Genomic DNA, 71430 nt, shown 5'->3' with positions numbered 1-71430 from the left:
TTGTGGAGAACGTAAAAAGTGAATGACACGATTTCTTTTATAGTAAAATAAAGTGTGGGGGACTGGTAGGGGAGAGGGGGAAAGTTTGATAGTTAAGTTGAAGATCAGGCTTTTGCTGCGAAACGCAATGATGATTGTATTTTCTTTATGCACTGCACACTGCAGCACACGTCCGTGTACCGTGCGCGTCAACCCTATTGTCACCGCTCACTCTCGTACCGTCTCCACCACTTAACCACAGTTCTCTCCATACACACATCACACGACACAACAACCTTCACAGGGACACTCTCGTAATCTCACCTCTCTCTTCGTAACTTCATGGACGTGCACGCGCTACGAGGGGGGTTTTTGAGTGTGACCTGCTATTCCCGGTCAAAGTCCGTACTGAAACACCCCCAAAAAGGAGAGTGCTTCTTCTTCCTCCTCCCTTCTTGACTTGAGCTCCTACCACTGACTCCTGCGCACATGCAGCACAGTCGTTTTGATTGACCCTTTACCAGCTTTTGGTATTTTCACTCATTCATTCACTTTCCTGAAGTGACTAAACCTTAAGCTTCCTCCCCCGCAAATAACTGTGCTGTTCCACCGCATTCCCATCCCAACTCAGCCGTCACTGCTCAGGTTTTTTGCTTTTCAACTCTCCTCCATCTCCTATACGCCATCAACTGTATTTATACAATTAATAGTTACAATATCTAACTTAACATTTATTTTTTCAGTATTTTCAAACTACTTAAATTAATAATTGAATTTGCCATATGTGTACCATATGCACCGACCATTCTGTAACTTTGTCACATACTAGCTCATATGTCTCCCCGTGCGTGAATTAGAAATATTGTTAGGTGTACACATATACGTATATGTGCACATTCCAATTTTTTTGTACAAGAGTTTAGCCAATGATCCACCTTTTAGTTACTTGGTCCGACAGACACTAATTAATGTTATTAATTTTTATTTATTTTTTAATATTGTACGTTCTCTAAACTCTTAGATTAATCACCCACGATATAGATGCATATCACTTAATAAATAAAATAAGGGAATAATATAAAATAATTTTTTTATTCTATCATGTTTTTAGTGTTGATTTAATTATTAAGATACAATAAGTATTTTTATATAATTTTCATTTCTTATTTTTGTAATATATTTTACCTGCTAGGTTTGAATTAAAAATAAAAAAAAATAATGTATTTGATTTATTATTTTGATACATTAAAATTTTAAAAAAATTCACACAATCTTTTTTTACCATAAAGTTGACAATCGTGTATACGAGCGTTGTTTTACATTAGCCTACAATATCATACGGTACGACTCGTATTTTATACAAAAATACAAGGAGGAAGAACACGGGCAAGTAAATACAATGCATTGGATTACTTCAACACCGTATATTCAAACTAGGATAAATATAAATAATAAAATAATTGAATTAAGTTAATATATTACTATTAAAAAAGGGTAGTATAATTCTGCATTAATTAAATATTGTGTAACGTAATAATAAATAAAGTATCTTTTCAGCAAAACAACCTTTTCTTAAGGGTCCTCCATTGCGCCTTTAGCTTAGTGTATTTATTATTCTCTGATATGAACAAAAATATAATTTTAATACTTTTTAGGTTTTTTGAATAAGTGGTTAAGAATATATGTTAAACAATTAAAATTAATAGATATTATAACAAGTTAATTTAAAGTATTCGGATTTATAATTAAGTATTGTATGCTCTTTTTTTTTCAACAAAAGACATATTATTACATCTGATCTCATTTATAATGAATAAATATTAATTTTTTTAATTATAATATATACATATATATTTTATAATTTTCATTATCAATACAAGTGATACATTTAGTTGTTTAATATATATAAAACACTAAATTGGCGATTTAATATTTTAAAAAAATTAAATAAAATATATATTTATAATATATAATTTTTTATGTTTTAATAAATTATATATATATATATATATTAAAAATAAAATTTATGTTTTCTATACAAGTGTTTTTAGCGTTGTTAATTAATTAAAATTAAATTTTTATTTTAAAAATTTATATATTTAATATTATTATAGAATGTTAAAATAAAATTTTATTTTAATTATTAGATTAGCAATACTTGAAAAAATTATATATAAATTTTATTATTTTTGACAAATATGACTGAAAGTAATACTATAAGTAATTCTTACTAATTTTCGCGGTAGCATTCAACATTTTTTAATGCACATGGTATGATTGCTAAGTTATCTTAACTTTGTAATAAAGGAGCCTTTATTTTCTCCTTAGCTTTCCCAGGATTGAAGTTTCAAACATCTATTTTTACGCCAGGGCCTGCGCGATCCCATATAATGGTGATGTCATGCCACGTGCAAAATATTATCTTATAATATTCATTTCTATGGTTGTTCTACTAAAATTTAATGCTTTATAATATATTATATGTTAAGATTTAAATTTCTTAATAAAAAAAACTTTAGAATTATTTATTTAGTAGTTAAAGAACATTTCTCTATAATATTGTCCAGTGTCTACTGCTTGCACCTGCCCATACATTACCGATATGAGATCAAAGTTCATTGTCTTAAGAATAATTAATGAGTGCAAATGCAAATGGTAACGCAATTTATGATTATGCATCGAAATTCACGCGTAGAGAAAATGACAGAGTCATCCCATAATTTAAAAACCAACGTTTCCTTCTTTAGCTATTCTCTCGTAATTCGTAATACATAACTCCTGTTGTGATCCACTAATCGGTTCTTCCAATACTTGTATTTTAAGGTTTTCGATCCATATGCGATTTTCCTCTGGTTGGTTTGATGTATTATCCCTGCCCATCTTATTTAAATGAATTTTTAATATATATATAATTCTTAAGATAAGAATTTTTTTAAAATATTTGTATATTTATCTTTTATGAATACTATTTTTTTTAACTTTCTTTATGACTAATATGGCAGTGTTTAACTTTAAAAAGATAAATTTAAAATGTTGCAATTTTTTCAAATTAACATATTAATTAGTTTTAACAACATTGTTTTTTTTTTTTTTTTGTAATTGAATTAAAACGAGCTCATGACTAAGATAAAGGCTCCTTAAATAAATAAATAATGGAAGTAAGCGAAGTATTAATGAGTTTCAACATCTAAAGGCGAACAGGAGATGAGAATCGACAATTATATAAATTAAGAGCAATATTGAGAATAAAACTTTTACATGTTAAACATATCGTATAATTACGTAAAAAATTTTGTAATGCTGATTATGTGTTAAATTTCATGCTCCCTGCATTCATTTTCTTTTATTGTTGCTTATTTTTAGATGTTTCAAAAGATTTTCTGATTTAGAAATTTAAAATCAGTGCACTTTTTTCAAACTATACCCCTATTTAATATAGATAGTTGGTTTAACTAATTATTATAATTACGTCCACGTTTTTTAATTATTAAATAATATTTTTTTGTACGTATCTTAAGACACACAATAAGCATCTTTATTTAGCAGGTTTTTGTTAAATATCATAAGATGTATTACAATGATATTATTAAATATTAAATTCTAACTGTATGGTTAATGGATACACAATAAAAAATAAATCATTTAATATTTTTATAAATTTAAAATAATAAATACATATATTTGTTTTTCTTCAATGCTCGTTTTATTAAGCAGGAGGAGAAAATAGCAAAATTTATCAATATCAAGATTTTAAGAGGTTAAAGAAGAGTAAATGGAACATGTAAAGTTTAAAGAAACGCGTATTAATTAAGATATAATAATATTAAAGTTTTGCTATCTTAAGTCCTTAGAACTGGATTTATACATCTAAAAGTTATATATTTTTATTAAAATGAAAAATATTAATTATATTGAAGATATAAAAATATAATAAATTTTATTAACAAATTTTACTGCTATTAAATTATAAGACTAAGACAGAATTTTTTAACAGTAAAAATATATTAAAAATAGTATACAAATGTGTTCTGAACAAAAGCAAGTGTAATAATTTAATGAACAATCTCGATTTGTGTATCACTCTTTCAATTCCAAAACAAGTGTATACAGTTTTTATGTCTTCAATATAATTTAAGATGGTTATTATATATTTTATAGTAAAAATTAAGTTTTAAGTTTTATTAAGATTAATAATATTTGGGAGATCAACAAATATTTGTCTATTAAACATGTTCGTGCAACATACACGAGTCAATTAACTATTTTGTTAAGTAAATTTAATAATATTATTTTCATTTCATAAACGTTACTCGTTAGACTCAATGGATGCTCCGAAAGAAAACAAGTTAACTATTAACTTGTTTTTTAAGAGTAATAAAAATAAAAATAAATCATATTTTTAAAGTAAAAATCATTTCAAAATGAAATGATATAGTAGGTTTAAATGTTTAGGAGAGTAATTAATTAGAAGTGTTTATGTAATTAGATTAAGACAAAATCAATAAATCAAAACACACATGGTCTTTCATTAAATATATTTCAATTGACTACATTTTTAACATTATATTTTTTAACAAATTTAATATCAATATATTTTTAATGTGTTTTAAACATTTTCAAATCTGGACCCCATCCTAACTATACTTAATTAATGGAATTAACCAATTTTCGGTCCTCTAAGAATGTGTCCTTATTTCCTTTTAAAGTAAGACATATGACGTGCATGATTTTTTTCATTCTTATTTTTTAAAATTAAAATAAAAGTATACGGAAGTGAATATCATACGAATAAAATTTTTTTGCTCCCAGTGGCAATTTGCTGTATTGAAAGTGATATGAGCCCAAACAAATATTATAATATATGTGGAGGATAATTAGTTTCACGGGTAAGTACATAAAAGTACTTGGAAAGAAAACGAAAAAAAGACCCCCTTTTGTTTTTTAATTGTTAGTTTATCCTTCCATATGCCAAATAGATAGTTATCAACCAGATCACGATACTACGTCGTTTCAAAAAAGGTGCAGGAGTTTTTCACCCTTAACTTTTTGTTTCATGTTTAAAATAAGTTTTTTTTTACTATTTTTAATTTGATATTTAAGATTTTATATGAAAAATTTAAAATATAAATATTTAAAATTTCATAGAAAATATTATTTAATTTTCTGGTATATCTTTTATCTATTGCATCAATTTGGACTTATTTGTTAACTTCTACTAATTAAATATTAATTATTATAGGTAAAATTAAAAAAAAAAAAAGATTATTCATTTTGATTAGTGTCATAAAGAGGTTTATTAATCGGATTGAAATGAAAAAGAAGAAAAAGGGAGGATCCCAGGGGGGGCAAAAGGGTGGGAGAATGAATACGATGGTGGTGAGTGACAGTGAGTGCAGAAGCAGAAGCGGATCAGACCAGAGTGTGCAGTGACTCAGTGTGTTGGTGAGCAATTGCGTACAGAGGGACTCTTCTCATTAATGTATTCCCTCAGCCCCCCACTGCCTCAGCTCAGGTTCTACGTCTTTTCTTTGCTTCATACTCACTTCCGATCATTGTCTTTTCATCTTTTCCCTTCTTTCTTGTCCCTTCCAATGCCCATTAACCATGTTTTATTCGCCCCATAAACCGGAACCTCAATCAATGTCTCTCTAACCATTCCTCTAACTTCATTTTATTCGCGATCATTTGTTTTCTAGTGTTATCTTTAATTTATGCCTTGTACTTTTATTTTTATTTTCATTACATTCAAACACATCAATGAAGCTTATGTCCAACTCAAAAATGGCCATTTCATAACTATTTTATGTTTCTCTCCAGAAGTTCCAGTCCGGCAATCATGGTATCAAGACACGGAGTCATTTTATCAATTAATGAGTACCGTAATCAATGAGTTATATCCAAAAATACTCTACATTCACGGTTTTTCATTTCATATTCTATTTTTCAAAAATAAAATAAAAGCTATAAAAAAGCATTCAATTAAAATTTTATATACAATAAATTTTTTAGAAGAAAAGGAAAGACAAACAAGAATAAAAAAAAGCAAAATAATTATTAGAAAAGTATTCTAACAATAGTACGTATAGCAACATAACTATAGATTAAGAGTAAAATTTAAAATTATTAATTAAACTAAAATAAGTTCGTATTACTTGATGCACGTATTTGTTAACAGAGAAATACTATTTTACACGAACGGCTGTAGACATGGTAAAACGAATGTCTGAATAATCGGTCAATTTGTGACGTACACTTCTTATATTATATTTGTTGAATATTATTTTGGTTTGGTATGGTCAATTTAACAGGTTTCATACGTTTAAGTAATGTTACTGACCTATGATTAATGGTGTTGTGAATAAATATAGATGTGATGATTTTGTTGGATGGAAAATGAGGAGGGGATCCTGCAGCAATATTCAGAAGCAGCACTGGGTTTTGTCTCATATGCCACAAACTCAATTATTTTGCAAAGCTTAAAAGTTGAATTCTCCTTGTCATATCCTTTTGCTAATGCTTTTTGTCGCTGTTGACTTAGAAATGGGGGAAGCTGTTGACGAGAAGTAGGGAGTGTATCACGTGCATGGATTTGACATGATGGAATGAATAGGAAGGAAACTTTATTGTCATTATTACTATTAAATGGATGACATGAATATTCTGATGCCATCAATAACGTCCCCTGGTCTGGTCTGCTGTGTTGTCTGATATTACAACCTTTTTGTCCTCTCAGCCAACCAATACCCCACTCATTGTCATCAACTCTTTCATACTCTAACTCTTTACTTGCACCCCCAATGGGAATGCTAACCATCTTCTTCCTCCTAACTCACATTTTACCTATTCCAGACGCAATTAATTCTACCTCACCATGCTGTTTCTCTCCTGTTAATTTCCACCCAAACCACCTGCGTTTTCGTGATTAAACCCAGTGTAATGCAATGCTGTTGACCCATAAAATTAATAGAAAATGTATATAAAATACCAGAGTTTAATATATAAGAGTACGATAATATTTTATTTTATATTTGATGCATGTTGAAAAAACGTACAAATTAAATAATATTATGTCACTTTGTCTTGTCTATTTTAACACAAATCAAGTCAAAAAATTAAATTTAGACTAAATAAATGCATAAGATAGATTTATCGTCTAATTTTAAGTAAATAAATATAAAAATAATAAGATAAAATGTGAAAATCTGTCCTATTTTATTCTTTTATTTTAGTCACCAAATAAATATAAAATATATTCATAAATCATTTAAGTGTTTAAGGGAAACACCAATAAATTAGGATAAAATTTTAATTTTTTTCTTATTTATTGGTATTTACCAATAATTATTTTAAAATATAATAAATTTTTTCAATTATAAAATTATAAATATTATAAATTTTAATAATAATGTTTTCACATTAAATAAATTTAAATAAATGGGAATGTTTCAAATTAAAAACAAAATTAAGAGAAATTAAATGAATATTATATTAAAAGTAAATTTTTAATATGTAAAACACTTAATATGATGAAAAATATTTTTGTTAAAAAAGGACTGGTAATGCTCTTATTTAGAAACTTGTATTTACAAATTACATATAAGTGTTAATTATATAAAATTTTATGATAGCAACTTTTATTACAGGCAGTGATGTCTTTTAAGAATTGTTACTCATTGCCATTTCATTTTTAAAAATAATATCTTGTTAAAAATTAATTAACATAATTTTTATTAAAAGTTACAGTTAGAAATTACAATGTAATATAAATCGATGATATTTTCTTATAATTTTTTCAATGAAGGTAACACGGGAAATATCTTTAAGGCATTCATTCATCAATATTTTTTAAAACATAATTTAAAAGAAATACTTAAAAGCCTCAATTGTGGAAAATGCATTGGATTTCATTAAACTAATATTTGTTAAAAGCTTAATAATTTGTAGAGATTTGAGAATTGAAAACCTTGTGTGAAATCAATTAAAGAGTGTTTATTGGATCATGATGAATGGGAAATAAATGAAAGAGGATGTAAGCATTAATCTAAAACATATGTTATTGAGTGATAGTATAATTCATAATAAAGGGTACATTATACACATACTGACAAATTAATCAAAGTTATGAAGTGTGTGAGAATATATAAGACGCCATATTGGACCTAATCATGTTTTCGAAAGACATTTTGACTCCACTCCACTTCTATTCTGTGTGGAAATGGTAAATCATAAGAATGTATAAATTTAATATTATTAAAGTCATTAGGATCAAACTAACAATAAAGGGAATTGTGCTGTTTATTATAAAGTTGTAATTTAAAATATCACTGTAATCATTGTATGAAAATTTTAATTAAGAGAAAGAAGTTGATATTTTAATTTTTGAATTTATTAATTTTAAATTAAAAATTATATAATAAAGTTTCAGTATAAAAATCGAATTCTTATAGGAAAAAAAAAATACAGCACGTGATAGTTTAAAAATGAAAAAAAAATGTCAGGTGTAGGATAATTATTTTTGCAGTTTTTATATTTTCATAATTTTGTGTACAAAAAGTTGATAAACTTCTTACATCAAAAAGTATTTTCTTATCAATCATTTTTGAATACATGTTAATTAATGTACTTAAAGTTAATGTATTGAATGTTAAACTTTAACAAAATTAGGTGGGCTTATCAAAATAGTTCATCATTTTAACATTAAACAATATATTTTATGTATATATAATTAAAAATATTATTTCAATTATATAAAAAAGTATCCTTATTAAAAGAAGAAGAAAAACTTACAACACACGATGAATGGGTCAGAGATAAAAGATGAAGCATCACAGATAGATGACTTGAAATCTATTTTTTTGGGGTTGAAAAGTAACTGCAACGAAAAACAGAAAAGGTTTTGTGAGGCTATTAGGGGTAAAAAATCGATCGAGTTTCAAGAGGCTGGACTCACAGTCTTTGTCAAAATGATTCCATCCTTCAAAAGTTAAAAAAGTGCAAATTAATGCACACATAAGATGGCTAGGCATAAAGCCTTCAATGTGAATTGCTAATATTGCATTAGAAGGAAACCAGACAAGTTACCTATTTCTCCCTAAAATAAAAATATTCTTTATACTATTTTTTCAAAACAAAAATATTTCAATCGCTTAAACTATAAACATAATTGTTTTAATTTAATTTTGTAAAATAAAATATTAAAGTATTTTTTTATGTAGAACTAAAACGAACAATATTTACTGTTTGAAATTGAAAGATTAAAAGAAATATTTATTCTCTGTGTTTCTCTCTCTTTACTGTGTCATAAACAAAGGTCATCATTACTGTGCAGAGCTAAAGATTTTGGAGTTTTCGCATGGCATGGTAGCGTGTGCGGCGGGTGGTACGAAACAGTAGACATTAACACTGGTGAGGTTCCTACTTTTTTCTTATATATATATATATATATACACACACACACAGGAGTCTTGTTAATCAGTATTAGTGTATTACAAAAGTACAGCTAAAGAATTAATGGATGTTTTTTAAAAATTAAAATATTTTTTATTTCAATTTTAAACTAAATACTGGTTACAGTTGTTTATGTGTGGGTAAACAGTAGTTCTTATGAAAATCAAAGCATCGAAAATTTTATTTACCTTTTTAGCTCTGCGGAACAGTGAAAGTTTTGGTACCGAAAAACTCGCGAAATTATGTATGATAAAAAAAAATAAAATTTGACACTGTTTTTGTACAATAAAATTCGTTGTTACCTCTCTTCTTTTGGTCAAGATCTGCGTTACCATTTATGTTATACTTCCTTTGTCAATAAACTACAGATAATAATACCGAAAGGTCCAAGTGAGGCCCAGTTTTAAAGGCCCAAAATATGGCCCATGGAAAAGGCGATGTAGCAAGGCCCAAGTACGGTCAGAAGCCTACATGTATAGAATTTGTTTCCTCGCTTAGCTTGTCTATAAGCAAACACAGTATTGACATTTGACTTCCTATAATGAGAGAATGTGTAAAGTAAAATGTGTGGGTTTATTTATCATTAATTTTAAAATTTATATTTATAAATTCTTTTAATTTAAATTAAAAGTAGATAATTTGTTACTTCTTACGTTACACTTTAGGAGTTCAATCTTAAAGTCAATTTGATTAGACACAAGTTTAATTGGGTTAACACACAAATTCAAACAACACATTAAAATGGATGTTTTTGTGTGAGTTAATGTTTTATACATGCATTAAAATGATGAAAAATCATAATGCAAATTTAGTGTAATGATATTATTTAGATGCACTTTTTATATTTTGTATTTAATAAAATAGAAAACATGGATTTTAACGTAACTATTTTTTTAAATGAAAAAGTATAAATATATGATATGAAAGTGTTGATGTACATACATGATTATATTTATTTATTTTAAAAAAGGATTGTTATGCTAAAATGCTCGTATCTGATGACGACCACGAGAAAAGGTTGCACATCTGGCGGGAGGCGAAGCAGCAGCGCATTTGGCGTTGTAAAAGCGCGTTATTGTTTGCAGAGAGAGAGAGAGAGAGAGAGAGAGAGAGAGGCACAAAAATAAAGGAAAAAAAAATCAAAACACCGAGAAAGAGAGGAAGAGAGATTGATATATGAATTGGGAATTCCCTCTCTTTCTCTGCGCACACAACACAATGGCCATCATCATCTACGCATGGTGACCCATTCTGCATTACATTCATCGCCATGCGTTGGTTGCACACCCTTATCTTCTCCCACTCTCATTCTCATTCCTCTTCTTCTTCTTCTTCTTCATCGTCCTCTTCGGCAACGCTAAAATCTTCCCCTTCCACCTCCTCCCTCCCCGACAACAGGAAGAACACGCGCTCCGCCAGGCTCTTCGGAAGTGGCAAAAGGTCCAGGCGCTCCAGGAAGCTCCGCCCCGTCGCCGACTTAGACACCGTCGTCGTCCCTCTCTCTCGTTCCTCCAGCACTTTCGATCTTTCCTCTACCTCCGCTGTGCCTCAGCCCTTGCCCTTGCCGGAATTGTCGTACCCTTTGCCATCGCCTAAAGATGCCGGCGATAGAGCTGACGGCACCGTCGACGTTACTCTCGCCACCGGCTTTCGGATGCGAAGGTAATTCATTCCCATTCCTATTAGTAGCCTATTCCATTTGATTGCCGTTGGTTAGCAGTTATACGAGACACGTTCAATCCTTTAATATAATATTATAAGGTTTATACTATTTAGATAACATTAATTATTATATTTCACATATTTACACTTCAGTTTTTTTAAATTTTTATACAAATTGTTATGTAAACACAAATTTTCCTATAAGAATAATTTTGAATTATGGTTATTATGTTAAATTTTTATTAATCGTACATGTGGAGTGTGGACAAAGGAATGGCTACATTTGTAATAGTTTTTATAATTTTTTTTTCTTGTAACATATATTTTTTTTTAATTTTTATTAAGGTCAATTAACAATTACGTAGGATACGGTTAAGTGAATAATTTAATTCAATACTCTTATTCAATAAATTCTTATCAAAGAAGAGTTTATACAATAAATTTGATTATAAAACTTAACAGAATCAATTTAAAAAAATTATTTTCACAAATTACACTAATAAAAACTTGTTAAATAAAATTCAAAAATTATGAAAATTCTAAATTATTTTCTTCAGCTCCTTGTAAATTCTTTTAAACGTTATTTTAGAATATTACTTAAAGAACATTGAACACATTTTATTATATAAATCATTCTAATTACTTTAAAAAATATTAAAAGCTTTATGTTTTTAAAATAATAATTATTCCGTAATGCATTTTTTTATTTCTATTTCTTTAGCCAACTCATCTTAACACTCATTTACACTTGTATTACGATTATTGTTAAAATAATGTTTTACAAAAAAATATATTTTAAACACCAGTTATCATCTACAAAAAATTGTCTACTGTTATTCATAAAATAACATGGATATAAAACTTTTCATCCAACGGTTCTCAACCATGATCTTAGTGGTAAAATGATCTTAATGAAGAAAAAGTTGAATGACAATCCTTCAGCACTTTAAACACGGACACTTGAAGAAAGATATGATTTTTTTCTTTGACAGATAATCTACTATAATCAGTACGAGTGAGTATGTTGTTTTGTCTATAGCTAGCCTACTGAGATAGTTGGTGTTTTCTAGTGTTTTTGCTAGCCAATTCCAAGAGACAAGAAAGAATACGGAGCACGTGGATACAAGGACACCTGGGATAGATGCGTGCGGTTCTGCAACCGCAAACAATCATGGAGATAACTTCTGGATGAGTGTGGCTCCTAGAAGTGCTCCAAGTAGTCCTTTCGCCACCAGTCCCACCATCAGCCCAAAGAACATAAAAAATGATGATTTTGTGCCATATTATTACGTCCCACCCAAAGTAAATCAATTCTGGTCTGCACCAGAAATGCCCATATCAGAGACATCAGCCTCTCCTGCTTTCTTTGATTTTTCCGCATTAGCCACTGATACCACTGCTGCTACTGCTACTTCTCCCCATCGAAGTCCACTTATAAGAAGTCCCAGTCAACAGTACCCCAAAAGCCCAACTGGGCCTTCTTCCCCTCTACCCAGGTTGTCCCATGACACCTCAACACCACGTCGTGAAGCTACTGCTCCTCTCACCGTCCATCCCTTACCCTTGCCTCCTTGGGCTGGGCCTGGGCCTGGTGCTCCCTTACCTTCACCATCTGCTCCCTTTTCCCCAGCTGTAGCTAAAGGAGAACCCGTGTCGATGAAAAGCCAATGGCAAAAAGGGAAGCTTATTGGGCGAGGTACTTTCGGCAGTGTTTATGTTGCCACCAATAGGTATGTGTAAAAAAGTTTCCTAGCTATTTTAAGCTCTTCCTTTCGTTCTTGGAGGCATGTGAAGCATATTTTCTTTTCTGACAGAGAAACTGGAGCATTGTGTGCAATGAAGGAAGCGGAAATATTTGTTGATGATCCAAAGTCAGCAGAGTGTATAAAGCAGATAGAGCAGGTTATTCATCTCTTGTTAGTTAGTTACTTCTGTTATTTGAATTAATTAAAAATAATACATTTATATATATTTTTAAAAAATTTTACCTAAAAATTTACCCGAAAAATTTGTTCAAAATAAATTCCTCTTAGATAACATAAATTGTTTATTTATTAAATGTACATGATGTAGGAAGTGTGTAAAATGTACTATCTGCCATGTATTTTTTTATTGAAAAATATTCACTCTCTTTAAAGTGAACACATAGGACAGAGAAGAGATAAAAAAAGGAAACTGATAGGTAGAATTTGAGCTTTTTTTTTAATATGATTTTTTTCTCTAAATTATAAAGATATGAGATTTTATTATTATTTTAAAATTTGTCATGAGTAATTTTTTATTTTTATTAATTTTTTAATATTTTTTGAAAAATCGTTATTGACTATTTTTAAGATTTTATCATTTTTTTATTTTTTATTTTTAAACTTTTATACTTACACTAAAAATTGCTAATTTTTAAATTTTAAATTTTTGTAATTTTTCAAAAAACATTATATTTCAGTATATATAATATCTAAATATCATATAAAAAAATAATTCTAAAATAAGTGACGAAATAATAAGAAAATAAAGATAAAGAGAAACGAAAGAATTAAGTTGTGAAAAAATCACAATTAATTTTTTTTCCTATTCCGACACTTGCTATTAACGTAGAGCTGTTTGCATCGATTAGTATTCAAAATCACTTTCACATACTGTATAATACACGTTTTAATACAAAATTTATAACCAAAATTAATTTGAATACATTTTAATCACTTTTAATGATTGAGAAACAATTTATTAAACCCTAAAAAAATTATACTTAAGTTGTTAATTACGAGAACCAGGGAACTTCATTCATAAGTCAATATAATATATCCTATTGTCAATTTCATAGAAACAGTAATTTTCTTTGCAAGCGTAGATCAGAATGCATGACTGGTCGATTTGGATTCTCTTATAGATAATTACTTTCTGAAATGTTTTAGTTAGTGAACGCATTTTCCTAATTATTAATCAAATCCTCATTACTAATTACCTTTTTGCAGGAAATTAAAGTTCTTAGCAATCTGCAACATCCAAACATCGTGCAGTATTATGGTAGTGAAATAGTAAGTAATCCAATTCACGATTAGGTGCCCAAGATTAATCATTATTTATATAATTTCCACGAAACCTTCTAATATCTTTCGGTTGTGTTCTCAGGTTGAAGACAAGTTTTATATTTATTTGGAATATGTACATCCCGGTTCAATAAATAAATACGTTCGTGAGCACTGTGGTGCAATAACTGAATCTGTTGTTCGGAATTTTACACGTCATATTCTTTCGGGGTTGGCTTACTTGCATAGCAAAAAAACAATTCATAGGTACGGGTCACGTGCATGCTTAATATGTTGCATATCAGCCATATCCAACTAGTATTAGAAATCCTACCAAATTCTAGAGCAAATATTATTTAGTGTAGATTTTATTTTATCAGAGATTACTAATTCATTTTGGATTTCGACTATCTGATGACATTTTTTTATTGTATGTTAATAGGGACATCAAAGGGGCTAACTTGCTTGTTGATTCTGCTGGTGTTGTTAAGGTTGCTGACTTTGGGATGTCCAAGCATGTATGTTGTTGCAAAATTCCCCGTTTTTGATATACTTTGCTGGTTCTAGTCGTTATCCCTGGAGAAAATGGATCTCTCACTGTACAGATACATTGGATTTCTATTTTTTTTATCTTGATTGTAATTTATTATATATACAGTTATAGGATTCCTGAAATAGGAGTTTGCATAATAAATGCACGCATTTAAAAGGACCAAGTTTGTTTTTTTTGAAAATTTCCTTTCTCTTGTTTGAAATCAACAAATTAATGACACATTCTAGCCAATTCATCTGTTAATTTCCATTGATTGAATAAATAACTTGATGTTTTATGCCTAATTTTAGATTTGTGAGCTGATGACAGGTGGTGTTTTTCTAAATTTTGTTTGTGAGCTTGAGTTTTAATGACATATTATTTTCTAAATTTTACTTGTTGGTTTTAGCTCATCGTTACTACTAGTAGTTATTTATACCCATTTCTCTATGTCGACAGCTGACTGGACATGCGGCTGATCTTTCTTTAAAGGGTAGTCCATACTGGATGGCTCCAGAGGTATATTCTTTCTCTACATTACTCCCTGTTGACTCATGAGTTCTTCTTTGACACTAGTTTCTTATACAGCTTATGCAAGCGGTTATCCAAAAAGATAACAGCTCTGATCTAGCTTTTGCTATTGATATTTGGAGTTTGGGCTGTACAATTATTGAGATGTACACGGGGAAGCCTCCTTGGAGTGAGTACGAAGGGGTAAGTTGTTTTTTATTTATCAATTTGTTGTTCAGGCCACGTTCTACCATATAGCATAATTAGAATTCTCATTGGTAATATTTGTCAGAAAGATATTTTTGTTTGGTTCAGTAACGATGAGAACTTATATCTAGACATGGTAACATAAGCTAAGTGAGATCGTGGAATTTGCTAATGGAGGATAGTGTATCAACTTTTTTACTTATCTTGGTAGTCTTTGATTTTAACAACTAGATTAAAGCATCTGTATACAACTTTTCTTCTGTCTGCAGCTTGTGGATTATAGATATGTGTCCATTTTTTAACTAGGCGTTAATTCTCATTTAATTATGTAGGCTGCAGCCATGTTTAAGGTTATGAAGGATACCCCTCCTATACCGGAAACATTGTCAGCAGAGGGAAAAGACTTCCTGAGGCTTTGTTTTAAAAGAAATCCAGCAGAGCGGCCAACTGCTTCAATGTTACTGGATCATCGATTTCTTAGAAACTTACAACAACCAGATGCTTTATCTTCCATGCATATTTGAACCACTGAGAGGTGAGAATTTCTCAGTACTTCCATGGATCTTAAATTACTGCATATTTGAACCAATAAAAATCCATGATCCATCCTGTGTGCTATGCAATACAAGTCCTTCATTGGTGGGTTTGTAACCAATTAAAAGGGTATATAAGTAAGATAGTTTTAAGTCTAACTTGTCTAAGGCATTTTAGACAAGCAACCGCTGAACCTTAAAGCCCACTGTTCTCTAATCTTAAATTGGCTCACATTCAAAATCTTTATATTGTTCACGGCTCTTATATTTTAGCCTTGTATGTAGCATGTCCCACATTTATTAAACCCTATCCAGTCTTAACGTTGTCATCAATCTAGTTCTGTAAACTTCCTTCATTTCTAACATTGCATGATGTCTTGCTTATTCTCTATGCATCATCAATTTTCTCTCCTGAGATGGGATACGTATCTAACAAAAACAACTTCTACATTACAGTGGCGTCGCTGTTCCCTGCTCGCTCTACTCTTGAAGCATTCAAGCTCACTCTCTATGCTTGGCCTGCAACACTCTCGATGAGATTTTGTGATTATCAGTATGTGTGTTAAACATGGCAGTGGAAAAAAAGGGTATTTTCGAATGACTGGGCTGAGGGAATTTCTCAACCATTATGCCAGTGGCTTGGGTTCACCCGGACTTTTTGGTGACTTGCACCTGTAGCTGTTGTAGGTTCTTTACCGATATTATCATGATGCCTTGGTAAGTAACGAGCATCTTCGGAGTTCACTGCTTGAAAATCTAGAAGCAGATTTTGTTAATATATTAATATTAGAGTGATCCAGCAGCGACACAAATCCTGTAAAAAAAAAAAACATAATACCAAAAGTCTTTTTTTCATTAGATTGGTATTACACACTAATCAATGACACCATTGTATTTTTCATTTTTCAAAGAATTCTTTATAAAAAAAAAGAAAAAATTGGACAAAAAATCACATTTTCAAAGTTTCTATTTTAAAATTAACTTAATTTATTTAATAGCATGTTAAACGGTATATTATTTAATATATTTAATGATAAACTTTTTAATAAATATTTATAGAAGACAAAAATAAGAAAGAAAAATAAATGTAATGTCTCATATGTTAATATCAACTCACATTTTTTTAAATTTTTTAAGAAATATTTTTGTTTAATTTTTAAACTTTAAGATATATAAAATAATTTTAACTAATAAAATTATTTATTCATATTACTTTTTTTTAATAAATATTTATTTAATCACGCTTTAATTTCAATATTGGCACAATTGTAAAGATACCGATTAAAGAAAAAAAAAGAATAATTACAACATGATAAAGTTATAACATACAAAGGATTAACTAACATAATGATACTACTTTAAAAATGATTAATATTATTATGATAATTAATTATTTGAATGTCATATTAGTTGGTAGTAGAAAACAGAATCTATTAAAAATGTATTCAGATATATAATTTAATTAAATATTTTCTAATAATTTTTTATATAAAATTTTGTTATAAAATTAACAAAAATAAAATATTATTTTAATAATTTATATTAAACATAATAGAATAAATTAACAAAATTTAAAAATTATTTTAATAATTTTTAAAAATAGTCCCAATGTACATTAAAAAAAGTGAAACACATTGAATCTGTGAAAAAAAAAAAAAAGGAAAGAAAGAAAGAAAAACCATCTTGGAAGCCAACACCTGTTTCATCTGTCCTGCTTCCCCTGTTTTACGGCCTTTTTTCCAGCTGATTGTTGGATCATTATTTTATCGTAATATCTAAGTCAAAACTATTAATTTATTAACTTCCTATGTGATGTTATTATTTTAATTTTTAAACTTTTTCTCTATTGAGTGGGTAAAGGAGAGAGGACTTTTGTTGCAATTTCCAAGATCTCTATTAAAAAAAAGATAAAATATAAATTCAAAATCTAAAATTAAATTCAATATTCAATATTCAATTTTAAAATTTAAATTCAAAATTTATATTTAAAATATACTAATTCTTTATTTATTTCTATAATTTTTATCATAATTTGACTAATTTTAACCATTATCATCATTTTCTACAATAAAATAAAATAAAAAATAACTGATTTTTTAATAAAAAAATCCAATTCAAGAGATAATATAGTAATTTTATTAAAAAATAAATTAAAATTTCTCAAATAAAGTGCAGACCATTATTAAAAATAAAAATGGTTGAGGATAAATTCTTGTATGTTGAACAAATGGTATGAGATGTACCAAGTAGCTTTTTTCTTAAAATTTCCTCAACATATAACAAAGTTTTTATAAGAGATTAACTAAAAAATAAAATAACTTAAAAATAAAATTATTTACTTAGAATATTTTACAGAATAAGAACATGAAGAGTATATCTAAAAGAAATCTCAGGTCTCCTTTTAAAAATAACGTTGTTGCAGTTTAAAATATTATAATAAATTATACTTAATTAAAAATAAATATAATTAATAAAATTAATTGTGCCATCAGAATAGTTTAAGGTAATAAGTATCAATTGATTTAAATAAATATCACAATTAAGAAAAATGAAAATAATCAAATAGTAATACTCATTAATTATTGTTACTATTAATAAAAAAAATGTATTAAAACACAATTTAAAGTAATTAGTATCAATCAAACAAAATAAATAATAATAATACTCATTAATTATAATTAAATTAAAAAATATAATTTAAATATTTTGAAATACTTTAAATTTTTTTTACTGCGATAAAAAAGTTTGATAAATGATTAATCAGACACGAAGATCAAAATATCCAACATATCTCTCATTTTAACAATAGGGTCATTTTCAAGAAAGAAAACTAGAAGCCATTGAAATTGGTACTTCGCAGAGATTGAAGAGGTAGAATGGTTGATTTTTTTTTCTTTCCTTTTCATAATAACATATTAGCATTTTTGTTTTTATATGGTAAAAAAAGCATATATTTGTGGCACCATAAAATTAAGAATGAGATTTGATTCTTTTGGCTTTTGTAACGCTTGTGACCTGGTGACAAGGGCATTCACGTGCATTTATTTCTAGCATCCTCCCATTTCACTTTCACTGCTTAGCTTCACTTGTCATATTCTTCCTTTTCTTCAAGAGAGAGAGAGAGAGAGAGAACGATGGAACCTCCTCCAACACAATCCATTGAACTTTCTACCACCAACTACCAAGGTGGGGATGATGCACAAGACAAACTCATCAATGAGTGGTAATCTTCTTCTCTTTCTTCAATTGCGTTTGTAAGAATTTATGTGACTCTCGGATACATATATCATGTATTTTATGTATGATTGAATTCTCTAACTTTAGTTTGTGGAATTGCAGTTGTTCTTGCTGCTATGACTGCTCACAAGGTTTCTTTGATTTTTTGTGCTGTAACTTCTGTTGAAGTCTTGGATCAAATTTCAATCATCAGTGTTATTAGCAATATGTTATTAGGTATTAGATATAGAGATGCTCCTTCCCCTCTACCCCTTTATTAGAGAATTTATGTATGATCATAATTAAATAGGAAAAAGTTTTGCTTTTTATTGAGATTTATTGGAAATTCTTCCTTCCTGTCTCTTGGGTTGCCTTTACAAGCTGAGTTTGAGTTTACCCTATCAAACTGTGTTGGGAATTTCAATGATTATTTTCACTTGTTGAGGAACCTGTTACCATTAAAGTAGGGTTCCTTTTCCCCTTTTACATGTTGGATGAAGTCTTTTTTTTTTGGGGGGTGAAAACATGTAGGATGAAGTTGTTTGATCTGAATCACAAGGTGCTCATGTTAACTCTATTGAGCTGGTGGGATTCAAGTAATATAATTTCAATGATAAAGTGAAGTAACTTATTTTCCAAATTAAATTAAAAAATTATGTGTCAGTTAATTGGCTCAGGTCACATTCATGAATGAATATATGATGCACTTTTAAAAAATAGCATTTAAAATGTGTTTTGAATAATATTGTTCCTGAAATTACGGGTATTAATTAATTTATTTCTTGAACTTGTAACAATGCTGTTTTTAAAATTACCAAAAGTCTTAGTCCTTATTTTCTTGTAACTTACGGAATTAAAATAATTATTCTTTGATAACAGCAAATCATTTAACAAACCTAAGGATAAAAATAATATTTTTGTAATGTTATAAATTAAAGTAATCAATAAGTTTAAGAACTATTTTGACATACTACTGCATAAAAATCATTTGTAATGACAAAAAGAAATGTGGAAATCTTTTGAATTTTACATTTGAAAAATGATAATAAAATAATTTTTAACGTATTTCTTTTAATACACTTTTTAATGAACTCTAATTAATAATAAAAAAATGTTATTAATATTTGTATACCGTGCTTATGCAGTTATGATGGAATACATTTGGGCGAGATATAGCCCAAATGTATAATATTGGAAGAATTTGGTGTACTTAACTGTCTAAGGATCAAACTAGAGGGTCCTATTTTAAGAAATCATTTTTTAAAATTTAGTAGATAATTTTTTCAAATATTTTTTTATCAAAATTTTTTTTCTCAATTTTTAAATTTTTTTTAAAATTATGTCTGACATATGTAAAATTGGCAAGAAAGAAGATAATGAAAAAGAAATTAGTCAAAAGAAAAGAAACTTAAATGTTTTTGGTTTAGGAAAGAAATATGTAGAAAATAATAAATTCATAGGAGACACTTGTTCATTAATTTTGCCAATTAAAAAAGTGGACAAATATACTACCTTTGTTTTATTATTTCCTTATTATCCTTGCCGTTTTTGTGTTATTTCTTGTTAAACCTGTTTCTGGTTTACATGATTATGTTAAACCTGTTGATATAGGTGACCTAACTAAGATTGTTTTCGTTTTTGGTCAAGGACCTAACTAAAGACCTCGACACCTTCGTCCCTTAATTTATACATCAGAATATTCTACAGTACAGCAGACAATTCAATTATGCTAAAGAATATAATGTAAAAAGTTATGAAAATAAACAAAATATTTTCATGATAAGAGAGTAAAGTTATTTCCTTGTGTGGAAGAGGAAAACTACACAAGTTATGGTCAATAAATAATGGAACATGAACTGGCCAACAATGACTAGGAATTTAGTTCTCCATGTGCAGAATGTGGAATACTGAGATTCAATTAATTAAAGGAACACCCATTCTATAAACCGCACTATTTCTTCGCTGGAGTCCAAGTTGGAAATCAAAGATTCAATTATTTTAGTTTTGGATAATAAGGCCACTGTTCTAATCCAATTTATCTTCTTCTAGCCTCCAGGTCCAAAACACATCACTGTCAACATTATCTAAAATTTTGCGTCTATGTGTATAATAACTTATTTTATATCAAATTGGAGAAGAAGAAGTACTAGATGAAATGTGTTAATATACATTCTATTTAATTTCCCTCTGTTCAATCATATTTTAAATAATTTAAATAATAATATTTAGAATTATTTTATTTCATTTTACTCCATTCTATCACTTTTCATCAATTCAACGTAACCAGACTTTATCCCTTTTAACTGAGATTTGATTCTGCCTAACATTAGAAATTTAAACTTATCACTAATGCCCTTACCAATGATATTAGATAATAATATCTTTTATCATTTGAGTTAAAACATTAACTTGTTTTAATTAAAAATATTACCTACGGTTGACTAGTTTCTATAAACAAAACAAAACATATACCTTACATAATAGCAGTTGCATGAGCTTGATCATGTCATTTCCCACAAAATGCCGGGTTTTCATGTTTTGCTAGCTTTTATCATGACTGTACACACACATTCCACCACATGACATATTCACAGAACACAGTCAAATGTCACGCACTTTCGATATTTGTTTATAATTTCTGCTTTGAAAACTCTTCTCCAACTCCCACAATGCGTACAACTTATCTTCAAAGTGCAACCTAGACCTTGGCAGTATAAGGACAAGTAGGAAAAAATAGACAGAGAGAGCACACTGATATTAATTATACTCTTTCAAGCACCACATTCTTCATGAGACATCAAGTGTCAACTACACTTCCATTATTTTATATTTTTCATATTCATGCATTTGAAAAATATTCTTATTAAAGTTACGTATGAATGAAAAAGTTTTATATTAAATAAAAATAGAAAAGTTAAGCAACGTATAAGTGATAGGAACGCAGAATTTAATATTTTTAAAGTTTTTGAGTTCAGTATAGCGTCCAAATATGCTTGTATGGTTGCTTATGACTCATGGTGGAAACTGTTTTAGCCTCTTGTATACCTATCAACTATGCATTAAACTTTTTAGTAGACTTGAGGCTGTGTTTTCATTAGAGATATATTGTTATGTTGCATCATCTTGTCACTTAGAGCAATTGTTAACTTTGTGACTCATAATGTGGGACTGCCCAAGTTCTTAATTAAATCCATTAACGAAATTCGAACTTTGTTATATCAAAACAAAAGGAGCAGACAATTTGGACTTCGTACTTAGGTGATAGAGACATGGATACATAGTGGCTCTACCACTCTCCATAAAAACCAAGCTAGTAAGAGCTTTTTTCTCCTATAAATGGCTTGAATTTCCAACTTCATTGTGCAATTCTAATCGAGTTGTTAACTTAACTAACCTCCCCTGTAGTTATTCTAGTTTCAATTTATGGAGGGTACTTCTAAGCTTCTGTCTGTTTTCATATTTGGGCTTGTGTTCCTTAGTCCTCTAGCAAGTTGTCAACTTTATTATAATTTCTACGACACAAGTTGTCCAAACCTGACTGGAATTGTTCGATACAATGTCCGGTCAGCTATGTCCAAAGACTCAAGGATTGCTGCTTCTCTCTTGCGCCTTCATTTTCATGATTGTTTCGCCAATGTAAATAAGCTGTCTCAATTTTAGTTATTCTTTTAGTTGGGATAATTTTTGTTAAGTTTTTAAGCTTTCTAAAGTAATAAATTTTTATTTAAAAAATATTTTATTAAATTAAAGATATAAAAATGTAATAAATATTTTATTTTTTAATAACAATCTTTTACTTTTAGATATTTAAATTTAGTTTAAGGGAGTAATTTTTGTAGAATGTTCCAATGAGGAAGGAAAAAAAAAGGAGTAATTTTTGTATTCCTTCAGTTTCCCTTACCTTAGAACCTTAATATTATTTGGTTGACTATATGTGCTTCTTTCAATTTTTAATATAAAATTCATATCTTATTCCTCAAGTACTAGTACTGTTTAATATTATTGTATGTTATTGAGGTGGAGAACAATACTAAAAACACATGATATTATACCTCAGTTTTATTTATTTTCGTATTACAGGGGTGTGATGCGTCTGTGCTACTTGACGATACGAGCACTCTAAAGGGGGAGAAAAATGCACTGCCAAATAAAAATTCAATTAGGGGATTTGAGGTCATTGACACAATCAAGGCTGCGTTGGAGAAGGCTTGTCCATCCACAGTGTCATGTGCTGATTTACTTGCTCTAGCAGCAAGAGAAGCTGTTTATCTTGTAAGAGACTAATCTTCAATTAATTGGTGATGACCTCTTATTCAATGTATACGCCAAACATATTAAAACATTTTTGAAAATTTTCAGAGCAAAGGCCCATTTTGGGCTGTACCACTTGGTCGTAGAGATGGTACAACAGCAAGTGAGAGTGAGGCAAATAACTTGCCATCACCCTTTGAACCTCTAGAAAACATCACCGCCAAGTTTGTATCAAAGGGTCTTGAAAAGAAGGATGTGGCAGTGCTCTCAGGTTTGTTTCCTTCACGTTTATATGCTTCGCTCTTGCCATTTAAAGCTAAATTAAATTCTTACGCTAAATTCTTGCTCTAAGTTTATCAGTTTTAACTGCTCTACTAACAAGTTGGATACAATTCTTCTAAAATTTTCCTAAATTAGTTAATTTAACAAAATTAAATATTTTCCTAAAACACTCTTCTGATTAGTTTCTGATCAGCTACAACTTGAAATCTGAAGTAACGAGAATTTACTGAGTAGGGGCATGTTCCTGCTGCATACATGTAGCAGCTTCTTAGATTTGGTCAATAAACAGCACTATTTGCTACATACTGGCTAGTGATGAGACCAAGTTTACAAGTTTCATGTGTATGTACACTAAATGTAGGTGCCCACACCTTTGGCTTTGCTCAATGCTTCACATTCAAGCCAAGGCTCTTCGACTTTGGTGGCTCTGGAAAATCTGATCCAACACTTGATGCTTCACTTCTACAAGGTTTGCTAAAACTGTGCCCAAATCAAGCTGATTCTGACACCAATTTAGCTCCCTTAGACCCCGTCACTACCAACACATTTGATAACATGTATTACAAAAATCTTGTCAACAATTCGGCGTTGCTTCAGTCAGACCAAGCTCTTTTGGGTGACAACATAACTGCTTCATTGATCATCAACTATAGCAAGTGGCCTCTTCTCTTCTTCAAAGACTTTGCCGTGTCAATAGAGAAAATGGGTCGCATTGGTGTGCTCACAGGACAACAGGGACAAATAAGGACAAATTGTAGGGCGGTTAATTAGATATATCTATTTGCATTTGCTCTTGTAAACCTTTGCAAACTTGTATTTTATAAATGTATAATAAAATAATATTTTAGGGGCCTGTTTACGTGTTGTTAAAAATGTATGCAGTACTTCTATTTAAATTTAATAAAAGTTGCTTTTCTTTCTATAGTCTAAATTTAGTAAAAAAATAAAAATCTAAGTGCATTTATTGTATAGTTATTAAATGATATTAGAATACATATAAACCCGCACATATGTACTATAAATTTAGCTTGTAACTTGGTTGAGCAGGAGTAAAAATTAAGAAAGTGTTTGTCCTTAAGCTTATAATATGTTGATATGGGGTAACTCTAAAGTTATTTTAGATATTTTCAGATCCGGTAGAATAAATCTGACATGTGATTCACATACTTTTTTTCTTTGAAAATTTGACGCCAGCTGATTAGTCACATGAAGGAATTGAAACTGAGATGAATACTGACAAAGAATGAATCTTGATTTCGCTTTCTGTTTTCCCTTTTAACATTTGAAAATATGCATTTCTTGAGTTTTGTTTAATGTAGAATGGAAGGGAAAGTGACGAGGACAAAGAAAGATGGATAGGGAAAGGGTGGCAATATTGATATTTTTGTTTCTTTTCTTGTTTGTTGAGGATGAGGAGGGTAAGCATGCGCATCAATAGTGGGGCTCTCTCGTATAAAATTCAGAGGTTGCTATCAATGCGTGAACCACCATGTCTTCTTCGTGCATGTTCACCCTTTCTCACTCTCCCCACCATCACTTTCCGTTGAGGTTCTTACCTCTTTGACTTCCATTAAAGATTTCTTTGTGTTGGATTCTTAGCAGCATCATTACTACAAACATCTTTTTACATGTATCATTATTGTTTCACCAAGTCAAACTTTCTATTGTAAATTCAATTATAATTTTCAAATGTTTCATCTTATCCTCTCTCTCACACACATACCCCAGAGATAGTCCAAATCAAATCAAATTTTACAGATTAGGTGCATTTGAAAGATCTTACCAGCAATTTTATAATTCTTGTAAGTTGTTTTCAATTTATGATATAAAACTCATTATATAACAAAACATTTGAAGATTCTACATATGGCTATTCCCCCTCCCCTGATTTTGTAGGAGTGCTCATTTCAAAAACACCATCATACAATTAGGGGTGTCAATAATTACCTCAGGGTTTGGCGCCAAATGCCACAAGCATAGTCTTTCAGCAAGTCATTATCAGCATTTAGCGTCATCAATATAAAACACAAGTCAAAACTAGAAATCAAGTGCAGCAAATAACATGATCATAATGGACAGGATTTTAGCAATAAGTAAGACAATATATGTATGTGTCCAAATATATATAAAAATGATGTTTCACGTGAGTCGAACTTAAATGATTCTATTCAGCCAAAAATAAAAACACATTAAATGATTCTAATTACATATGCATATAATACATATACGTTCTTAAGTAACGTTGATTTCCTGTCTCAACACTGCTGATGTGATGATCAGAACTTCAGAAGGTAGCTTGTCGCTATTAAATCTCTAATAGAAGGAATTAATTAATAATTAGAGAGTTGAAACAGGGCTTCTATTTATGAGCAGTGTTACTTCATTTTTAATCAACCTCTTAATTATAGCAATATCAACCTCTTGTAATTAAAGGGTACCAACAGAATAGCAATTTACTTCAAAAAATAAAACTAGTACATTCTTTGTTACTAATTAAATTATTATGTTAAATTATGTATCCCTAACCCTACTCGTTCAGCAAAAATGATCTAGTGCTGATCAAGAACGCAATACTAGCTGATCATAAAGTCCTGAAACATAGCATAAGGGTCAGATCTGTGGGCTATGCCGTTTTTCTGCTTTTAAAGCGGTAAAGTAAAATGAAATTGCAGAGAAACATTTTACGTGGGGAGCTGAATTATGGTGATGGCGTAGTGAGTGGGAAGCAAGAAGAATGCACAATGTTGATGGTGTATTGAGTCTTCTGATGAAGTTCCAATTCAAAAACAAAGAGAACAGAAAGGAAAACATAATAATAATGAGAGTGATACAATAATGCAACAAGATAGAATTTAGACGCAATTTCATAAGCATTAATAATATGCTTCTCTCACTAAGATTAACAACTCTTGCATTTTATCTTTGATAACAGCTGCGAACCTTCAATAATAATTTAGTTCAACAACTAAAATCAGCGTCAATCTTATATTTTATAGGTTCAATTTCAATTGAAAAATGGTGTTATTAATAGGACAAAACGCAACTGTAATATTTAGATGCTTTTAAAATTATTCTCCAATTAAAATTAAAATTTTACCTGAATAATTTATGCAATAAAAATAAACGTGGACACGAGTTTCTGAAACAAATCACTAAAGTTTCTACATAACAATAACCATTTAAGACTCATCCGCGGAATTATTTATGTATAATAAAATAGTGTTCATATCTGAAATTTTGGAAGCGGTAGTTCCGTAGTGGGAGTGAATGGATCATTCTGTTTGGCATTTGTACCGAAAGGATGATTCATTCCATAGAATCTCAAACCCAGACGTCAAGAAAGGTAGTTGATTGAACGTGTTAAGTTACATAAATTAAAATTGAATTCGGTTCCTTAGTATATTGTTATTAATTGTTCGTTTTGTTCTTATTTAATATTAAGTATGTTTATTTATGTCACGTTTACACGACTTCATGTCAGGATAGAAAGTTAATTAGTTCCACCCGAAAAACCAGAGGAAAATAATTGCTATGATAAAAGTCAAAATTGATAAAAACGAGTAAACAAAATGTTAAATTTAAAATCACATTAATGTGTTGATGGTTTGAGTTCTTATCAATTATGTGGCTTTAATTATCTTTACAGTCTCTTTTTCTGACGAAAATATTTTATTTTGAATATGAGATAAAAAGAAATTTAAAATTATGTAAATTTATAAACTTTTATTTTGTACAAAATTAAAGTAAACTTAAAATTACTTGGACTAGACCAACGTTGCTACAAATCTAAATTTGTAGTCTTCTAAAAATAAAGTAATTTTTATTATTATATATATATATATATATATAAATAATAGTAGTATAAGTTTAAAAATTCTTATACTCAATCTAAATATTTTATTTAATTTAAATTTTAAGTGTTATAATTTATTATTTTATTATGTATTAGATTTAAGTTAAATGACAAACTCAAATATAAAAATTTTTAAACGTAAACTAGTGTAAAAAGATTTTTTTAAATATATATATATATATATATATTTCTATATTTTTTATCTGTAATTTTAAGGAGTTGATACAAGAATTAAAAAAATATTTTTAGTTTTATTAATATCATTTTTTTAAATACAGTAAATAAAAATGAACAGAAGAAAGGGATAACATATAGGAAGAGTAAATAGCAAATACTAGTAGTAAATAGGAATAAGAGGACCACTGGATTTATTATATCACACCTTCCTTTTATTATTCCAAGTTAGAATTTCCAAGTCCCAACAAAAACCCACAGCATTCTGTACCCAAAAGAAAAAAACAAACCACCACAATTTTTTATTTTTATATTTTTCTACTCAGAAACTTGAATTTTTAAGCAATACAAACTTTTGTATTTTTACTTTATTGTCTGAAATCTAAACAAATCAGTCGCCAAAATCAACTGAAACGAGAGCGAAACTTTCGGCATTTCATTTTCTCTTTTTATAAAAAATTTTTACTCGCTTGTTGTTGTTCCTGTTCTTCTCCCTCTCATCAGTCCCCACCATTGTTAAACCAACACTCTCCATGATCAACCAACCTTAACTTTTCCAAAACCCACATTTCAGTTCCACTTCAATAGCTCCCTGAAAGAGTTTTTTTCTTCTTCTTTCTATTTTTCTATTTTCTTTTTTCAATTTAAGCACATTGATGATCCATTCACTACCATTACATGCAATGCGTTGACTTGGATTCACCACACTGCGCGTGTTCGTTGTGGGGTAGAAGAAGAATCGAATGGGTCTTTGCACATCGAAACCCATCCCATCCTCACCTCAATCTGATACTCAACACAATTCCGTCACAGCCAAACACAGTGCCGAACCTCACGCGAGCTCTGTCAATGGCGAAAACCCTAGCCACGAGAGGAAGGAGTCAGAGAGCGGTAAGAGATCTCCGTTTTTCCCGTTCTACAGTCCGAGTCCCGCCCACTACTTGTTCTCCAAGAAGTCGCCGGCCTCGCCGCGCCGGTTTTTCAAGCGGCCGTTTCCGCCGCCGTCTCCGGCGAAGCACATAAGAGCCGTGCTGGCGCGGCGCCACGGCTCGGTGAAGCCCAACGAGGCTACCATACCGGAAGGCGGCGAGGCGGTGGAGGTGGGGCCGGGGCTCGACAAGAACTTTGGATTCTCGAAGCATTTCGAAAACAAATATGATGTCGGAGATGAGGTTGGAAGAGGCCATTTTGGGTACACCTGTGTTGCAAAGTTGAAAAAAGGAGAGCTCAAAGGCCAACAAGTGGCTGTCAAAGTGATTCCAAAAGCCAAGGTTTCCAACAACATTCACAATTTCACATTCACATGCAATGCATAGTTAATTGTTATTCCTATTGATTTTTTCTGTTACTAGTTTTTAAAGACTGTGGTGGGTGATTCATTTAGCTTGTTAGTTATTGTAGATTTTATTGAATGAATTAGGCTTCCCAATTGAGCTGGCCTTGCGCTTCTTTCTACTTTGCCATAGGAAAAATTGTGTCGGTTTGTGCTTTCTAAAATATTCCTGATTTCTGAATTCTGCACAAGCATGGCAAATTGTTGAGGTAAATGAAATGACTGGTTCAAATTTTCAACGCTAGTGTTGGATGTGAGGGAAGGAATAAGGATTCCACTCGAATGGGTTCCATAGCCTATAGTCAAGTATGGATCTGTGGTTTCGTTTTAATTGTTATTCTAGTCTTAATTTTAATATTTACCTTTAAGCTACTTTGTCACGGTTCCATGTGTTGGACCTTTAATGGGAATGGATCTAGGCATTAAATAAGTGGGGCTTTATGAAAATTTATGAATATTTATGAAGAGAGAAATAGACATGAAATTTTCACATGACAAGGTAGTGTGAAAACTTAACATGAGGATCCATTTCCAATCTTTAACAGAATTCGTGATTTATTGCTGTGCATGCGCCTTGTAATTTATTGATTTAAACACCTCTAGGGTCTTAAAATTATATAATAAAATTATCTTTGGTGAAAAATGAAGCAAACTCACGTGATTCATGCACAAGGATTTTCTTCTTCAGATCTATATAATAATCTGTTTTAATTGTAGATGACCACTGCCATTGCTATTGAGGATGTGAGACGGGAAGTTAAATTATTGAGAGCTTTGACTGGACACAAGAATCTAGTACAATTCTATGATGCATATGAAGACGATGATAATGTCTACATAGTAATGGAGTAAGCTTTAATTATGTTGCTCATTTAAGTTAAATGCTAAATTTCATATTCTGTGTTAATTTGATTTATATAATCAAGATAATTTTTCCTCTTATTTTTGGATAATTAAGCAAGGAAAATGTGATGGATTTTATAAATAACAATGTTTCTTAAACTCTCATGCATCTCCTAGATTGTGCGAAGGAGGAGAGCTGTTGGACAGAATATTGTCAAGGTATTTATTTTATTTTTAAAATATACATTCTTCTGAATGTTTAGAATTCGTATGGTGTTGATTGAAATTGGGGATAAATGAAAATGATTGAAAGAGGTGAAATGTGGTATTGATGGCTATAAGATATCTCTTGCTCTTTCAGAGGTGGGAAATACACTGAAGAAGATGCAAAAACTGTCTTGAGACAAATACTGAATGTTGTTGCTTTTTGCCATCTACAAGGTGTTGTGCATCGTGATCTTAAACCAGAGGTGGAGTATATTTGCAATATTTTTTGTATATTTCTTCTTCTTCTTTTTTTCTCTTTTTGTAGCATAATATTGAGCTCAACTTAAGTAGTCAGATAGTCAAAATGTATGAAGTATCTTTTCCATTAATGATAGACTTTTTCCTATTATTTTGTAATTTTCTTTATCTGTTAGGAAGAAACACAGTAGAAAAAGAAAACGGAAGCTCTGGAAACTATTTTCTTATCTATAAATGTAATCCTTTACTGTTTTATCGTATTTAGTAAAAGTGTTTGGTTAATATTCAACCAGCCAAAAAAGGGAAAAACGCAATTTTCGATGCACCATTCACAGTTTTTTTGGTATTTATGAGAAGGGAAATACTGTTCCTTTTACTCAACATGGATTGTGTTTGTAATAATCTAATACATGCTATAAGATGGTTGGCATTTTTTAGTTTGGTATTTATGAGAAGAAGGAAAGTACTCTTCCTTTACTCAACATAGTGTGTTTGTAATAATCTAATACAAACAGGCTATAAGACAGTTGGGATTTTTTTTTATTTTGTATATGGATTGGTTGGTCTTCTAATACTTATCAAGCATAACTTCTAAGGATGGCTAATTTTTGGATCAGAACTTCTTGTTCACATCCAAGGACGAGAACTCAGAGCTGAAGGCAATAGACTTTGGGTTGTCGGATTTTGTTAAACCAGGTAAATTTTGGTTCCTTTTACATGTGTTCCATCCATTTATTATCATGGACTTGCTTCATTTTTTTTTACTTTTTTTTTGTGCTTTACAGATGAAAGACTTAATGATATTGTTGGCAGCGCTTACTACGTGGCCCCTGAAGTTCTACATAGAGCTTATAGTACAGAGGCTGATGTCTGGAGTATTGGAGTTATTGCATATATTTTATTGTGTGGCAGCCGTCCATTCTGGGCCCGGACTGAGTCTGGTATCTTTCGTGCTGTATTGAAAGCTGATCCAAGTTTTGATGAACCTCCTTGGCCATCTCTGTCAGATGAGGCAAGGAGTTTTGTTAAGCGATTACTAAATAAAGATCCACGGAAAAGAATGTCTGCAGCACAGGCATTAAGTGAGTTTTCTCAGCAATCATTGCTGGCCTTGTGCTTATACTTCCATTTTCTTACTTACTTATGTACTACAGGTCATCCATGGATTAAAAACTCTAAGGATGTTAAAGTTATGGATATTCTAATATTCAAGCTCATGAAGGCATACATGCGCTCCTCATCTCTACGAAAAGCAGCCTTAAGGGTATGTCGGTTTGTGTAAAATTTTGTCTGCTTTAATAAAACCTGATATTGAATGAAAATGAGCTTTGGAAGAACTGTACACTTCATTATCCTTTGATATCATTCCTATTGATTTTCACTAATGCAACTGTGGTCTCCATTAGGTCTCATGTTCTTCACCTGTTTAATAGGTATACTACATATCCAAGAGATCACTTTAAAGTTTTATGTTTCTGGCTTAGCAAGTTGATTGTTGCCTGAATCATCTGAGTAGCAACCCTGTTGATTAATTTATTTTGTTTATAACTAGGCAGACTCATGTTTTTTTTTCCTATAAATGAAATGTTTTTTGGAAATTTCGATTTGGAGTTAATGACATGACAAAAAGTTCCTACATATACATTTTTCCTTTTCAATCTGTTTGGTGTCACTTGAGCATTGCTTCTTTCTGTTATTTTGTTTGTTCCTACTGCTTTTCTTTTTTTAATCATGATCACACTATATGTGCCTCTGAATAACTCATTAGAATATTTTTTTCATGGGCAATGGGACAGGCTCTGTCTAAGACATTAACTGTTGATGAGCTAATTTATTTCAAGGAGCAGTTTGCACTTTTAGAGCCAAACAAAAATGGCACCATTAGCTTGGAAAATATCAAAGCGGTTGGTTTTGTTTCAAATTCTTTTATATATAAGATATTAAGAGGAGGGTGTTTGTCATCTCACTAATTTGCGCTGGCCAGGTCTTGATGAAAAGTGCAACAGATGCAATGAAGGAGTCACGCATTCCTGATTTTCTGGCATCAGTAAGTGCTATGGTTTGAATGTAGAATGCCTCAGTAAATTATTCAAATGGTATTTTGTAGCTGCAGTGGTTACTGTCTTATTGATACGAATAATTTGAGTGGCAGCTTAATGCATTACAATATAGAAGGATGGATTTTGATGAGTTCTGTGCAGCTGCACTTAGTGTTCATCAACTTGAGACACTTGACCGGTGGGAGCAACGTGCCCGATGTGCCTATGACCTTTTTGAAAAGGATGGAAATAAGGCTATAGCCATTGACGAGCTAGCTTCGGTATGTTTGATTTGACTATAATGATAGTTTATGCATACATGTCTTGTAAATCTTTATACTGATTATTACATTAATGTTACCATGCTGATTATTATATAAATGAAAATATCTACCTTTTTGAACTTTCATGGTGTTGCATTGTGATAGTATATTAATTTTCCTTATTCCTCATAATCATATTATTATTCGAGTCACCTATATGTAAACAGCGACCACATTTCATAGTTATGCAAATACATTTCTCATAATGGTTTTAACTAAATAATCAGGAGCTTGGGCTTGGTCCATCTGTCCCTGTTTATGCTGTTCTTCATGACTGGATTCGACACACTGATGGAAAATTAAGTTTCCTTGGATTTGTCAAATTGTTGCATGGCCCATCTAGAAGTCTAGCAAAAGCTCAATAGAGACATCAGAAGCCGAATTGAACAGCCAACAGTGCTTAACTATACTATATGATGACCTGGCCTTTAAATTGCTGATGGAGTTATCGCAACCCTATCATCAAGTGGTTGTGTTTCAGATTGTTCCTCAACATGTACCCTTGGAGCAGGGAGCCGAACCTGCCACAGGCGTTTGTTTTTTCCATTGTAAAGCTGTAGCGTATTAAGTTGCAGGTGAGAATGTCTGATTGTTATTAGAAGGGTACACTCAATATTGTAACATGTTCTGTATTCATAATTGATCTGTATCATTCTTGTGATCTTGTCCCCGTGCATATTCTTTGCCTTACATACAGAGCTGAATGAAAGATGGTTTTGGTTCTCCTTTGGACGTTTAACGTGGTAGCTTTTGGGAATTTGTAGTTTGATTTTTGTTGGATGGTTTTCTCATGTTGATAATGGGGCAGAAGCAGGACATGTGAAATTCCAATATCCTCGGATCACGAAAATTGCAGAGGATCTAATCCGTCAAAATTAGTTTACCCTGAAATGAAAAAACATATTTTCATGATAAATCTATCCTAATTTCTATTATTGCAATAAACTTATAGTTGCTGCTATAAAAGTTTTTATCTTACGAAAATCAGGCTGAAAAAGGAATCCACGTACTTGAGAAGTATTGAACATTGTACGGACAACCTTTTATTTAAAAAATGAAAAATGTTTAAATTTATAAAAAAAAAAATATGTATTAAGTAATTTAAATAAACAAATATAACAAAAAAAAAAGTAATTTAGGTATGAGAAGTAAATTAAAAAATTGTTAAATAATTAATTTGAAAGTATGAAGAGTTGAAATTTGTGAAATATTAAATAAATAAAAGTAAAAAACAATTAATGAAGTATAATTATGGGATTATAAAAGAAAAAGAGAATGCAATAAAAACTGTGTATCCAGTGAAGAATGAAGAATCATACTCGGTAGTTGATAATCATCCACACATAAGAAGCGTAAAATAAATGCTTGGATATCAATAATTAATAACATGGATGAACAAAACACTTGATGGGCAATGGGCAATGGGCAAAAAGAGAAGAAGAGACAGAATGGTTGGGGAGATAAAGAATCGTGTAAGAAGAAGATGATTGATCTAATACTCATGAGAGGGCAAAATGGCGGCAATGCCTTCTCCGTTCAGTACCCGGCAAACCATCTTTCTCCTTTCATTAACTGGGCTAGAGCCTAGACCGACATCTATCCAATACATAAAATTACACGATACATGTAGAAGCAGTGGGTAACAGTGGAAACCGCACGTAAAGGGACATGCCCAGTTATGATAGGATCACCAATGTTTCTCTACTCTTGTATTAAAAATGTAAGAAAAAGGAATACCTTTTTCACTCATTATCGTACCCCTGCGTTCTACATTGTCCTTATTCTCAACCATTTATTTTTTGTTTTTATTAAGAAACACTTAATAATTATAGGTGTTTTTGGACCCGAAAATTAAAGCCATTTTATATTTTTTTAAGTTAATGACTATGATATATTTATATTAATATTTTGAAAATTACAAAAATATTAAACAATTACATGTATCAATTTACGAAAGATATAAAATATTTTTTTCAAGTTTATGAACATGATAAATTACACATTTAAAGGATATAAAATAATTTTTAATGTTTGAAAGCACAGTAGAATTTATCATAATTATTATATAATTTATATATATATATATATGTTTTTAAAATTCTTCACTTTTTTTTGAAAAAAAATGAATTAATTAGTATTTTTAAAACTTTAAAAAAGTTTGGTTGTTGAGAGATTTAGAAATTCGGCCCAAAAAGTGTAGATCGAAATGAGAATGAAGCCAAAGTCCAGCGCTGCGCCGTACTCGTCTCATTTCAATTTTTAAATATTTCTGAAAAATGAAATGAATGCGAGTGATTACACTTGCAAGAACTCGAGAAATGAATGAGACGAAAGGAAAGGACGCAGTGACGCTTCTCTCTTCTTCTGAAGAAGATGACGATGGTTATGAAGACGATGACAGCGATCGCGATGAAGCGTCCGAATCCGATGACTGTGATCAGGACGATTCCTCTCTCTCCGACGAAGTTGTCACTCTCCTTCAAGGTTTTTGCTATTTCACTAATGAAGTTCTTAATGGCGCGTCGATTATTATCATTGAATTCTGCGTTTTTTGTTTAATTTTCCAGAAGGAAATGATATAGAATATTTGAAATTGAACGAATGCAAAGCGTATTTACGGAAACACGGCTTGAGGATCGCAGGAAATAGAGATGTTTGTGTTGCGAGGATAAAGGAGCATTGGAGGTAACGGTTTCCGATTCAAGAAGTTTATTGACTACTATTGAGCATTGCTTCTTCTTTCAACCACCTTCTGTGATGTCTACACAACGATGTATTTCTGCTGAAAGTGACGAAATGCGATACCATTTTACTTGTCATTTTCGCCACTCGTGAATATTACTTTTACCTGATTTTCCTGAGTTGTAATCGAATGTGAAGTTATTTGTTTAGAAAATTGGATTAATCACGGATTTAATTGGATTCTAGGTTTCAGAGTTTTATGCTGTATTCTTAGTATGGTAGAATCATGCATCTACCTCGAGTTGACCATGTGGAAAAAATGTGGATTGACGACTTGTAAGATTGTGTTAGAAGCAAATTTCAAGACACGGAAATTTTGTATCAAATGGTGAAGCTGATGATGATTTGTAGATGTCTTCATTTTTACTTTGTTTTTTAAAAGGAAATTTAGTCTGCTTTTTTTATTTTTGTCCATGAGTTTTACATTAATTTATGTCAACTAAAGAGATTATATTTTTCCGGTAGTTATCTCTTATAAATAAGTGAGTCATAGCCGTTAAGATATTAACCACCCTGCCCCAAAGCTAAAGCTGAAATCAAATGATTAGAGTAAGATACTGATTGTCTCTGCAAAGATAGGTTTTGATAGTTTTTGATTTTGAATTATTATGCTTACCTCTTCATGTTACCTTACACAGTGACTATTTTAATGTCTCAGGTTGAAACACGAAAGTGGGTACACGCTGTACCCAAGATCATCCTTTACTATAAATTGTACTGGTAAATTGTTTTTATCTTTTTCTTTCATCTGCCTTACCCTTATCATTTTTAAATAAATACTAGTTTTCTCATTTTCCTTAGGTGATGTCTGCATGGGAGATGTTGTTCTGTTCAGACAGAAGGTTTATGAAAAGTAATTTGTTTCTCTCGTCATTTTTAATAAATGATTTCCTTCCGTTCCAGTATTATTCTCTTACGAGTCATTTATATATCTCACCAGGTTTGATAAAGTGATTCGGCATGGACAACTTCTAGGAAACAGAACTGTTGCCGGGAGGGTTGTGAAGGAAAGCTATGGTGCTGCTAAACAACAGCATACGTTCACTGTAAGTCAAAAGTTTAGATGAGTTTGATACTTGGAAAGAGTCAAGGATTACACCTTGGTCTTTTATTTGGTCATGAATTACTTGGTAACGTGGCTCTTGTAAACTGAGCAGTGCAATGGCTGTCCTGGCTGGTGAAGTAGAGTTCTGGTTTCTCTCTCAAATTTGTCTTTGAAAATTTTACTTCACTATTATGTTTAATTTTTTATTGGTGTTGGGTACCCAATTTTTTGTACTTGAATATAAAGAAACAGAGAATCAGAAAAGAAAAACTGCAAACTTGGTTTTATTGTTGCATATCATCCCAAAGAAATTTCTTTGCCAGATTTTGCAGATTAATATTCTACAGCTTTGTTACCAAATGAGGAACTCCTTATAGTTAAAAACTCCTGCTTGGTCAGTGATGATGACTTATTGCTAATCAAATTCTTCATCTATGTCTTCCAGGTCGAGGTACTGTGGAGTAGTGGGGTTAGGAAATTGCCTCCACTCTTTCCTTTGCTTGTAAAGGGCCGAAATCTCTATAAACAGAAAACTTACCGGCAGGTATCAATCAGCGTGTGCAAACATCTACCTTGTTTTCTCATCCTTCTTCTAGACATTACAATTTGTTACGTTTATTGTTCTTCATGCTTTAGAGATGGAAAAAGGAAGCTGATAGAGTTGAAGTGCTCTGTGAGAAGCACAATCGTGGTGCTGCAGCTAGATCTGTGAGAGCATTGAAGCAAAAAAAGAAAAGATATGCAAATCAATCTTATGGTAATTTGAACTTTAGTGGCTGGCTTTGTTGCACTATTTTACAGTTTTTCAAATTATTGGTATCTTGTCACTCATATCTGATATCTTACTGTTATTAGGTTCAAAACGGCAGCATGAAATCCATAATACAAAACTAGAAAGATCCTGTGTAGTGGCTAAGGTTAGGCACCGAGATGACCCCAAAAGAGCAAACTACTTTCTACCCCAAGAGGCCAGTTCATCAACTCAAGCACTATGGAAGGAGAATGCTTCTTCAAGAACCACCAGATCTACAAGGGGAAGGCATAAAACTGCTGAATTTGACCGTTATCAAGCTCCAATTTATTCAATGTACGGTAGTTATCCACAAAGTTCATTCCAATATCGAGTATATTCTCAAAGCAGGAATGACCAAGAGAATTCTTTTATCACGAGAGAGCTCTAATTCCAAATATGACAGGATTCCCACCTTTGAGTTCTCGTATCGATGAATTCACATCTAGATCACGACATCTGGCATCCAGCGATAGTCATCGTGCCCACACCAGCTTATACGACTTTGAAATGAATAATTTGAATGTTGGTCATGTTGACAGGCCGTTACGATCGTCTCCAAAAGTCAAGTATGGACGGAGAAAGTACGGTGTATGATGTGATGTATTTTTCATTAGGGAAACTGATACTCCAAGCAGTTTGGTTTCGCCTATTAACAGTGGCATGCTTTGGGCTCTCCATTTGCATTTTCCAGTTTGTTCAAGTGTACATACAACCCTTGACCAATAAAAAAAAGTCTACATACAACAGATGATTCGCAATGGAGGGAATGTAAGCATTCTTTTTTCAAACGTTGCTTGGTTAGGATGTACAGATGCTTCAACACTGTTTCCGAACAGATATGCAATCGTATCGAATTACACCCTTGTGATATACTTTGGGATACTTCTAAGTAGTATCTTTGAATGATTTTTTTTATCAATATAAGTGAAATGACATATTGTTTAGATTAGGTAAATTATAATATTTTATTAAATCTCTAATGATTAAAACTAACTTACATATATTAATGAATTTATTTTGAAATAGAACTCGTTGATTTTTGTTAATATTACATTAGTTTTTTTTTAAAAAAAGTTTTATCATGCCTTTTAATAATTTTTGGTATTCATGTACTTGTAGTGTGTATAATTCACATGTTTTGAGCTACCAAAGGTATTATAATTCTGGTCTTGTATTAACTGGCTCTATAATTGGAAATTGATGAATTGACCATTCTAGTGATCGCGATTCAAATAGTGAAATACTTTAATCTCTCCTTGCCATATCCTTATATTGGATTAGTATAAATATAAAACAATTTTTTTAATGTGTGCACGTGCAAAATACTTTTAATGTTTTTCTAAGGTGTTAATTCATGTGACTCATCATAAGACATGTAAATAAGCGTCACTCTTGATGAAAAACATTAAATAATTCACAAATGTACGGGTTGTGATATGTCACTGTCTTGTGCATGAAATTATATTAGGGTTTTTGAAAGCAACAAATAAATAGAGCCATTTACGTATCAAATGTAACTTTCTCCTAAATACTTTAATTTCAGTGAGTTATAATTATAGTATACTTTGAGTAGACTAATAATCAATACACTTTATTTATGTTGTTGGAGAAAATTTAAAAGGAATTATTTCTATGAAAAATATAGACCTAACAGGTCATTGATTATTTTTAAAAAACAATTGTTTCTCATGAAAGACAGCTTAAGATAATTCGAGTCAGCAGGTCTTAAATAATAAATACTCGTTCTTAATACAAATGTGAACAAGTCTTCGACTTTGGGCATTAATAAGCCTGACGTGATACGGTAAATAGCAATCATCGTATATTCGTATTCATATTTCATAAATTATGGGTTATTATATAATTATATTAAATAAATATAAAAATTTTATTAACCTCACTCCTAGGACTAAAGATAAATAATTAATAATAATAAAATTTTATTAAAAAATAAGTATTTATTATACTTTTATAATTTTAATATAATAATTATGTAATTTTTTTATAAAAAATTTTATTTATAAATACTTAAACTCAACTTCAAGGTTAAAAAATTTTTAAATATAATATTTTATTCATATATGTCTATTTCTCGCTTGTTGTATGTCTTTCACTTTCAGTGAGATCCAGATCTCCTTATGTTTAAAATCGAACATGAAAATTATGTTAGTGTAATTTTATACGCTTGCTTAAGCAAGTAAATTTTACTTAAATAAAATTATAAAATTAAACCAAGATAACTCTCATATTCGATTTTAAACATGAATGGATCATTTTCTCTTTCAGTGTAACGCTTCCACTATCACCTCTTTCGCTGTCTCTCATTTTTCATTTTTTTGTGGACCCAAAAGAAAAAGATAAAAGAGGACCATTTTTCCCAGTTTTATGCCAATGAATTGTCACAGGAAGCTAGCTAAATATGGTAGAAAATGATAGCAAGCCGTTGCTAAAAGAGACGAAGGCAATTGGTAGTCCTCAAAAGAATAAAAAGAATAAAAGAAAACGACAGTTCAAATAATTCTTGCATTACTACATTAACAGGTTTTAGACACTATTTAGTTTTAATTATTTTTAAAAGATAATTCAAGATAGTAATATTGTTTGAGTCTTATAAAACTCAAAATAAAATAAGCTTTAATATTATATTAAAAAAAATTAACTTACATCGTCTAGCCAAAAATAATATTAAAAATAAATTCAACCTAACTTGCTAATTTAAAAAATTATTATTATTAATTAACATAAAACATATTAACTTGAGTTACGCAACCTCCATGGGAAATGATAACGCTACCTATGTGGGTGCATGCGTGACACGTTTATGATATTCATCAACCACAGAAGCAGTTTCAAACTAAATCATGACTGAGGAACGTTACACACCCTATGATGTTCTAGGTGGAAGTATTGTTTATTTTACATCCAATTTTTCTTATTAAAATCATTAATTTTAACTCTTAAAATTAAAATTAAGCAACTAAAAATAATAAAAAATATTTATTATATTTTTAAAAAATGTAATTATTTAAAAATAATATTTTTTAGTAAAAAAATATATTTATTATAAAAATATATTTTTTAAATAAAAATTTATTATTAATAATTACTTAGAATTTTAAACCCCACTCTAATGATTAAAAAAATTATATTTTTATATAAAAATTACAATATATTACAAAATCTGACACATTTTTTTAGCCTGTATTTTTAGACACGTTTAAAAAATTATTCTTATATTCAAGATACATAAGTATAAATAATATTTTATTAAAAAGAAAACCTGTTATCATTAATTGCTTAAACTCAGCAGTAGGGAGTTGGGGATACAAATCTGTTTATTTTATATGTAATTCTGACTCTTTAAATTTTAATTATTTTATATTTAATTTATTTAAATTGAGTCTCTTATATCAAAATCTGACTTAATAATTAATAAATATATAATAGAGATGTAACATGTTATTAATTTACATAAATTAATAAATATATACAACTTTTAAATAAAGATAATCAATAACATGCATTAAATATAGTAAACCTTTTTATTTCTATTTACATGTCATACATACTTAAATAAATTATAATATTTAAAATATAAATTAAGTTTAATTGTTATATTTGTTTTTTTTATATATGATTTGTTTTAAAATTTTATCAGAGATTTTTACTTTTTTAATCTTTCTTTTACATCAAACGTAATTATTTGATGGTTACTTGATAAATAATTATTTTTTATATTTAAATTATAATTATTTTAAAACTAAATTAATTAATAAAACCACTTTTTAGGAATAAATTATATTTCCTGTAATCTTAGGAACCGATTTTATTTCCAGTAAATTGGCTTAATGTTTCCTATAAACTCTCCCTTGTAAATAATAAATAATAAAATGTAAAATTGCAGGTTTTCAAAAAATACTCTCTTGATATATTCACACGTGTAATCTTGTGTTTTTCTTGTAAGTTAAAAGGCTCTGACCATTCCAACCCAAATATTCTTAATATTCGATCTTTTAGTTTCATTGAATTTGCTTCGTTTAATGAAACATTTTAAGCTCAAAGCTTAAGAAGCAGAGACATGATTCGGATTTTTTGTTATTTCTTCTCCGTCAATAATTGCATTGTTTGAATAAAAGTTAAAACTTAAGTTCAATTTTTTAAGTACTTTCAGTCTTATTTTTCTATTCAAATTAAAGTTATATCTCAATAATTTGTTGGCATCTGAAGTTTGCATATGTTAGGTGAAATTTTAATTTTAATTAAATTAATAATAAATACTTGAAAAATTGAATTTAAATTTTGTTCTTTAATGACAAAATACTATCAATTAAGTTAAAAAAAATACACCTTTATCTTGAATTTTGTTTATTATATCTTAATTAAAAACATGCCTGAATAAATAATTATGTTTAAAAATACACTAAAAATATGTAAAATAAATTTAAAATAAAAATATAATTAATAGTACTGAAATAAATATAAATTTAAAAGCATTCTAACGTAAAACTTTTTAATATAATAAATATTTTAATAAAAGTAAGAAAAACAATAAAAAATTCAAAATCAATGAATATTTATAAATTAAGAAAAAAGAACTAAGAAAATAGGTATGGAAAAGTTTTTCTTAAATAAATATTTATTTTTCTTTAAAATAAATTCATCAAAATTATAAAGTGGGTATGGGAAACCATGGATCATAATCCATTACCAGAAAAACGGAGAGCTGTTGAAACGTTACCTAACATTCACAAACACTCACAGTATCACTAAAAATAGAAATAGGTTAAATTTTGTATAAACAGGTTTCATCTATTTAATAATTTTAAATTTTAAATTTAATATATTATTTATTATAATTTTTTATTAAATTTAATTTGATTTTTAAAAATTTAATTAATTGATTAATTTTTTTAATAACTTACTTAATATTAAAATATTTAATAACTTCTTAAATTTTTTTATAAATAAATTATTAAATTATTTAAATAAATATATTTTTTTAAGAGTTATAAAACTTATATTTAAATAAATTATTAAAAAATAATTTAATACCTTAAATATATATAATAAAATTATATATTTTTATTTATTATTTTTAAATTATATATTTAATTTAAATAAGTAAATTATTATACATATAAAAAATACAATAAAATAAACATTAATTTATAAATTATTAAACAAATCTAGTAACATAAAGTTTTACATATTAAATCAGCAAGTACAATATAATTAATAAGTTTTAAATCTAAAATTAATAAATACAACAAACAAAAATTTAAAATGTATAAATAATAATATTTTTTTATATTAAATAAAAAATAATAAATATATTATAAAATTTTTAAGAAAATTTCTTTATATTGCTTATTAACTTTTAAAATAAAGAAAATATTATTAGAATAAAAATATTTTTAAAAAATAATTATAAATTTTTTACAAATATTTTCAAGTTATTAACTTAAATTTTTTTATCAAATTATACTTGTAACAAAATTAATCACTATCATAAATTAATGCTTCAATAGATTTATCAATAATTTTACTTTCAAAACTAAAATAAATTCTAATATCACAGTTCAAATTTAATATATTATTATATTATAATTTTTATATAAAATTATTTGATATATTATTATAAATTTTAAATTAATTATTTTTATAATTTTTTTAACTCAAATTTAATTTATTTAATTAATTAAATTTTTAAATTAATTTTATTAATTAAATAAGTTAACTCAGACTAATTTTCGGCCTGCCTATTTTTAGTAAACAGTACCATTTCGGCGCAGGAACGAACAAAATTAAGGCAATTGCCGCTTCCCTCAGATTGCTGGACTCCGCGCTCCTTGCCCAAGTTCTCATGAATGGGAACCAGGTGACTCGCGCTCTAACCCTTGAGACCAATCGTTGGTCAAAACAAGCTCAACAACGGAGTTTGGTTTCGAAGGGCTCTGATAATACTTGTTCTAGTATGAACTTTCCATAGTATATCCACAGTATTATGATATTGTCCACGGACTAAGCTCTCGATGTTTTTGTTTTTGGACATAATTAATGGAGATATACCGTACTTATATGTGGTTGATCCTGCTGATTCTAGTTAATGTGTGACATTATTCGCACATACCAACATAAAAAGAATGGTTTAGGGTAAGTTCTTCAGCGTTTAGCTTAGTTGTTAGGATTTTGGCTACTAAGGAGACGATGAAGCAATTTTGGATCACTCTTAGGATGATGAATGAGAAGGGGTTTTATCTTGATGAAGAGACGTATCTCATAATTCCTATGGGTTTTAAAGACGCAAAGATGACCAATGATTCTGTTGCTCTGACCCATTTCTATAATCGAATGATTCAGGAAAATGCAAAGCAAAGTGTCGTCACCGAGGTGGTTGGCATCATTGTTGGAAATGAATGGCGTCATGATGTTATGAATGAACTTACGAAGCTTAAAATTCAATGGTAGGATAATTTTGTTATAAGGGTTTTGAAAGAGCTTTCTCGCCCTTTAGCGGCTTACAATTTCTTTCATTGGGTTGGGAAACAATCTAGTTTTGAGCATAATACAGTGACTTACAATGCAATTGCTAGAGTTCTTGCAAGGAGAGACGCAATTGAGGAGTTTTGGAGTATTATTGAGGAAATGAAGAGTGTATGCCATGAATTGTATATCGATACTTACATAAAGGTATCAAGGAAGCTTCGAAAGCATAAGATGATGGAGGATGCTGTCCAGCTTTACGAGCTTATAATGGATGGTTCATATAAGCCATCGGCTCAGGATTGCAGTGTGCTTTTAAGGAGCATCTCTGCAAGTGATGAGCCAAATTTGCATTTAGTTTACAGTGTGGCCAAGAAATATGAGTCAACAGGGCACATTCTCTCCAAGGCAATCTATGATGGAATTCACAGGTCTTTGACAAGAGCTGGGAAACTTGATGAAGCTGAAAATATTAAGACCATGAAAAATGCTGGCCATGAGCCTGATAACATCACCTACAGTCAACTGGTTTTTGGACTTTGTAAAATGAGGAGGTTTGAAGAAGCATGTAAAGTGCTGGAGGAGATGGAATCTTGTGGATGCATCCCTGATATTAGGACTTGGACCATCTTGATACAAGGGTATTGTGATGCCAATGAAGTAGATAAAGCATTATTTTATTTTGCTAAGATGATTGAAAAGGGCGGTGATGCAGATGCTGATTTGTTGGATGTTCTGGTTGATGGTTTTCTCAAACAAAACAAAATAGGAGGTGCGCACGAGTTGGTTAAAGAGATATGTGGTAAGTTTGGTATATCTCCAGGCAAGCTACATATAAGAAATTGATTGAAGAGCTATTAGGAGTCATGAAGTTTGAGGATGCACTTGAACTTCTTCGTTTGATGAAGAGTAGCAACTACCCTCCATACCATCAACCCTTTGTGTTGTATATTTCAAAGTTTGGGTCTGCGGAAGATGCTGCAGAATTCATGAGAGCATTGAGTATAGAAACTTACCCATCCACCTCAGTTTATGCTCAGGTTTTTGAATCCTTTTTCCGAGAAGGCAGACTCTGTGAGGCCAAAGATCTATTGTACAAGTGTCCTCACCATATACGTAAGCATAGTAAAATCTGTGAACTTTATGGTTCATCTGAGAGTCACATTGCTGATGCCTGATCCCTAGAAATTTTTTCCCTTCTAGTATGTATCTTTTCTTTCTTCAAAATTCAAATGATAAGTATTATCAAGTTTGATCAAGCTATAAGGTGGATTTGGTCATTGCTTCTTGGAAAATTACTGGGACATAATATAAGATTTTATGTCAGGTTGAGCTTCATTCTAAAATTATAAAAAAATTTATGACAAATAATGCTGTCATTAACCATTCTTTTTTAAATAACTATTCAGTCATACTTCTATATTTTTTTCACAAAAATAGATGTACATATTTGACAATTTGTTAATTTAAAAAATATTTTTAACAAGAGCGTTGTTTTAACTTTCAATTAGGGATAAAAATAAGTTAGGTTAGATTTTACATAAATAGGTTTATCCTATTTAATAATTTTGAAGCTTAAGTCTAACTTATTATTTATTATAGACTTTTTATTAAGCTTGACCTATTAGTTTTTTTAATATTTTGTATTGAGAACTTCATTAAATCATTAAATATTTTTATAAATAGGTTATTAAATTATCTAAATAGGTGTATTTTTATAAAGATTATAAGACTTATATCTAAATAAACTATAAAAATTAGTTCAACTGTTTAAATATATATAATAAAATTACATATTTTTATTTCATCAAAATATATAATTAAAATAATACAAATACAAATTATCAGTATATACAAATCAAACAACAATAATACAAAAGATTTTAGAAAATAAAACTTTCACTTTTAAAAGGTATAAAGTATTGATACTCTTTAACTACAACAACAAAAATTAAAGTTTATGAATTAAAATTTTATTTATTTTAAAATTTAATTTATTTAATATAATTTATATTATAATTATGATCTACAATTATTTAATATATTTTTATAAATTTTAAATAGATCATTCTAATAGATCTAACAAATTCTTAAGCTTAAGTCTAATTTATTTAATTAATTAAATCTTTTAAAAAGTTTAAATTAAGCATATTATATACATACGCCAATCTAAATTAAACCTTAAAAAGTTAAGCTATATTACATAGGCTTAAAACCTATTTTTATCCATACTCTCAATGTTAGATAATTGTTTATTACCTTGGCTTTGGTAATCGTAATTTCAGTATTGAATTTCAATTTTCTTTTGACAAATGTCTTATTATTCACTTTGGAACCAGAATATTATTATTAAACCATTTTCAATGAACCATAGATCTTCTTCATGACTTCTCATTGTAACTTCTACTGCCATTTTTAAATACTCAAGGTTTCTAGCAATTTTATACTACTGTAGCAAACATTTCTTGTACTACAATGCAGCAAACACAGGGATTGAACTTTCGATTGACACTTAAAATTGAAAAATTATTTCAGTCAAGAAGCTTAGATGCTCTCACTTTTTGTTTCTTTGTTCACAAGAACATAAAATGGTTACATAAAAAGAAAGACTGGCACCAGAAATTGGGGCTTTCTTTGAATGCTTTGCACTTCCTCTCATTTTCAGCAAACAGATCGAATTCATTAATCAAAGATTGAAGGTCAAGCAAATATTTATGAAGTTCAAGGTCTACAAGCAGTATTCGTTTATACCTCACATGTCTCTGCGGTCGGTAGTACAGTAGTTGCTCGAACTGTTGCCTGGGTGTTGCAGCTTCATGAAAATCAGGTACATCTCATATTCATTAGCATAATTTGGAACAATGATATTCTTAAATCTGAACCAATTCTGTATGATTAGCCATAAGACCAAAATGAATACATGCACAGATGGGAAGAAAGTTAAAATTATGAGTTTGTTAACCTTAGCACTTAAGAATTAAGCATCTAAATGCAGTAAATTTTTATTGAGAACGAAAACATTTATTATATTGGAGATATAAATGCTTTTTTAAAATAAAATTTATTACTTTTCTATATTTAAATTTAGTTTTAAGGGATGAAGTCAATAAAACCGAAAAAATTAAGGTGTATATTATGCCTTGTAGCCTTTTTTACACGCGCAAAAAAAAAAAAAAAAAGATGATGCTCTAATATTTCACAGTGAGCTTGAAGAGTTGGGGGACCAACATTAACTTAGATATCAGTTGTATCAACAAAATATCTGCACTAGAATGGAAAAATCTGTTTTAATCTAAAAGATATATCAAACATCAATTAAGACCTTTTAAGCTTAAAATTTTGAAATTGATACCACATGTTTTTGTTTACTGTTTTAGTGTTTGATTTAATAATATTTATCATTCCTTTTTAACGTGGTAGTTATACATAGATTCGTTAACTCATGGTGAGAGGTTAGTTTCAAATTCCAAATTAGTTATAGAAAGTAAAACCTGTTCGTGCTATTCTTTGCTCTCTTTCTTACTTCCTAATATTGCTTCTTATCTTATATAAGCTATGTTTTCATTTAACTACTTAATTATTTGTTTAAATTCTTTTGTGTTTAGCTTACATATTATTGTTTGTGGGTGCAAAAGTTATGTAGATACTAGAGCTTATGTTATTGTGTAACCAAAATATGACAGAAAGCATGATTGTTAAGAGTGTTACAGGTTAGAAATTGTGCAAAGCAATGTTTTGAAGAGTTTATCATTTTATCAGTGGCTTGCTCAGTGAAAGTAGCCAAGAGGCCTAGGCAATACAAGTTAAAACTTTATTAGAATGCATGAGAACTCAAGGTGGGAGGCTAACATCAGTGAAAGTTATAGCATCTTGAAATAGTCTTAATATAATAAATATTTTAATAAAAATAAGGAAAAAAAACAATAAAAAAAATTCAAGATCAATGAAGAAGCAACCTAAAAAAGAACTGCTAATAATATACTAAATGGTTTGAAGTTGTTGAAATTTTAGAGTTTTGGAAGGGAAGAGGTTAGAGGAGAGAGAGGGAGGGAGAGAACTGTGAATAATAAACTAAATAATTGATAGATAGTTTCAATCCCATATCCTAACATTTTCCTATTTATACTAATAATTAGGTCAAAGTACTTGTACTACTAGTACAAGGCCAATCCCACTAACTGTGATTTGAAATTACTCATACTATTGATGAGATGATGTATAGATGGTACTCTAGTTCTTTGAATAGAGTGATTTAAAAGTTTGCCACTTTTGTAATTTAAGATTAGCTGCAGGTTTGGTCAGTTTGATGGAGCAAAAGAAACTTTTGAAGTTACTGTACATTATGAAAGCATGCTTGATCTGTTTATATGCCACCTTAATCCTAGTGCCATGAGGTGTCTTGCTCAGAAGTTGGAAGAAGAAGCTCTTGACTCAGAATTTAGGCGAATTTGTGAAAGGATTTTACAGGTTCGATCTACTGGATGGACACAAGGCATTTTTGCCAACTTTGCTGCAGAAAGTATGGTTCCTAAAGGACCTGAATGGAGTGGTGGAAACTGGGAAATCAAAACCCCTGCTAATGCAAAGGATATACCTAAGTGGGAGCTTGCTGCAGGGGTGACACAATACATGAAAACTAATGATGGTACAATTCCATCCATTATTGTCGATCATATTGGTGTGTATTTAGGCTCGATTAAAGGAAGAGGCAATGTTGTTGAGGTAAAGGAAGATAGTTTGGTTAAGGCCTTCATCCCAGCAGGTAATGTATCAAAGCAATTGGTCTTGAAGTATCTTCAGCTAAATCCATATATAATCAACAGGCTGAAGCAGCAAAAGAATTTAAGAAATCTATGTATGGAGCTGCTGCTGCTGATAGCAGTAATGATGAGGAAGGAGTATCAAAACCAAAAAGATGCATGTTAGAATACGGGACAAGCCAAATGCCTCTTCTACTGTGGATGTGAATAAGATTAAAGAAGCTGCTAGTAAATTTAAACTAGGTTAGCTCCATCATGGAGCAGATCATTTACAGGATCTCAAGATCTTGGCCAGATTTTGTCTCTGCCACCTGCACCTACTGGAATAGCTGGTCCTACTGTTTCAACTCCTGGTGACCTGTTTGGTACAGATGCCTTGACTCAGCCAGAATCAATTTCACAGCCAACTGATGGAGTTGTAAGTGGGGGAATTAAAGCAGGACCTATTCCAAAAGACTTCTTCCTGGGACATATCTCTCTAAATTTAGTGCAGGGGTCCAAAGTGGCAAGGAAACTCTTAACCAGGTTAGTGCTTCTGAAGTTGATGTTGGTCTTCAAGGTAATGTTCCTCCTCAAGCTGTTCAACAACCTGCGTTCCCACCGAGTCTGTAGGACTTTCTGATGGTGGTGTCCCTCCACAATCCTTAGCCCAGGCTGCAGTCGTGCCCCATCACAGCTGCCAGCACCAATTTCTAGCCAACCTCTTGATCTTAGTGTACTTGGAGTACCTAATTCTTCTGATTCAGGAAAGCCTCCACAAACCAGTTCTCTGCCATCTTCTGTACGACCTGGACGGGTATAATAAATAAATACATGCGTGCCTATCCATTTACATGTTTAATTAGTAATGCTGTCTGGCCAGAGTATTAAAGATATTTTGTGTTATTTCTTTTTCTGAGATTCTATGATATTTTGCATGGGTATTAGGAAAGAATGTTGGAAGACATGCAAGAATTAGATCTACCGGATTAACTGGGCATCTAGTATAAACAGATAAGAATACTATATAATGATTTTTCCTTTAATCATTTTGTGGATGATGGTGGCAGAGAATAAATTAAATAGATTTGGGAGGAAAAATTTTCTGATTGAACTGGTGTACAGACAGTGGTTACGTCTGTCTTCTGATAATGGCACAGATGAGAAGTCAGCTATACTGAACCTGGTGAGTGTTAGCCTCCCACCTTGGTAACTAATGTGTATTTTTGGAGGAAATGCAAGAACAGCAGGGAATTAGAAGCATGTGGGGGCTGTAACAATCTGCACACATGGCAGGTGGGGCAGGGACCTGATTCTGTCAGTGAAATGGAGTAAAATTAGGGGCCACGGGGGAAAGCAAGCAGGGTTTGACTGAGGATTGAGGAGTCTTAGTATCACTTCATTTTCCTCGTGTTTTAATATTTTGTACAAAGCATTATATGATGCTAATATCAGAAGCTCGGAAAGGAACTCCTTGAGATTTCTTTATGAAAATGTGTTCTAGTTCTGCTTTCCTATTACTGAGCATGTACAGTTTCTTTTTTTGTTCCCAATCTCATGGCTCATATGGCAGGTTCCCTGAGGGGATGCTGCTTCTGTATGTTTCAAGATTGGACTTGCTCACCTCGAGCTAAATCATCTTTCGGATGCTTTGTCTTGCTTTAATGAAGCTTTTCTTGCATTAGCTAAGGAACAATCTTGCGGAAGCGACATAAAAGCTCAAGCAACAATCTGTGCTCAATACAAAGTAACTGACTATTTTTCAGGTACTATTACTGTGCCTCAATTTCTAACAGCATGGATAGGATGGCCTCTGACCTAAAAATAAATTAGGTAATTGAGCTTATGTTTCTCTTGGCCATAAGGTAGCATTGTCATAAAACTGTTGTTATTGATTTTCCATGCTGTGAATATTTGTTGTGTATTTAAGTAAACAATCCACTGACTTCAAGATAGAAAGCGTTAAAATGTTACACATTGGCCAAGGATATAGCTAAAGTAGTTCTTACAAGTCTTGGAAAATCCTCTTCCCTTAAAATAGTTTTTGAGGTTGAGTTAGGTCTGATCCATTTTCAATAGCAAGCATAAAAAAAAGGCTAAACAAGAATCTCTCCACTGTCTTTATTTGAAAAAAAATGTGTTTTCCTCTTAATATGAAACCCCAGGTTAAGGTTTTTAATTATATTTTATGGTCTAAAGTCTAAACTGCAAGAAAGAAAATAAACCATTGTCTACACTTGTAGTGAATTGAACCTACTTTTTTTGTGTGGGTGTCTTGCGGTCAATCAGACCTGGTAAATTATATGGAAATCTTTAACAATTATGGCCAAATATTGTGCTTTTGCATATGACCCTCCAAATTTGCTGTCTTTGAGACTGCAGGAAATTGGACGTTTGCAAAGAGTTCATGGTCCAAGTGCAATCAGTGCGAAAGATGAGATGGCTAGACTTTCAAGCCATCTGGGTTCATTGCCTCTTTTCGCTAAGCACAGAATAAATTGCATTCGAACTGCCATAAAACGAAATATGGAGGTGCAAAATTATGCATACTCCAAGCAAGTGCTAGAACTACTGTTGTCTAAAGCACCTCCAAGCAAGCAGGAGGAATTTAAGAGCCTGATCGACTTGTGTGTTCAGAGGGGTGGGGTTTGACTAACAAGTCCATTGATCCATTGGAAGATCCTTCACAATTCTGTGGCGCCACATCAAGCAGGCTGTCAACCATTACGATGTCTGTGATCTATGTGGAGCCAAATTTTCAGGTGTGACTGCACCTGGATGCGTCATCTGTGGAATGGGAAGCATCAAAAGGTCAGATGCAGTCACAGGGCCAGTTCACCATTTGGTTGACTAATCAAATGCACTCGCTTGTAGCGTGTGTTCCCTTGCCAAGATGTTGTATAGAGAAATGCTACTTCAGTGTAGGAGGGATATTCCACCGGAAATAAGTTTCCCGCCGAATCTGGAAAAATCATAGTTTCTACATTTTGTGTAGAGTTTTGGGTTTTGTTGTGATTATATGTGATGCCCTTGGCTTTCTTTTTCTTTTTTAATTTCCTTTCAGGTGACGCTGTCTCTGCAATTACTTATCACAGAATGTTTCCCACTAATTTTGTGACATATATTTACCCTTTGTGAAGATAAAACAAAATTGTATATAGCATGATTCTATATTTCTATTATTAAGTTATGGATTCATTTGGCGTCATAATATATCATCTCTTGGTGTAGAATCAATCTGGCTTGTCAATGAAGGTTAACTGAACAATAAGATAGGAAAAAAAATGAAGATAAAATCAACAAATGTTATTACGCCCCGCACTTAAAATTTTGGTGAGTCCAACATGTAAAAAAAAAAAATATTGCCTTTAACTATTTGAAACAACATTACACAAATTTATTTTACAAATTCTAATATAAAATGATATGTCAAGCATTTGTATTTTTCTGAGACACTTCACGACATATTGTTTATTAAATTACACCCTTAGATAAATATATAGTTCTAGTTCGTCATTAAAAAAATATCTAAAAATTTAGCAATCCCTATCTGTATTGAGACAATTATGAACCATCAATGTTGATTCAGGGAACAAACGAGTTTGCTTCATAAGAAATCGCCATTTTATGCATATTCCCTTTAAAACCATTGTTAAGGACCTGATACCAATGTCCAAAAAGGCCAAAACTACTAAATGAATGCATTACGTGCTTTTGACTGTGTACTTTCTGTGTGAACTTTCCAACATACAACAACAAAACCTTAACTCACTGGGTGAGATCGGCTACATGAATCATGTCAAGAATCCACCACATCAAAGATCAGAAATCTGTACAGGCTGAAGTGTTAGGTGATGAACAGTGCCTCTCACCAAGTATATTGATGTAAAAGCAACCTAAAACTGAAGTCATACGGCATCAATTGCACCAGCTGTGAAAGGGGCTGCTTTCCCCTTCTTTCAAGGCATTCAACTGCTTCCTTTCTCAGATCAAAGGGAAGTTGGAGGCAGACCCAATCCAATAAAGATTCTAAGTCCTTAGCAAAGTCAAGTAAATACCAGTCCAGTAACTTTGGGATTATTAACTTGTTTGATTTTGTAATGCCAATTGCTGCCTGTAAGTAATCTCTCTTCGCTGCTTCTAACTCATTATCAACTTGTGATGCTGTGTACACCCTTACCTTCATAAAATAAAATTACATTTGTTCCATCAATTTAACCAACCAAGGAAACACATACTGTTGTGACTTTATCCACATCATGAAAGAAATTTAGCATGCAGCACTTAATAATACTAACATTGGTATTGATCCTAACAATGAGAAATGGAAAAGTGGCAAGATTTTTACTCTCTTTAATTTTGTATTATAATGATCTCATGAATCTCCTAGCTTAGCCATGCATGCCTTCTTAGTTCCTATCACGGATATTTCAATTTGTCATAATCAAATAAACATATAATACTCGGTAACTTTAAACCATACTAGAATTTTAAAAAAAAAAATCCAAATTAAGCAAAATTGTGTATAGAATGCACGACATCTTTGGTTTGGTCATGTGTTGTAAGACTATTTGATCATGTCATCGCTTAATCCAGACTATCTTATTCTGATCACGTCTTTACCAATTTATTGCTGGTCCTCAAAGGCACAAGGCAGTTTTTCGAAAAATACTCTCTTGATATTTTCCTACATGTAATCTTGTGTTTTTCTGACAGATCACATACAAGTTAAGTTAAAAAGGCAATTATTCAGTGTTAACATAACAATATTGTCTAAACTGAGAAACAAACATACCGCAGGTGAAGACCAGCTTCCACAGGAAAGTGCAAATGTAACCAAAGGCTCTGACCATTCCAACCCAAATATACTTCGTGCTTTTATCTCATCATTTTTTGTAGCTTTTGGGCAGGTCTGTCGCAGGAAGCAAAGATGAAAATCAAGGGATGAATTGTAATCTACAAAGCATGACAAGGACTTCAAAAATTAGGGCAAAAAAATGGTCTAAAAGCACAAGCAAAACGTATATTATACACTTACAAACTTCAGGTGGTAAGGAAGTCTCAAGATGAAGTGCTCTATTGTAATTGCATTGAGCAGCTGGCCCCCCACTTCTATTGTTGCCTGACACAAGCATCGCCAAGTTTTTGTCAACTTTAATGTTTATCTAGAGAATCGTCTTGACAAGAAACTAAATACTTAATGTGGTTGTGGCATATATATATATATATATATATATATATATAAAAGATGGGAGAAATTTTATTTCATTTTTCTGTTTTATTAGTATTTACTTAATTTCTAGCAGCAAAAAACAATCATTGGATATTTAGATAGAAGAGAGAACTGAGAAATTCACTCATGTCAACATCGGATGGCAGCAAGGATCAATTGAGAAGGACCAGCAATGTTTCTGCTGCTTTGACATACTTGTTCTTAAAAGACAAATGGAGAGAATAATAGAGAGATTATTGTACCTTTTGCATTAGTGCTACAACCATTTCAGGACTCTCAGGTATGCCATGCTCTAAATATGCCTGCAACATTCAAGCCAAATAATTGTGGTTACCCACAACATTTTAGGAAAAGCTAAGATGATGTCAATATTCAAATCTGGACCTTAAACAAAGAACCAACTCTTTTAGTCTTACATTGTAGTGAGAAGTAGCAATCAGTGAGTGAAAGTTATCTTACATTCAGCATGCAGGAATTATAAGTGTTTATCCAAAATGCAAGTTTCTCCTGTTGTGTAAGATCCTTCATTTTCACAGAGGAAAGTTTCCCAAGCAGGAACCTGAATATGTCTGCTAGGTTAGATAGACGCCCACAGTGTCAATATCAACCAACAGCTAATAATCTGCTATAACTTACTTTAATCTATGGATCAGAAACACTGCATTTCTTGTTCGGTTGAGATCAACATTGGAGGCTTTAATCTCACATAATCTATTATATGTACCAATATCCCTCATTTTGGATTCTGAAAAGATGTCATATGGATCACAAAACTGATCCTTTTCCTTGCTGCATGGGCTGAGAGTAGATACAGAACTGGAAGGCGATTTTAACTCCCCTAATTTGTCCTTGTGTGTTCCTATTCTCACAAATATGCTACACAAGCACTTGACAATTTCCTCTGAAATTTTATTAGGTGTGCTATCAACTTCTGATGCCTTATCATCTGATGAACCTGAGGAACTCTGTGCTCTTTCTTGATCTACTAATCTCCCCTCCATCTGAACAAGAAAAACAAATCATTGCTGAAATGCCAGCTCAACAATTTCACAGATTAAATGGTAATCATTGAAAACAGTTAAATACCTGTAACTTCAAGTGATCTATACACTTGTCAGCTGATTCTTGTCTTATTGGTGATTTCTTCACTGGAGTAGTGGCTTTGGCCGTTTTCTTTTCTTGAGATTGCTTATCCTTCACAGAGTTACACAACATTGGATTCTCTTTTCCCCGTCCCTCTTCTGGGATTGATGATAACGAGTCTTGTTTTATGTGCATTTTTTTATAGTTGACTAGCTTACCAGTGTGATCAGTGACAATGTCAGAGGAAAAAAGCTTTCTAATGGAAGCACTTCTGGCAAGAGAAACCTGAGGCTTAGCCATGATAGCTAAATCAAACTCACTTTGCGACAATGACTTTGATCTTTGATGTTTGGAGCTTCTGACGGAGTTCTGGTCCATTGGGTCGCTCAAATTTTCTGCATTCCTCTTAGAGGAAATGTAGACAGCTTCCTGATATAGACCTTGTCTGAAATTCACAACCTGCTCTTCTAATCTAACCACCTCCTCCTCCAATACTGCAACTTCAGCCACAAGCTCTAAAGTCTAAAAGATCCATGTATTAAAAATGTAAACGAATCAATAAAAAATAATTTCATTATAATTGAAATACAATTGACAATTGACAATTGACTTCAAACTCTGTAAAAAAACATCCTGCATTGCTCAGTTTTGCGTTCAAATCTAGGCAAAGAAGGGAAAGATGAAGAGAGATACTGACTTGTGGAGGGAGATACGGAGGAAGACGAGGAAGAGCTCCCAAAGGTCTTGTAAATGCTCTTTCTAAAGCTCTGTGAACATTCTCTTCATGTCTGAGCTTCCTCTTCAACTTATCAACCTGCAAAATTTGAACACTTAACTACACTGACAAAGGGTTCATAGAATAAACATAAGACAAGAAAGGAACATGAATATCATTCACACACATCTTGTATCAAAGCCATTTTCCTTTCTCTATTGGATCGACGCCCATTTTTCACTGTTTTCTGTGCAGACATTGCCTTGCTCCCTCGAGTTTCCATCTTCTCCTGCTTTGCACATTCATTAACGAACAAATCTGTGAAAGAATCTTTGATTTCTGTGCGCTGGACTGGAAAAAGAAAAAGCAGAAGGACAAGACCACTTGTTTCTCATGAGAAGTGAAAGAACGAACCTAGTTTTTAGATTTGGATAAAAAGCACAATCACACATATTTTTTTTTCTCAATATAGAAAGAGATTGCATGATCCATAGGAATAAATAGATTCCAAAAAACAAAATGCATGCTTACAGTTAAAGTAGTTCTTAGTTTATGCTCCGAAATCTGAAAGGAACTTCTTTTGTTTTTCAAGTATTTAGAAGAACCGGTTTAAGATTAAATCATAAATTTTAGAAGCTTTTATGCTCCACATAGCCTCATTTTCATTAGAAGCATGAGAATTTGTTTCTGAAGATCTTGCAAGTTACAACCAAACAGAAGGAGAATGAAAAAAAAAAAATCAACTAAGCTTCTGTTTTAAGAAAGAAAAATATACTCTGCCATCACTTGAAGGGGTTTTCAATTTCATTGGCTGAAGAGTGGTATGTGCTTTGGTATTCATCTGCTTCAGCTATGCTACCACTTTCCCAGATTACGAGAAAGAAAACAATGCAATCTAGAACTGCAAAAAGGTGAAACATGTAAAAGTTTTATGACATTGATAAAGTAAATCTGCGAAACGGGTAAGCAATAATATCAAACACAGACTTTGGCGACAGAGTCACAGAGAAAGAAACTTCATATGGAGCGGGAAACTTGAAAGCAGAGAAAGCACAGAAACACAAATGCCAGCTTCTGTGTTAAAAAAATGTGAAGGATTTTGTTTTGCATGACATTAAAAAAATCTTGAAAGAGTGAAAACAAAGCAAGACAAGCCCACCGCAGCAGAAGAAGGACCAATGTAAATGTTCCAGTTGTTTCAAGTACCTATATGGCATCATAACAACGATAAAACCAAATCTAAATAAACTCGTTAATGATATTTTCTGCCACTATGCAACATTCATATTGCAAAACAAATAAATGTGGTTGACAGACATGGAGAGAGAATCTTAAGTGGATTGTGACATGCAACTACATAAATTTATTTTTAGAATTTTTGTTTTAGATATGAGATTCGTGCAAAATTTATGTTTTAATGCAATGTGTACTGACTAAATTACCTTTTAATATTATTGTTCACATCTCTCTCTTCCACTATATATATGATTAAAGTAAAGTTTATAAAAATTTAGAGCATTCTTATTTATGAATTAATTTCTGGGTTGAGTTAAGTTGCCCTGAATTTAAGAATTATATTATTTTGTCTAGACTTCTTATTCATCTTCAATATCTCTGTGTTTTTATTTGCTCCATTATTCAGCATGCTTTGAAAATGGACATGGACTTTTGATGCTTTCCTAAACATACACAACAGTGGAGAGGGATGTAATTGTCTCTGAGGGAACCCTCAGCAAAAAAAGAATAAGAAGATTGTTTCAGTGCACTTTGTTGTTGGCCTTGAGTGTGAAAGTGAGACTCTTTTTTTATGTTTTATCTAAATTGCGTGTCCACGTTTTATTCTCTCTCTGTCTTCTTCCCCTTATAATGCCAAATTCAACATCTAGTAACTTATTTGATTCCATGCTTCTACAGCTTATTGAATTGAAATTTTATCATTTTGAAAAAAAATTCTTTAGTTAAATTTAACATTAAATTTCGCTTTTACTATAAAAAAAAAAAGTTGCAGTTAATGAGATAATGTTTAATATACCTAGGGAGTAGTAAGTGAAATCTAAGGAATCGACTGAGTTAGAATGGCGATGTTACTCGCAAAAGTAAAGACATCATTGCGGATTGGATGGAAACAAAAGATTAAGAAGCAAGCAACGTGGTCAGTAATCTGCTGAGAGCCTCATATGCTACAATATTTTTTTATCTTTTTATTAATTATAAGATTTTCAACTAATATTAATTACATCAGATTTGCCTCAAATTTGTGTTTCGACACTGCCTTCCGCAAATATTGTGTCTGCTGACCAGGGGCTTGTACTGTTGCCACTTTGTTTTAGTATTAAAATTTTAATTTTCTTATTTTGTTAATTAAACATTTTTAAAAATTATAATTTAATTTAAACACATATTTTAATTATATTCAATAATTTAAAAAGAATTGTATTAATATCAGTTAGAAAATATAATTAGAAAGGAGAGAAGAGACTGTCAAACATTGACATGAGTTGTTTTAATTTAACTTGTAGCAAAAATACCTGAAAGTACAGAGGAAGCTGTTATCCCTTTTCTTCTTCCATCAAATAAAGATTTCCCTCACTGTGCTCACCAAATCTTGAACCCAAATTATCTTTACACTGATCATTATTAGTTAACATGTAACGTTATCTATCACAAGTTCATATCGATAAGATCATTGAGGAAATATGCGAAAACGTGTCTTAAAAAAATAAAGAAATATATTTAGTGGTAAATGGCCCTGTTATACTATATATCCTTCATGTCTAAGCTCAACTAAAAAAGACATTTCATGTGAAAATTATATACTTCACGGCAGAACTAGAATATGTTTTCAATTGACATATAATAATGATGACCAAATCAGGAAATGCAAAAGCTTTTAGTATAAAATAGATATTTAGCTGTGAACTAAAAATTAGAGTAAGATTCTCTCCTGTTATTTTTTGTAATAGTATGAAAGAGGAATATAAAACAATTATAGAATGACCTAAATCATTATTTATGAAGCATTTATGGATAGATCAAATCGATAAATGAAAAAAATTATACAAGTCCACCACATTGAATGCGAAGGTTGCTTTAAGGTGGGGATTAGAGAGACATTCCCAATACATTAGAAACATATTCATGAAAATATATAACACTATAATATAAGAGGTTCAAAGTTCAAACGCCATTCTCACCCTCATTTGAAGGAAGATGCTTTAAATAATAGAACAGTGAAAAGGAATCCACCCAACTACACAAGACCCAATCTCATATCTCTTGAGTCTCATAATGATACTTACCCATACACACATGTAAATGTGTGCTCTACCTACTCATCGTAGAATATCATTAGTGTTACCCATTTTGTCTGGTGAAGGAGAATTTAACCTTAGCTACTTCATCGACTGTTAATATCCATGATGGATCATATTCTCAATAATCACAAAGGAAGAAGATTTTATTCTCAGTTAGTATTATTTTTAAATAATAACAAGACATCTTAGATTCTAATTTATCCAGAAGATGAAAGAAAAATGAGAGCGTGAAAGGTTGCCATCAAAGCTTGTAAAGTTAGAAGTTAATCATACAGTTCCGTTGTCCCAAAAATTACAAGTATGTGGGGATTATTAGCATTGGCACATTTGTACCATGGGAAACATCCATCCCATCGTTTTATTTATTATATGACATGTGAAAATGAAACTTGTAACCCTACGTCACAACACTAAGCATTAAGTGTGTGCTTGGTTTTCCTTAAAAATATTTTGAATTTTTTATATAAAAAATATTAACTTTTAATTAAAATCATAATTTTTGAGTTTCAAATGAAATCAAGCTAAGTTATTAGATCATGTGTGTGTATACCTTACCCTTTTGTCAAACTCCCTCTACTGCTCTAATCCACTTTAGTTCCTCTTCCCTTTTCCAGAACTCTGGAAGCATTTCATTTTTTAAAGCTGGCACTGTTGTTATGATATGTATGGGCAATGTAAATATTTAACGGGAAAAAAAAGGATATCCATTCATTCAACTCAATCAACTCACGACCAAATATGTGGTGTTTATATATGTATATATATATATATATATATATATATATATATATATATGTAAGTTTCAATTCGGTATGCTAATAAGCATTATCGGCTCAACTATAAACAAGACATTTGTGCAGGTGTGAATAGAGAATTATAGTACCTATTCTTAAACTTAGATTTTAAAAATAGAAAATGCTAAGCTGATTAATAAATAAAAATTAAAAAAACACTTACTTTTATGTATTTTAATTCATTTTAACATGATTTTTAAGAAAAAAATATTATTTATTATTTACTAATTTATTAGGGCACTGGTTAATAATATTCTTTAAAAATACTCATCCTTATACTTTATTCATGTGAATAGTAAATTTAATGTTAATTCCCGTATCATAAAAATACTTTAGTATTTATATATAAATTTATTATTCATATTTTAATTAAATAAAAGTACTATTTCATTACCCAATTATAAAGATAAAAGGGCCTCACAACAACGATGCAACACACCTATAAAGACAATGTTGGATGGCAATAAAAAGGAGTTAGAGTATTCAATTTTAAAACATAAAAATTAAACCATTAAGATCCAATTTATGAGTTGATTGTAAAATTGTAAGACTATCGGTGTAATATTGGTTTGAGTAATCCATGTATTTATAAATTCCTGATGTTTTTGAACTATAGAAAAGTTAATTAAGTTAGTCTTCAAATTATCAAAAAGTACGATCATATTAGTTCTTTCACAAGGACTAATATGGTCAAATTTTAATATTTTTAGAACCTTTAAAAGGTGTTTAAGGTATATGGACTAATCAAATTAGAAGATTAAAATATTACTTAATTTATTGATTTTTTTATTTTAAATTTAATGCTTCAAATAACGTGTGGACATAAAACGAATTAATGGGTAATAAATTATTCATGTTCACATTCATTCTCATAAATGTCATGAATAAATATTCATACCCAACATAAAAATATTTAATAGATAATTCCCTTCACCCTTTTTATCATACGTAATTTTTACAAGCAGTGGAGGTCCAAATTGCGCCATTCTTAGAGAGGCACAACTCAATGAATGAGGTTGCCAATGAGTTTGGGGACCAGGAGTTCATGAACGAGCCACCATTAATTGAGAATGACGTAGCTAAAATAAATGTGGATCAAATCAATGTATCAGAAGAAAACCTTTGCTTCATTCAATTTGCAAAGTGAATTGCGACGTGCTATGAATCATGATAAAGATTATCGTAAAGCAAAGCCACAGACCCAATTGATTTTGATACAGAGGGCATCATTTTCGTGCGTTGTTTTGAAAGGATAAAGAAAAGGACTTCAGAGAGCTAGGTTGTTGTTAGCATCCAGTAAGATAAACTGAGAGTAAAAAACACAGTGTAAGAAAAAAAAAAATATAAATATTAAGAACGTTGATTAAAAAAATTAAAAATGAAATTTATTTATTACAAAATATTATAATGTAATTCTTATGTGATTTAAGAGTAAATTACGTCTTAATTTGTTAATACCTTTTACCATAGGGAAAGTAGCTTGACAAGGACCGGTAAGCTTTATGTTTCACCAATTAACTCAAACCTTACCGTGTTCTATGGTACACTTTTAATCAGCTTTCTTGTAATTTATGCTTTTATTATGATCAATATACATGCATTCGTCATAGATAAAACTCATCATGCAAATAAGATTTACAAAATCACACGTGTTTAGCTTATCTCCTTTTCACAAATACATTTACAGCTAAAGGTTCTCTTTAATTTGATTATGAAAATTTTTAACACTAATTTGAAATCAAAATTCGTATTTGTAGGTATGGACCAGATGGTCCCATCCAGTGTGTGATTGGTGGCTGTGCATAGTGTACCACCACAATCGACCAAAAACAAAATGGCCCACCAAAAGTTTCTGGGCTCATTCGCTAACGCAATAACCAATGGGCAGCGATGGCATTAGTTGATCCAAAGCATAAAGTGGAACGACAACAGGTTAATTTGTTGTAATTCGTGAAAAGGGAAAAGACACAAGAATTGCACATGGAATGAAAAAAAAAATTAAAAAGGAAAGAAAGAAAAAAGGTTCAATCTTCCAATAACCATGCTCCACTCATTTCTTTGATTTTCCTTGTCAAAATATCTAAATCCTTTTATTCTCAACTCTATTATAGAGATATATGGTTTAATTTAGAATAACTAATTAAGCAGTTATATTATATAATGTGGCTTCAATAAATGGGAAATGGAAATATCCCATTTCATTTCAACGTTGAAAGCTTGCCCCCGACCCTGAGACTGATTATGGATCAAAATGTTTGTTTAATGATTTGTAAATGGTTTTGCATTGAGGTAGATCTTCGCCGACAACAATTGTTATCTTAATTTTTGCACGTGATCCAACGACCAAGCTAAAATTACAAGGACAACATGTTAATGTACGTGCCCTGCTCTGTTCAACAATTGGAACACAATAATGAGACTCAAAGCCTAAAAACCATTCTTGCTGTCACACAAAGAAACCAGCTTTGGTGGGACATTGGCACGGCCATTAACTTTTTCTAAAGTTCGCTTTTTACTTTTGTGGATATTGAACTTGGTCTAAACTCAACCTACATTTATATGTAAAGTTATTAAGCTGTATATAAATTGAAAAGAATTAATATAATAATAATATATTTAAAGAGATGTTTTATTCGTACAGTGTTTATGTAATGTTAGATCTTCAATGCCTCTCGGGGAAAAAAAAAGGGGTCACGTGAAGTCGAGTAATATACCTATAGAGTTTCTGGGTATAAGTGCACCAAAATATAAAAGAAATTATTTGTACGTATACGATAGTAAAGCCAAGAATTGAGTTGGAAACTACTCAATACCGAGTGTTTGTACTAGACAGCGACAGCACCTGTTGTAATCTTTGTATGTTATGAAAAATGGTCCCAAAATAAAAGTTGGACCACCTCTTGCTAGGTGATCCAATTACTACCCAAACCAATTGAATGAAGTTATAGACTGAGTGCTACCTCTTACTTGTCTGTCTAGACAACCAATGATGCCTTAACGGTAGTAAACTAAAATACGGATATATACAAGTATTCATATTTTCCTATTTGAAAATAAAGGCTGTATATCCTGTCTCGTTATGTATGTATATATGCAAAAAAGTACATGATTGCAAACTTTGGATTTAGCCGTTTGGCAGGTGGTATGGTCAACGTCTCACTCGTGCAATATGGCCACGCGTGCCAATTTAGTCACTCAATTTGTGAAAGTAGATGGTCCAAATTTACTAAAATTTGATCATGTGGGATTAATTTTTTGGTTGTGGCTTCCGTCATTGCCACTTTTTTGTTTCCATCCCGCTGCTTGGTGCATGCTTTAAGAGACTCCTCAAAGCCATTCATGTTTAATTTAATCAAGTTATCTTCATATATTTCCAACTAATAATGTCTTCTTTTTCAAACCTTTTCTTTGCTCAACAAACCTATTTAACTTTTTACTTTTGTTTTTGGAGGGGAGGGGGTTCCAATTAATTCTCAAATACCGTAAACTTCATTTATCATTGGGGTCACCCCTGTGCTTCAAAGGGGTCATGTGACAAGGACACATGTACATCTTCAACGTGGACCGGAGGCCATTAAGTCAAGTCCAACCATACCAAGCCCATGGTTTTCGTTATTTGGTTTTTCCCTTGCCAGCCATACTTGTAGCATTCTTCATGCACTAATTTCGTTAAAATGGTTACAAAGTTAAAATTCTTTTTACACTACTAGATAATAGTGAGTGTGCATGCGTGCAGCTGAGAGCTTTATCCAGACCTTTATTTTTCTTATTAACATAGGTCCGGCGTGGAAGTAAGAAAATGGGGAAATGACTAAGTTATTCAACTTACTAGGCTTCTTGAGAATTTGTCATAAGGGTTTGTGGACCTCTTACAAAAAAACTGTCGAAATTATTTTCGGCGGGACTGGACTTCATGGATGTAACATTTTTTGGAACTAACAAGTGAAGTCCAGAAAAATGATCACCCCAAATATCATATGTATACTCATTTGCAAGTCCTGCCTCTTGTGCTTGAACAGTTTGGTTGTGAAGTTTGGAACCAGGAGCTCGAGCATGCAAGTTAACATTAGATTTTGACACCAAGGGTGATGGAGAAGTGCTGGCAGGAAAGGGTGAAGTAGCACAAGGTATCTGAACAGGTAAACTAGTAGCACTTCTTGATGCTGAATGTGGCCTTGTAGAAGATTTATTACTACCGCACTTTTGTGTGATAGCAGGCTTCAATATGTTTGCCTCAGCAGTATTGGCAGAAGCTTGACCATTGTCAGAATGTAGGGCAGTCCCATGTGTTGTTGAACGAAGGGCCTCAAGGGGTTGCTCCACGTCAGGAGATGATGGCCAGTTACATTTAGGAGTAGCAGTCACGGTCGGGGACAAGGGAGATGAGGGTGTAGAATTCCCACTTTGACTACTTGAAACTTCAGACAGTGCAGCTAATTTGGCACCAAGACTCTTCCTCTTTTTTCTTCTACCCTTTTCTTTACTAGTTTTGACAGTGAGATTACTTAACTGAGACACTTTTATTGGATCAGAGCTCAGAACTGCTGTGGATGACAATTCTCTGTCATTTTGGGTATCCACTGCATGACTAGTTTGTTGGTGATTTTCAGAAGTCTGCATCGAATGCTGAGATACTCCCAGTTCAGACAGATTGCCTTGACCATAGGAAGAACTGCCACTAGAGGCATCCATTAGATGACTCATCTTATTAGACACAGATAGCTCAGTCTTTCCCTGGTTATGGTGTAGGAAAGAGGTTTCCCCAGCACTTTTTATGGTGGCATGGACCAAGTTATCATCACTTTTGTAAGAGAAATCCAGGAAGCCCAATGCAGTAGTTTGAGAAAATATAAAACAAAATATCAGAAATAGTACAGAAGCAACAAGAAGGAATCCAAGAAGGGATTTCTTCAGTCGCATCCAATACATGAGTCTCTTGCAGTTACTTAGCATATCATAAGGGAAACTTGCTTTCACGGGTAAGAGGAAAATACCAGTAGCCAAGTTAAGTTCAAGATCTCGATGCACCACAGCTGCAGAAAAATCAGATTGATATGATATCGTAAGTTTACTTGATTCCCCAGGCTCAAGAGAAAAACCCCTACATGAAAGAATCTTAAAACCATCCAACCCACATTCTTTCCCAGAAACTCTGATACTTTTAACCTCCAATGGCAAGTCTCCTGTGTTCTTGGCATATAACTCTTTCACTAAATGTTGTGAACAGGCAGAAGTCATCTCTTTCATGTGAAACAATGTATATGGAAGAGAAAGGTTGAGTGGATTGGGCATTTTAAGATCAAAATCTATACTGTGAACATGCTCTGAACTCTCAAGCAAAACTAGAGAAAGCAATCCTCCATGTCCCCTTAACGGTATCCACTCAACACCTGAAAGATTGTTTCTTATCAATGCTGAACCAGTCCAGCCACATCGACTGGATGGATAAAAGATTATTGGCCCCAAAGTTACACGATCATAAGGATGCACATAAGCCTCTGTCAGTGCACTTTCTGGTACTGAGAATCCATACTTTGTTGGGGTAGCACCTACATCTAGAACCAAATTACAAGATGGAGAGTGTAATAAATCATCTAGACCCCTACACTCATCAATTATTTCTCCTGAATTCAAGATAAGTTGCATTATAACTGGATGCTGGCTAGGATTCTTTACAGTGATCCATCTAGAGACATAACTTCCAACCTGAATCATCGGAAATAACACCTCACGATCTTCAAGCACAGACAGGCCACCAGTGGTTCCTTGAGACTTCCAGTTTGTAAGAATCAGTTCATCTACATCTGTTGTCTCTAAAACCTTCATATAAAGAGAGTGCAATGAGTAAATTGGAAACTGAGAAAATGTATAAATAATTGAAAGAATATTAAGTAAATTTATTTCCAATATTATGTTGAGTGAGTTCAGGTGCTGCATATAATGACCACAAATACACATATACAGCATTTTAGTGGAAAGAAAAATGGCAGTAAAAGAAGCAATCAAGTGGGAAAAAGGTAAAGGATTGGTTAGACAGAATTCAGACAATAGTAAAGAAGGCACTAATTGAAGCAAATCCCCGTATGATTCACAAGACAATTGCTGCACATTATGCTAGTTGATAAAACTCCATTTTTCCAAATTTAAGCCATCAATGAGAGATTTATCCTGCTTTTTATTCGTATCAAAGACAGAGCAATACAGATAAACAGAGACAAGCTTGTTTATTTTATACACTGCTTTGTCATGCCTGAAAAATATTTCATTATATTGAAGCTGTTTAACACCTTCATCCTAGAGCATCCTAGCCATTTATTGTCTCAAACCCATCAAACTCTCAGTTTTCCAGAATTGGATCAACAGATTTTAAAGAGAGAAAAAGGGAGAGAACAGATGTATATTGTTAATGCAGACAAATGATTTTCATTAAAATGCTGTAACTGACAATAATTGTCCAGTTCAGTATTTCATGCAATAATATCCGAGAGGAACAGCTATAAATTTATTATTAGAACATACTTCCAAGGCACTTACTAAATACGTAGCAAGAGTCAGTCGAAATGCCCCATTCTTAAAAATGAATAAATAATAAAAGCCATATGCATAAGACTCAGTGGTCTAAATTTTGAATTATAAAATTGATAACAGTTTATCAACTTTTTTGTTTAAATAAGATATGGACAGCAAGAGCTATATCAACTTACCTTGACAGGAGGTCGCAAGTGTATGCTTCCACCCATATTCCCCACCCTTATATTGTCTGATTGGATATGTTCAGAGTTGCCTTCTACTTCAATGGATGTAAGCCTTTGATGTTCAAAACATATATATAATATGTCCTCACATGGAATCTCGATCAGGGGACTGACTGAGTCATTTGTAAGAATCAGCAGTTTGCACTTCTCTCGCAAGCTGGAGATTGTAGGTGCCAAGTCATGCAAATCCTTGAGCAGGTGATTACAGTAAATAATGCCAACTTGTGTAACAGCACCAGGGAAAAGAAGTAAGCCTTCTTTGTACTTAATATGGAAAAGCTGTGTGTCAGAAGCTTCTATGACTTTAAGAAAACTTAAAACATAAGGGCCATCATTTCTTAGAGAAATAGTGATAGCAATTTCACCACTATCACAGGTGGCTAGACCATCCAGAGTTGCTGAAACAAACGTACCAACAGTATCATGGGCAGAATGAATATCTACTTCAGCTTCAATAGGAACCATAATAGTATCAGATGCATCTTGTGAGGACCTAAGTAAATGCAAACAAAATGCCCCAAAAACTTTTCCCTCAAATCCAACTGTGATATCCATCTCCATGAGAGTTTCAGAGATATGTGGACCAATAACCCAATTCCTATGAGGCCTGATTGCTACTATTGGTGAACCAAATTGGTTACTCTTCACAACCAATCGATCCTTAATAGTTGGGAAGGGACGAGCATCAAAAACCTGAAAATCATTTACACTACAAATTGCTTCAGTTTCAACAGAACTATGCCCCAAAGAAACTGACACCCATGCAGTTATTTGCTCCACAAAAAGGGTTTCATCAAAGGGATTGAACAATGAAAAATTCTTGCTCAACCTTCCACCGGGAGAAATTTGCATACTTGATAAGGGCTGAATTCTAAAAGGAGACTCAGTAGCATATCCTTTAGCCTCTACTATGAATCCACCAGAACTTGTCTGCAAAATCAGGCTAGCTGATGACAAGCCCATACATTTAGGGAAGAAAACAAAACAAATTAAAGCTGATTCACCAGGTCTTAGCGAAACCTCACTGAAGTTACAAGGATAGAACTGTAAGTCAGTGCTGAATGGCTCATAGAGGTGTAATATGCTATCATTGCATGTATTTGTTACAGTTACAAAAGCTACTGAAGAAGAATACAAATATTTTTGTCCCCAGTCCAGTACAGTAGGGGCAATCCTTATATTGGGTGAGACAGAACCATCAAATGAATTTGATTTGGGCATCTCAGAGTTCTTTGACAAAGAATGTGCGGTCTTCTGCTTAAGTGAAGAGCCTCCACAAGAGGAAATATCATCTTTACAACCAACCTCGGTTTGAAGTGGTGGTATCTCATTCACTCCATCTCCGGTGTTCAAAGAACAAGAGACAGCCCCTCCATTAAGTAACATAAACACACCATAGTCAGATGACCAGCTTCTGTTACTTGTTTGCCTGTTATCTTGAGCTAACTCTACACAAAATGGACTGTTGTACTGACTGCTAGATTCTCCAAGAGAAGTTTCATCCATAATTTTCTCTTTGCGAGAAAATCCAGACAACATTGATGGAAAGCAGAACGAATGACCATTCGGACATACATTTTCAAAATGTTTATGTGCAGTTGGAAACCCATAGCCTAACCTTGCGTCACTAACAGTGATGTCTGAAGAACCCAAATTGTAATTTTTCCCAAAAGATGCACAACCATCATAATCTGGTGGATTTCGTATCCCATTCAAAGAGCACAGTCCATATCCAATGAGCCAAACTAATACAGATGACAGAACCACATAACAAGTGAATGGTTTGTCCAGGTGCACCATTCCCCTAGTTGAACCAAAAACACTGATTAGAACTTTTTTAAAGCATTCTAAAAATAAATAAGTAAACCAAATAACTAAAACTATTCTAATTGTTGCTTCATGTGTTATATGCTAGATTGATATCAAGCACCATGTAATATAATTCCCGAATAAATAGGTAAAAAAATAAACAGCGTGTATACAAAACATGAAGCAACAATTAGAATCAGCTCTGTAAGCTAGAAATATAAGGAAGAGGATCCTTATACGAACCGTTGCTCAAAAATTTTAAATATTTGTTACACCGTGTTAAAATCAATCATCTATATGACAAAAATAAATAAATAAACAGCAATATCATAAACACTCAACCACACCGTTTTAGCTACCCGAACTATTAAACCAGGTCATTAAAAAAGAAAAAACAGTCAAACACCACGCGCTAAACCCAAACAATCACAGTACTCCCACTCAAAACGGGAAAAAGGAAACATCTTTATTGAAGAAAAAGCAATAACTGACTCAACTGAAAACAGTCACAAGAAGCAAGGAGAAGAAACCCAAACAAAAGGAAAAGGGTGAAAAATGGTGAGTGGAAAAGGGCAGCGTACCGATGGCGGAAGACAGAGAGTGGGTTGATGATTAGGGTTTTGGGTTCCATGGAAGAGAGGAACCCATACGACTTTAGAGGGATGTTCTTAGTTCTCACTGTCTATACAAACCCAATGAGATGAGTGGCTCCAGACAACTAAGAAAATTGCAGACAAGGTGGTAAAAGAAACCCAATGAGATGTTCTTAGTTCTTACTGCACCTATTCAATCAATAAATATAGTTTAATAATACTCTTTTTTTTCGATGCCAAACTTTAGTTTAAATGAATTTACTCAATCGAGAAAATATATTAAGTTGATCTATTAAAAAATTCTTTTAAAATGAGTTTATTTGTATAATAAAAAACATATATTTACTTTTGAATTTTTATGAGTTAATACTATTATAATACTCGCTAAAATTTAGTTTAAATGAATTTACTCAATGGAGAAAATATATTAAGTTGATCTATTAAAAAATTCTTTTAAATTGAGTTCATTTGTATAATAAAAAATATATATTTATTTTTGAATTTTTATGAGTTAATATTATTATACATTTTGAATTAAATAATTATCAATAATAAATAATATTTTAGTTTTTTATTTTATATATAAGTTCGTTTTAATTAAGTTATATTCTTGTGTATTTTAATTTATCTTATATATATGTGGTACAGTGGTCGGCCAGAATATAAGAGTTAGGCAACATTCTTCTTCTAAAGTTTTCCTTCAAAATAAAATAGTGTTAATAATTTTAATTGTCCATTACAATGTGTATGGGTATTAGAAAAATAATAAGTTTTCTTGATTGAATAATCTTGTGCTGTGTGTTTATTTATAATCACTTCTTTCAATGTTATCGCGTTTCGCTTATTTAAACATAAAATTTGCGGTTTGTTAGAATAGAAAATTATTTCTCAAAATAAAATCAACATTCAAACATACATTATATCTTCTTTTTTAAAATAAATCCCATTCATAGCATAAGTTATTATTGAGCAAAATTTATTCATTGAGTACGAATTATAGTTTTATAAGATTTAATTTTAATTTAATCTAACAAATATTAAGATTTTAATATGTTAATCGAATCTTCATTTCTGAAAGGAAGTTTATTTTCCCTTTTTTCATTTAGTCATGTAATTAATTATTTTATTTAAGTCTTAAATTTTGAATCTATGCACACTGTATTGAAATAATAACTTTTAGTTAAGATATATTTAAAAGTTATTGTATTCTTATATATATATATATATATATATATTGAAATTAAATTTAAAATTTTAACAATATATATCAATACAAACAATATGTCTAACTTAAAAAAAGGATATTTTTAATTTATTTTTTGTTATTTATATTATTTATTTCATTTAAATATTATAAAATATTTATTACTCATGTTAACAAATATTTTCTATGGTCTCGTTTATAAAACTTACTTAATTTTATGAATACATGTATAATGTGTGGAAAATTTGTTAGTTGGTGGTATAACATTATCTTAAGAAGGTTGTGAATATTTTTTAAACATCAATGTGACAATAGTTTCAATATTGCGTTTGTGAAGCATGTAGAGGGCTCATATATGCCTTACTAAGGCTGATATTTTTCGAGATTCGAGATGAAAAGAAGATAAAACAAATATTTTTATAACAAAAACGATAGTTAGTATAATTATGACACTTTTGTATTTCTTTTACATATTTCATTATTTTTTAAAATTATTCTGTTCCATTGTTGTTGTTTTTTGTTTTTTTTTATTATATTTTTTGAAATAAAAAAAAGAAAAATGAAAAGCTAGAACATATGTATTTACATTTTATTGAATAAATCATGAATAGCTGCAAAAGTAGTAAAACAATCACTTTCTAAATAAATAACATGAAATATGTAGAAAATATTGTATATATTTAATATATTTTTACTTTATATATATACACACACATATATATATATATATAATTGATTTATTTAATAGATGATGTGGAATATTATGTTTTATACAAAAAAATTATACATTTGTATGAAAAATTATATATTTTTCAAATAACTTAAGGTATTAAAAATTAATTCATAAATGTATTTGTTTATATTTTATGTTTTTACACATTAAAGTAATATATATGTATATAACAATGATTAATAAAATAAATTATATTTATAGTTGCCAAAAAGATAAAACATAATTATTTCTATTAATAGTATATTTTTATCTAAATTAGTAGTAGTCACTAAAAACAGTCTCTAAATGATGATTACTTTTATAGTGACTTATTTTTACAAATAAAATGATTAATAATATATTTATAAATTTATACTAATGTCCAGTTAAAAATTATCAATTTTTAAAAATTTTCTTATAATATTAATCTCGTTAAAAAAATAAAGATAAAACTTTTGTTCACTCTCTTTTATTTTAAAATTTATTTTAAATTAAATATTTATTCATAATATTTTTCATATTTACTTATTACTATTATTGTCAAACTAAAAAATTTGAACTCGTGAAATTGTTATTTACTATTGAAATATATAAAATAATTTTAATTTAGTTATTATTTTAATGCAACTTATAGGAATATATTTATATCAAGTATAAATACTCGGTAAATTTATATTAATGTATATGAATTTTTATTTATTTAAACATTATATTTTTTATTTTTGAAATAAAAAAGTAACC

General features: G+C 31.0%; 7 protein-coding genes and 1 pseudogene across 15 annotated transcripts; 6 read left to right on the top strand and 2 right to left on the bottom strand.

The window, feature by feature from the left end:
* Nucleotides 1-10696: 10696 nt before the first annotated feature.
* Nucleotides 10697-15887, top strand: LOC113870265 (mitogen-activated protein kinase kinase kinase 5). Its single transcript, XM_027506857.1, has 9 exons — nucleotides 10697-11088; nucleotides 12159-12818; nucleotides 12903-12990; nucleotides 14061-14123; nucleotides 14218-14381; nucleotides 14557-14632; nucleotides 15106-15165; nucleotides 15235-15360; nucleotides 15696-15887. Exons 1-9 carry the CDS (start codon nucleotides 10697-10699, stop codon nucleotides 15885-15887), a joined length of 1821 nt encoding a protein of 606 aa, XP_027362658.1.
* Nucleotides 15888-22483: 6596 nt separating this feature from the next.
* On the top strand, nucleotides 22484-24491 carry LOC113869502 (peroxidase 10-like). Its single transcript, XM_027505843.1, has 4 exons — nucleotides 22484-22748; nucleotides 23193-23384; nucleotides 23472-23634; nucleotides 24007-24491. Exons 1-4 carry the CDS (start codon nucleotides 22536-22538, stop codon nucleotides 24414-24416), a joined length of 978 nt encoding a protein of 325 aa, XP_027361644.1. The 5' UTR covers nucleotides 22484-22535; the 3' UTR covers nucleotides 24417-24491.
* A 3698-nt stretch (nucleotides 24492-28189) lies between these two features.
* Nucleotides 28190-33246, top strand: LOC113868818 (CDPK-related kinase 5-like). Its single transcript, XM_027504736.1, has 11 exons — nucleotides 28190-28943; nucleotides 29723-29853; nucleotides 30026-30067; nucleotides 30210-30318; nucleotides 30931-31009; nucleotides 31099-31395; nucleotides 31468-31577; nucleotides 32110-32217; nucleotides 32298-32360; nucleotides 32466-32633; nucleotides 32903-33246. Exons 1-11 carry the CDS (start codon nucleotides 28416-28418, stop codon nucleotides 33038-33040), a joined length of 1773 nt encoding a protein of 590 aa, XP_027360537.1. The 5' UTR covers nucleotides 28190-28415; the 3' UTR covers nucleotides 33041-33246.
* A 1723-nt stretch (nucleotides 33247-34969) lies between these two features.
* On the top strand, nucleotides 34970-37855 carry LOC113869698 (zinc finger CCCH domain-containing protein 62). The gene is given in 9 exon segments (XM_027506149.1): nucleotides 34970-35159; nucleotides 35243-35360; nucleotides 36076-36137; nucleotides 36219-36270; nucleotides 36358-36463; nucleotides 36908-37006; nucleotides 37099-37219; nucleotides 37318-37605; nucleotides 37608-37855. Coding segments are annotated over 9 exon segments (1254 nt in total). The 5' UTR covers nucleotides 34970-34993; the 3' UTR covers nucleotides 37850-37855.
* Nucleotides 37856-43408: 5553 nt separating this feature from the next.
* Nucleotides 43409-45084, top strand: LOC113869863 (pentatricopeptide repeat-containing protein At3g48250, chloroplastic-like). Its single transcript, XM_027506364.1, is given in 2 exon segments — nucleotides 43409-44558; nucleotides 44561-45084. Coding segments are annotated over 2 exon segments (1452 nt in total). The 5' UTR covers nucleotides 43409-43462; the 3' UTR covers nucleotides 44917-45084.
* A 2868-nt stretch (nucleotides 45085-47952) lies between these two features.
* Nucleotides 47953-51331, top strand: LOC113870264 (annotated as a pseudogene).
* A 564-nt stretch (nucleotides 51332-51895) lies between these two features.
* On the bottom strand, nucleotides 51896-56753 carry LOC113869815. 9 transcript variants are annotated; one of them, XM_027506304.1, is made up of 12 exons: nucleotides 56496-56616; nucleotides 56284-56409; nucleotides 55696-55800; nucleotides 55491-55607; nucleotides 54797-55315; nucleotides 54347-54711; nucleotides 54170-54269; nucleotides 53953-54012; nucleotides 53516-53599; nucleotides 53273-53389; nucleotides 52826-52893; nucleotides 52581-52657 (listed from the first exon to the last, which is right to left on the bottom strand). In XM_027506304.1, exons 2-11 carry the CDS (start codon nucleotides 56347-56349, stop codon nucleotides 52864-52866), a joined length of 1563 nt encoding a protein of 520 aa, XP_027362105.1. In that variant the 5' UTR covers nucleotides 56350-56409; nucleotides 56496-56616; the 3' UTR covers nucleotides 52581-52657; nucleotides 52826-52863. The 9 variants fall into 9 exon arrangements, 7 of the variants coding, with proteins under 7 accessions (XP_027362104.1, XP_027362103.1, XP_027362102.1 ...); XR_003505492.1 differs by lacking the exon at nucleotides 52826-52893 and having other exon boundaries at nucleotides 51896-52657; nucleotides 53273-53433; XM_027506303.1 differs by lacking the exon at nucleotides 52826-52893 and having other exon boundaries at nucleotides 52066-52657; nucleotides 55696-55859; nucleotides 56496-56586.
* Nucleotides 56754-63242: 6489 nt separating this feature from the next.
* LOC113869814 lies at nucleotides 63243-68948 on the bottom strand. The gene is made up of 3 exons (XM_027506299.1): nucleotides 68762-68948; nucleotides 66321-68175; nucleotides 63243-65436 (listed from the first exon to the last, which is right to left on the bottom strand). The coding sequence occupies exons 1-3, from the start codon at nucleotides 68809-68811 to the stop codon at nucleotides 63445-63447; spliced, it is 3897 nt and encodes a 1298-aa protein (XP_027362100.1). The 5' UTR covers nucleotides 68812-68948; the 3' UTR covers nucleotides 63243-63444.
* Nucleotides 68949-71430: the final 2482 nt, after the last annotated feature.

The sequence above is a fragment of the Abrus precatorius genome, unplaced genomic scaffold (assembly GCF_003935025.1).
Source record: "Abrus precatorius isolate BTA unplaced genomic scaffold, Abrus_2018 Scaffold6, whole genome shotgun sequence".
Lineage (NCBI taxonomy): Eukaryota > Viridiplantae > Streptophyta > Magnoliopsida > Fabales > Fabaceae > Abrus > Abrus precatorius.
The sequence above is the reverse complement of the archived record's forward strand: the minus strand, read 5'-3'. Positions and strand labels throughout refer to the sequence as shown.

Coding starts and splice junctions, on each gene's coding strand:
- LOC113869815 (XM_027506300.1), bottom strand. CDS start 56,349: ATGAATACCAAAGCACATACCACTCTTCAGCCAATGAAATTGAAAACC. Junction 54,712..54,796: donor TAGATCACTTGAAGTTACAG/GTATTTAACTGT, acceptor TTTCTTGTTCAG/ATGGAGGGGAGATTAGTAGA. Junction 53,600..53,952: donor TTGTAGCACTAATGCAAAAG/GTACAATAATCT, acceptor TGCTTGTGTCAG/GCAACAATAGAAGTGGGGGG.
- LOC113869814 (XM_027506299.1), bottom strand. CDS start 68,811: ATGGAACCCAAAACCCTAATCATCAACCCACTCTCTGTCTTCCGCCAT. Junction 68,176..68,761: donor CTCTCTGTCTTCCGCCATCG/GTACGCTGCCCT, acceptor TGGTTCAACTAG/GGGAATGGTGCACCTGGACA. Junction 65,437..66,320: donor ACTTGCGACCTCCTGTCAAG/GTAAGTTGATAT, acceptor CTTTATATGAAG/GTTTTAGAGACAACAGATGT.
- LOC113868818 (XM_027504736.1), top strand. CDS start 28,416: ATGGGTCTTTGCACATCGAAACCCATCCCATCCTCACCTCAATCTGAT. Junction 31,010..31,098: donor GTCGGATTTTGTTAAACCAG/GTAAATTTTGGT, acceptor TGTGCTTTACAG/ATGAAAGACTTAATGATATT. Junction 32,634..32,902: donor CCATTGACGAGCTAGCTTCG/GTATGTTTGATT, acceptor CTAAATAATCAG/GAGCTTGGGCTTGGTCCATC.
- LOC113870265 (XM_027506857.1), top strand. CDS start 10,697: ATGCGTTGGTTGCACACCCTTATCTTCTCCCACTCTCATTCTCATTCC. Junction 12,819..12,902: donor GTTTATGTTGCCACCAATAG/GTATGTGTAAAA, acceptor CTTTTCTGACAG/AGAAACTGGAGCATTGTGTG. Junction 14,382..14,556: donor AGCAAAAAAACAATTCATAG/GTACGGGTCACG, acceptor GTATGTTAATAG/GGACATCAAAGGGGCTAACT.
- LOC113869502 (XM_027505843.1), top strand. CDS start 22,536: ATGGAGGGTACTTCTAAGCTTCTGTCTGTTTTCATATTTGGGCTTGTG. Junction 22,749..23,192: donor TTCATGATTGTTTCGCCAAT/GTAAATAAGCTG, acceptor TTCGTATTACAG/GGGTGTGATGCGTCTGTGCT. Junction 23,385..23,471: donor CAAGAGAAGCTGTTTATCTT/GTAAGAGACTAA, acceptor GAAAATTTTCAG/AGCAAAGGCCCATTTTGGGC.